We start from the raw sequence: 72,089 nt of genomic DNA, 5'->3' as shown, positions 1-72,089 counted from the left end.
GAGTTGTAACAATAACCTGTAGATAATTTTAAGCTACAAAATTCCCTGGAGAAGGAAATGGAAACTCACTCCAGTATTCCTGCCTGGAGAATCCCATGGACAGAAGAACCTGGTGGGCTACAGTCCATGGGGTCAAAAAGATGACTGAGCACCTGAGTAGATACACATAACAATTTTAAGCTTAGCCTGACAGAGTAGGCCTTGCTCTCATAATTTAAGTTGGATACTTTAAAATTTTAAGTTTTTCCATTATTATAAAAAAAAGCAAAATATTTGTGGCAACTCACTTATCAAAACTTTAAGTGCCAAGGGCCATGTTGGATGCTGGGTGGAGAGAAAGCAAATAAAACGGTTAATGAAGGTCCAAGGCACAGCTTTCAATGACTCAGCCTCCACGCCATTTATCCGAGGGGACAGCAAAGGTGTAAACTTAAGTATCCTCAATGAAACTAGCACAGACTATGGAAGGTAGTTTAACAAGGAACCCAACGTATATTTTGCTTATTACACTGTGTGCTCCTTCATTAGGTTTATAACGGAGGCTCTTTCCTTAGAGATCATACCAGCATTTATTTCAAATCAATGCTGAAAATTAAACGGTAATCCTCAAGGGGAGGTAGTCTCTTCCATAACCACCGCTTCCTATTGGAAATCTTTCTTTCATGTTTCTGCTTAGTACTCAATCCAGGGTTTGAAATTAATTAAAAGATATCCTTTCTCTAATCTTTAGATAATTAGCTTCAAAGATTTTCTTCCAAATGCTGTAATAACTTTATCTTTTATGTGTAAATTCAGAACTGTTTCTATCTGGACAACAGTAATTCAGGGGTAGTTCATATGAAGGGAAAGGAATTTTTGTCAGTTATTTGAGGGATTGGGGTTCAGCCATGGAAAATAAGTATTTATTAGGAAGCAGTTTTAGACTTTCTGTACAAGACTTTACATACAAAGATGAGTAGAGAGTCCCAAATAACTCTTAAACATTGGAATTGAAAAGCGCTACCTAAGTTCTAGCATCTCATTTTGTGGTTAGGGAAGATCTAATCCAGATAAGATGCAAACACCTTTCTTTCATTATAGAAACTACTGATATCAAAGGAAAGCTTTCTACTAAAGTCTTGAGTATCTTCAAGAAGACAGAATAAGGAAATGGCTTTAAATTACAATAAGAAAATTTCAGTTGGGTGTATAAGTTCAACTTTTATTTTTTAAATTAATTTTTATTGGAATGTAGTTACTTTACAATGTTGTATTAGTTTCTGTTGTACAACAAAGTGAGCCAGCCAGAGGTATACCTAGATCTCCTCTTTTTAGAATTTCCTTAACATTTAGATCACCAAGCGCACTGAGTAGTGTTCCTTGAGGTATACAGTGTGTTCTCATTAGTTATCTGTTTTATACATCTAGCACTAGTGTCTAAGTGGCAATCACAGGAAGTCCAGCCTTTTGAAGACATTTGTTTTTCCCCCTTAGAGAAGATGTGAAGGATGAAAGAGAAGCGAACACTTTTAGATGCTCCTCTTACTGAGAGAGAAGGTCTAGTCTGTTCCCATTCCCTTAAATCTATTCTGACCTGACCGACACAAGGAATGCAGCAGAGAGGACATTTCTGAACTTTGGAGGCCAAGTCATAAGAAGCCTTGAGATTTCTGCCTGGGTCTCTGAAAGCAATAAATTTGGAGCCAGTGTCTCTAAAAATCTGATTATCCCAAAACCGTCATGGTGTGGGGGAGCCCAAGGCAGCCACATGGAGAGGCTGTGTGGGGCCATGTCAGGCGTGTGAGAGCTAAAGCTTCCAGAAGACTAAGCCGCAGTCACATCTGCATGGAAGTATTTGAAAGCCCCCAGTGGCTCTCTTTGTTTTACCTGAGAAAGTTATAAATAATTGATGATTTATGCATAAATGAAAACTAATTAATGATTAGTTTATAAATATAAATTTGTTGTTCAGTCACTAAGTCATGTCCAACTCTTTGTGACCCCATGGACTGCAGCATGCCAGGCTTCTCTGTTCTCCACTATCTCCTGGAGTTTACTCAAACTCATGTCCATTGAGTTGGTGATGCCATCCAAACATCTCATCCTCTGTCATCCACTTCTCCTCCTGCCTTTATGCAAATTTTGCATTGGTTTGTTATGCAACAATAGATAACTGGACTAGCAGGCATTTTGAAAACTCAGAAAAATATGTTTTGGAGGAGGCATGGTAAAATGTCCTTACGTGGAGTAACAACATCTGACTTCAACAGGTAAAGCATGGCTTCTTCTTATTTGGGGTAATTTGGATAAAATATTAGTGATTTGAGATGATGGTCATTTTTCTAAGGATGTCTGCACAAGAAATGTTGATTTTAGTAGGAAATAATGAAAAACATTGGAAACAATATAAATGACTACAATTAAGCAGAACATGGTTGCTTGTGATGGGATATGAAGAAACTGTTAAAATTATGTTTTTGATATGTTCTTTTAGCTATAATCCCACCTTGAATAAACTTCATTGGCTGCAAAACTGCCACTGAGCAAAACCTGATACATTCCTGATGTCAGAGAAAATGGCTTTGATACTATGTGTAACAAAAAAGTGGTATGCATAATAGCAGCTGTAACATGATCTAACCCTTAAGTAATTATAAAAATATGCAAAAGTTAGCTTTTCTCACCAATTTATGGATGTATTAATAATGATTTTACTTATATCTTTATACACTAATGTATGACATATGTTCAAATATTTCCAAATCAATTTGTTTTCCTTTAATCAGAACCTAAAAACATCATAATTGAATAGATGCTTGCAGAGTGTAGGCCCAGTGCCTGGCATGGTGAACACTGAATTCACTGTGGTGGTGGTGGTGGAGGAGGGCGGTGCACAAGTTATCAATGTTGTTGTTATCACTGGGACTTCAAAACCAGCTCATCAGCTCAGCTTTCTTTAACTTGCAGATAAAGATTAGCCTAGGTTTTCTGACCTGGGTGATGCTGCCTTAATGGTTTTTGTGTTTGGCCAGTTAAAGCAGGAGTCTACAGAACTGTGAAACACTGAGCCTGGGACAGTCATGTGCTTTAAAATTTCATCTCATTTTACACTTTCAAGCAACATCATTGCTGCGTTCTTATTATAATAAAAATGCAGGCCATAAAAATTAAAAAGAAAACATCATATTCACAAATAATCTTTCAGTTCAGTTCAGTGGCTCAGTCGTGTCTGACTCTTTGCGACCCCATGAATCGCAGCACACCAGGCCTCCCTGTCCATCACCAACTCCTGGAGTTCACTCAGACTCGTGTCCATCGAGTCAGTGATGCCATCCAGCCTTCTCATTCTCAGTCATCCCCTTCTCCTCCTGCCCCCAATCCCTCCCAGCATCAAAGTCTTTTCCAATGAGTCAACTCTTCACATGAGGTGGCCAAAGTACTGGAGTTTCAGCTTCAGCATCATTCTCTCCAAAGAAATCCCACGGCTGATCTCCTTTAGGATGGACTGGTTGGATCTCCTTGCAGTCTAAGGGACTCTCAAGAGTCTTTTCCAACACCACAGTTCAAACACATCAATTCTTCGGTGCTCAGCTTTCTTCACAGTCCAACTTTCACATCTGTACATGACCACTGGAAAAACCATAGCCTTGACTAGATGGACCTTTGTTGGCAAAGTAATGTCTCTGCTTTTTAATATGCTATCTAGGTTGGTCATAACTTTCCTTCCAAGGAGTAAGCATCTTTTAATTTCATGGCTGCAATCACCATCTGCAGTGATTCTGGAGCTCAAAAAAATAAAGTCTGACACCATTTCCACTGTTTCCCCATCTAATTCCCATGAAGTGATGGGACCAGATGCCATGATCTTCTTTTTCTGAATGTTGAGATTTAAGCCAACTTTTTCACTCTCCTCTTTCACTTTCAGCAAGAGGCTCTTTAGTCCTCTTCACTTTCTGCCATAAGGCTGGTGTCATCTGCATATCTGAGGTTATTGATATTTCTCCTAGCAATCTTGATTCCAGGTTGTTCTTCCTCCGGCCCAGCGTTTCTCATGATGTACTCTGAATATAAGTTAAATAAGCAGAGTGACAATATACAGCCTTGACGTACTCCTTTTCCTATTTGGAACCAGTCTGTTGTTCCATGTCCAGTTCTAACTCTTGCTTCCTGACCTGCATATAGGTTTCTCAAGAGGCAGGTCAAGTGGTCTGGTATTCCCAACTCTTGATGAATTTTCCACAGTTTATTGTGATCTACACAGTCAAAGGCCTTGGCATAGTCAATAATGCAGAAATAGATGTTTTTCTGGAACTCTCTTGTTTTTTCCATGATCCAGCAGATGCTGGCAATTTGATCTCTGGTTCCTCTGCCTTTTCTAAAACCAGCATGAACATCTGGAAGTTCACAGTTCACATATTGCTGAAGCCTGGCTTGGAGAATTTTGAGCATTACTTTACTAGCATGTGAGATGAGTTTAATTGTGTGGTAGTTTGAGCATTCTTTGGCATTGCCTTTCTTTGGGATTGGAATGAAAACTGACCTTTTCCAGTCCTGTGGCCACTGCTGAGTTTTCCACATTTGCTGGCATATTGGGTGCAGTACTTTCACAGCATCATCTTTTAGGATATGAAACAGCTCAACTGGAATTCCATCATCTCCACTAGCTTTGTTTGTAGTGATGTTTTCTAAGGCCCACTTGACTTCACATTCCAGGATATCTGGCTCTAGGTGAGTGATCACACCATCGTGATTATCTGGGTCATGAAGCTCTTTTTTGTACAGTTCTTCTGTGTATTCTTGCCACCTCTTCTTAATATCTTCTGCTTCTGTTAAGTCCATACCATTTCTTTCCTCTATTGTGCCCATCTTTGCATGAAATGTTCCCTTGGTATCTCTAATTTTCTTGAAAAGATCTCTAGTCTTTCCTATTCTGTTGTTTTCCTCTATTTCTTCGCATTGATCGCTCAGGAAGGCTTTCTTATCTCTCCTTTCTATTCTTTGGAACTCTGCATTCAGATGTTTATATCTTTAATTTTCTCCTTTGTTTTTCATTTCTCTTCTTTTCACAGCTATTTGTAAGGCCTCCCCTGACAGCCATTTTGCTTTTTTGCATTTCTTTTCCATGGCGATGGTCTTGCTCCCTGTCTCCTGTACAATGTCACGAACCTCATTCCATAGTTCATCAGGCACTCTGTCAGATCTAGTCCCTTAAATCTATTTCTCACTTCCACTGTATAATCATACGGGATTTGATTTAGGTCATACCTGAATGGTCTAATGGTTTTCCCTACTTTCTTCAATTTAAGACTGAATTTGGCAATAAGGAGTTCATGATCTGAGCTACAGTCAGCTCCCAGTCTTGTTTTTGCTGACTGTATAGAGCTTCTCCATCTTTGGCTGCATAGAATATAATCAATCTGATTTCGGTGTTGACCATTTGGTGATGTCCATGTGTAGAGTCTTCTCTTGTGTTGTTGGAAGAGGGTGTTTAATCTTTAAGAATGGCAAAATGCTTACCATATTTATTTATTTATTTTATTTTATTCATTATTGCATCCCTGGTGGATAAAGATTCTGCGTGCAGGAGACTTGGGTTTGAGCTCTGGGTGGGGAAGATCCCCTGGAGAAGGAAATAGTAATCTGCTCCAGTATTCTTGCTTGGAGAATCCCCATGGACAGAGGAGCCTGGCAGGCTACAGTCCATGAGGTTGCAAAGAATGGGACACGAATGAGCACACACACACCCCTGCCCAAACACATCTATCTATTATCTATCCATCATCTATCTATTATCTATTTATCATCTATCATCATCAGTCATCTATCATTTATCTATTATCTATCATGCATTATCTATATTATCTATCCATATACATATCTATCTTCTATCTATTATTTATCCATGCATAAATTGTATGTCAGTCTGATAGTTACCTTGGGTTTTTTGCTGGTTGAAGATAAATGAAAACTTCCCCCCAAATTATAGAAATGATTTTGCAGGTATGTTTCTCATTTTAGATAAGGCTATTCTAGTTAACATCGAAATTAATGGGTGCTGTTAAAAAAGTCAGTGATAAGAAGTTCTTCTAAACCGATAATGGAACTCTTTCACTCTGCCCTGATCCTTTGATAACCATGGGATGAAAATGAAGTGGTTTGGTTCACATTCAGTCCACAGTAGCCTCCTGGTGGCTAGCTGGGCTTTGGGATTTTGTTGGATACCGGGAACAATGATGGGGCTGCTTTTGGCTCCTACGCTGAAGACTGGTAGAGTGTTTAAGACCTTCTGAACAAATGGCAATTCTCCAAGTAAAATATGTCACATTAGTGAGTGTGTCAGGGTCTCCTGGGCCAACTATTTATCTGATCAGCTATTAGGAGCTGCTGAATTGTATGCACATAGAAGGCATTGCAGTAAAGTCAGGGTGTTCCTTGGAATAGATGGAAAGATTCTAAGAGGTGATTTGTATTGCATTTTAGATCAACTTCCCAGGAGTAATCAAACCTGAAACTATAATAGAAATCAAGGTGGAAATATATCTTTCGCTCTCTGTATTTTCTTTTATATATGATTCCCTCACTATTCTGACACAGTCATCTGTAAGCATGGTTGTCTCCCTCTTTTTCCCAAAACAGATTCTTTTCTTTTCCATCCTGAGCTGCTCCATGAAGCTTTTAAATACCTGAAACTCAAAAGGTGTTACATAATTAAATAAAGCTGTCTTCTAGCTTCTCCTGAAGCAGGCAAGAGAAGGAATCAAAAGAAATCAGAATCGAGGTTTCTGTTTTGTGTCTTCTGCCCTCAGGCAGACCACTCTTCTTAGCGTGAAGTTCTACAGTGAGTGGATGGAATATTTGGCTGCAGTAGCTTCTGGTGTTGTATGTGACAGCCTATTTTAGAATGCTTGGGGTTTTTATAGTTTCTGGGACTCATGTTTGTGCTGAAACAAGAGACCACTTTCCTAGGACAGATTGTAATTTGATCGCATAGCTTTGGAGCTGGCCACCCTGCCTGTACTCTGCTGCCCAGTCTCATCATCCAAGGATTCGTAAAAGCTCACCATCACATCACCCATTCAGCCTGTGTTATCGTTGATCAGTCACTAAGTCATGTCTGACTCTTTGTGACCCCATGGACTGCAGCATGACACACCTCCCTGTCGTTCACCATCTCCCGGAGTTTGCTCAAACTCATGTCCATTGAGTAGGTGATGCCATCCAACCATCTTACCCTCTGCCATCTCCTTCTTTTGCCTTCAGTCTTTCCCAGCATCAGGGTCTTTTCCAATGAGTCGGCTCTTCACATCAGGTGGTCAAAGTATTGGAGCTTCAACTTCAGTACCAGTCCTTCCAATGAGTATTCAGGACTGATTTCCTTTAGGACTGACTGGTTTGATCTTCTTGCTGTTCAAGGGACTCTCTAGAGTCTTCTCCAGCACCACAGTTTGAAAGCAGTGTATCCTGCTTGTGTTTGGACTCTTCAGTCCTGGGAAGAATCACTGCTCTGTGAAATACAGTAATCTTCATGTTCACTCATGCTTTCTGAACTACTTTTGGACGTGTCCAGTAGAAGGGACAGTAGAATGGTTTGTTCCATCGCAAAGACAAAGATTACACAACTTAGGGCTATGCAGCTTTCAGTTAAGAAGCCACATGTTGGAATTAGCAGAGAACACTGCTGTGATGACCTGTGTGTGTGCTTAGTCACTCGGTCATGTCCAACTCTATCCAAAGCCATGGTCTGTAGCCCGCCAGGCTCCTCTGTCCATGGGATTCTCCAGGCAGGAATACTGGAGTGGGTAGCCATTTCATTCTCCAGGGGATCTTCCCCATCCAGGGATCGAACCCCAAGTCTCCTCTGTCTCCCGCATTGCAGGCAGATTCTTTACCTGTTGAGCCATCAGAGGAGGGGGTGAGTTAAAATCTCAGCCTGATCTATTACTGTTCCAGCTACTGTGAACCCAAAAGCATTTCTGCCCTTTTTTGATTTCCTGTATGAATTCCTCATGGGCTTCCTGGTGGCTCAGTGGTAAAGAATCTGCCTGCCAATGCAGCAGTTGCAGGTTTGATCCCTGGATCAGGAAGATCCCCTGGAGAAGGAAATGGCAACCCACTCCAGTATTCTTGTCTGTCATGGACAGAATATGAGCCTGGTGGGCTACAGTCTGTGTGGCCACAAAGAGCCAGACACGACTTAGCAACTGAGCATAGAATGAAGGGAATGTTCCATCTTATAAAAAGAAAAAAGTCACAATTTCAAAACTATGCAAGTCAAGAGAGGAATGTGGTCTGTATAAAGCTACAGCATTAACAGTATATTTTTATTCGGTTCTCAAAGTGCTTTCAAGCATTCCTCATGGTTTACCTGTGTGTGGGGTAATGTTATTTCTGCTCTTAAGTGAGGGAAACAGGTTTCAAGAAGACAAATGGCTTGTTTAAAGATTTCACAGTCACTAAGTATCAAAAATCAGAATTCAAACTTGGGGCTTCTGATTTCAGATAAATAGATCTTCCCTCCTGAGTGAATAATAGATCCCATGAAAACACAAATGTAACGATAGACGCAGCATCTTCTCCATCACAAAAGCGGCCGATTTAAATGAAAAGGCCCCCAAGTGCCATACATCCTGTTTCTCAAACCCAGTGTGAGTCCCCCCCACCAAGAATAGACTCCTGTGTTAATAATTGCAGGAGAGGGGGTGATGCAGGGGGACATTCACGCTGAGATCCTGGGAAGACCTGCAGCTTTGGCATTAGTGTCATGGTACCCGCGCTCTGAAGTGAGGCAGCCTCCTGGAAGGAGGTTTGACCATGCCAAGGTCACCGTGCCAGGAGCAAGTCTAGCTCCTCATCAAGGGGCCACATGCAAACAGAAATAGCTGATTCCAGTTCATGTGTCAGACTTGGAAGTGAAGAAGCCTCTAAAGAACTCAGCCTTTGCCACCACGTGGCAGCAACCACGAGGGAGGTTCGGAATGACATTCAGATGAGTCATGAAAGACGACAATAAATTAAGTCATTATGTTGCGGGTAGCTTGAGAAATAGCCATTGGTAACTGACAGAGTGATGTGAACAAGTTCTCCTATTTTCCTTTGAGAATGCCATCAAATTTCTATTCTATATAGTTTCAAACAGGCAAACATAAAACACGAAATGAACATTTTCCCAAGTTATTTTTTTAACCGCTCTTCATCCATAAAAGGTAAATAACCTGAACAATTTCAGAGCACATGGAAAGCTTAGGACTCCAAGTCATAGTTTTCAGAGTATCTAGGTTGGGCAGCAGTTCTCCATGGCCTCTTGTGTTTTGGGACAGCATGTGAACAAAAGCACTGACTGCCTTCCTTCTGGACCATCTCTTCAAGGACGTTGTAGAGCAAACAGCATCTCCATCTGGAGCGAAAAGGAGATTTCCTCTAACAACTTAGTCCACCAGCGTTTCACAAATACGGGTACTAAAATGAAGGTGGTTTAGTCTGGAGCAGAGAGCAGGCAAGCTCAGTTGTTGTTGTTGTTTAGTTGCTTAGTTTGTGTTGACTCTTGGCAACCCCATGGACTGCAGCATGCCAGGCTTTCCTGTCCTTCACTATCTCCTGCAGTTTGCTCAGACGCATGTCCATTGAGTCGGTGATGCTATATAACTGTCTCATCCTCTGTTGTCCCGTTCTTCTGTCTTCAGTATTTCCCAGCATCAGGGTCTTTCTTTTTTTAAAAAAAATTAATTGATTTATTTTAATTGGAGGCTAATTACTTTACAATATTGTAGTGGTCTTTACCACATGTGCATGGTCAATCATGTCTGACTCTTTGCGACCCTATTGACTGTGGCCTGCCAGGCTCCACTGTCCCTGGGATTCCCCAGGCAAGAATACTAGATTGGGTTGCCATTTCCTTCTCTGGTTTTTGCCATACATTGACATGAATCAGCCATGGGTGGACATGTGTTCCCCATCCTGAACACCCTTCTCACTTCCCTCCCCATCCCATCCCTCAGGGTTGTCCCAGTGTACTGGCCCTGAGCACCCTGTCTCGTGCATCGAACCTGGATTAGTGATCTGTTTCACATATGGTAATATACATGTTTCAGTGCTATTCTCTCAAATCATCCCACCCTCACCTTCTCCCATAGAGTTCAAAAGTCTGTTCTTTATATCTGTGCATCTTTTGCTGTCTCACATATAGGGTCATCATTACCTTCTTTCTAAATTCCATATATATACATTAATATACTGTATTGGTATTTTTCTTTCTGGCTTACTTACACTCTGTATAATAGGCTCCAGTTTCATCCACCTCATTAGAACTGATTCAAATGTATTCTTTTTAATGGCTGAGTAATATTCCATTGTGTATATGTACCACAGCTTTCTTATCCATTCATCTGTTGATGGACATCTAGGTTGCTTCCATCTCCTAGTTATTGTAAACAGTGTTGTGATGAACACTGGGGTACACGTGTCTCTTTCAATTCTGGTTTCCTCAGTGTGTACGCCCAGCAGTGGGATTGCTGGGTTGTATGGCAGTTGTGTTTCCAGTTTTTTAAGGAATCTCCACACTGTTCTCCATAATGGCTGTACTAGTTTGCATTCCCACCAACAGTGTAAGAGGGTTCCCTTTTCTCCATACCCTTTCCAGTGTTTATCATTTGTAGTCTTCTTGATGGCAGCCATTCTGACCGGCGTGAGATTGTACCTCATTGTGGTTTGATTTGTATTTCTCTGATAACGAGTGATGTTGAGCATCTTTTCATGTGTTTGTTAGCCACCTGTATGTCTTCTTTTGGAGAAATGTCTGTTTAGTTCTTTGGTGCGTTTTTTGATTGGGTTGTTTATTTTTCTGGAATTGAGCTGCATGAGCTGCTTGTGTAGTTTTGAGATTAATTTTTTGTCAATTGCTTCATTTACTATTATTTTCTCCCATTCTGAAGGCTGTCTTTTTACCTTGCTTATAGTTTCCTTCATTGTGCAAAAGCTTTTAAGTTTAATTAGGTCCCATTTGTTTATTTTTGCTTTTATTTCCAGTATTCTGGGAGGTGTATCATAGAGGATCCTGCTGTGATTTACATCAGAGTGTTTTGCCTATGTTTTCCTCTAGGAGTTTTACAGTTTCTGGTCTTACATTTAGATTTTTAATCCATTTTGAGTTTATTTTGTGTATGGTGTTAAAAAGTGTTCTAGTTTCATTCTTTTACAAGTAGTTGACCAGTTTTCCCAGCACGACTTGTTAAAGAGATTAGTTTTTCTCCATTGTATATTCTTGTCTCCTTTGTCAAAATAAGATTTCCATAGGTGCATGGGTTTATGTCTGGGCTTTCTATTTTGTTTCATTGATCTATATTTCTGTTTTTATGCCAGCACCATACTGTCTTGATGACTGTAGCTTTGTAGTATAGTCTGAAGTCAGGCAGGTTGCTTCCTCCAGTTTCATTCTTCCTTTTCAAGATTGCTTTGGCTATTTGAGTTTTTTTTTTTTGTATTTCCATACAAATTATGAAATTATTTGTTCTAGTTTTGTGAAAAATACCATTGGTAGCTTGATAGGGATTGCCTTGAATCTATAGATTGCTTTGGGTAGTATATTCAGACACTTAAGACACTTCTCAGTTTTTGAGAATCAGTTGAGCTCATTTGTTAAATCAGGTAAATGCAAGACCAATGAATTTTAGGATTTTAAAATACACTTAGAGACTATCTGGCTCCACTTGAGTTCTTTCAGACCTCGTTCCACTGAACTTAGTGGGAAATGAGTGAGTGCTTGAATACTTAGCAATGCTAATGAGAAAAATGAGTCCCCTCTTGGACTTTCTATCCCAAATGGTGAGATTCCCTTTAGTGGGACTCAGACCAGACTTCTAGCAAGTTGACTAGACAACTTGGGTTTAAAGAAAGGTAGAAAGGGCAGTGGACAGTGAGAGTAGGAAATCAGGACTTTCAGTGAAGAATTTCATCTCTTGTCTTTTATATTTCCCATGAGCTGACTTGTTTTCAGATGTTAAGAACTGCTTTAGCTTCATCCTACAAAGGAAACCTGCTGTGCTGCAGTTCATGGGGTTGCAAAGAGTTGGACATGATTTAGCAACTGAAAAACAAATTTTGCTGATTTTATTACACATTATACATATGTAACTTGGGCCTCTCTTCTGGTTTAGAGGTAAAGATAACTGGCAATGCTGGAGATGCAGGAGATGTGGATTTGATCCCTGGGTCAGGAAGATACCTGGGTCAGGAAGATCCCTGGAGCAGGAAATCACAACCGACTCTAATATTCTCTCCTGGGAAATCCCTTGGGCAGAGAAGCCTGGTGGGCCACAGTCCATGGGGTCACAAAGAGTTGGACACTACTGAGCAAGCACAAATAGATTTTTCCAGAATTGAAGTCCTATTAGCATTTTTTCAAGACTTTTCCAGGTATAATCAAGTTTGAGAACCTGTGACTTTCATAGAGTGAGATTTCATGTCAACAGATTTTTGAAGGCTTTTCCTTATTTATTCTTAATTTACTTTTTGGCCGTGCCAAGTGGCATATGGGATCTTAGCTCCCCAACCACAGATTGAACCTCATCTTATGCATTGCAACTGTGGTGTCTTAACCACTGGACAGTCAGGGAAGTCTCCATAAAGTTTTCTTTTTCTTTCTTTTTCTTTTTTTAATTTTGGCTGACCAGGGCTTGAACCTACACCCCCTGTACTGGAAAAGCATGGCTTCTTTACCAGACCTTTCCTTACTTTTGTTACTAGAGTCAGCACATCTGGCGGGTTCTTTCCACAGCAGCCCCTTTGGGAGCCCACTCATATCCGTCTAAGGCCCTACATGACTCTGTGGTGCTGTTACTAATTTCTGCCTGCAGTATCTGCATCACTGTCTGGGTGCTTTTTCCACCTCATGGTAGTTTCCTGTCCAGAGGTCCAGGGAACTAAAATTCACAGAAACAGCCCTCAACTACCAGGTTGGAATGGGTCTATACATATCCCGTCTTCTTCACTGCTCTGTTGAAATACTCTAGGTACTTCATTTTCCATAATTTTCCTATTGGGGTGTGTGTGTGTGTGTGTGTGTGCGCGCGCGTGTGCACACATGCGCGTGCATATGCTGAGTCATGTCTGACTATTTGAGATCCCTGTAGCCCACCAGGCACTTCTGTCCATGGGACTTTCCAGGCAAGAATACTGGAATGGATTGCCATTTCCTCCTCCAGGGGCTCTTCCCAGCCCAGAAACTGAACCTGTGTCTCTAGCATACCCTGCATTGGCAGGCAGATTCTTTACCACTGAGCCACCTGGGTAGCTCTTCCCTATTGGATTAAGCTTCATTTGCCATAATGGCAGTTGTTTGGTTATTTAAAATTTTGTTGGCTGCCTTGCCCTCTGTGTCTCCTGTCCTCATTACACAACTCACGTTTCTTGCACCTCCCAATAAACTCTGTGCCCTTGAGCCCCTGCCTCAGGGTATGCTTTCCAACTTTCTATTCCACGCCACTTCACTAGACTCAGGCAGTATCTCAGTGGTTCGCACCCTGGCTTCTGTTTTTGTGGAAACGATGTAAAGTCTTTCTCTTTCAAACACGGAGATGTCATAGATCCAAGCTAAGGTGAACATGTTAGAATCCTGGTTTCTCTGCTAATTTGCTACGTTACTGTGGGGACGACCCTGAGCATTTCTGAACCTCCATTTCCTCATTTTAAAAATAAGGATAATAATACCTACATCTTAGTTTGAGAGGTTTCAATGAGATAATGGTGTTAAAGTACATAACATAGTGTCTGGTACACAATAATTGCTCTATAACACTACCCTATGTTATTATTAGCATTCATGCTCATTTCTCATCCAGTCCCACCGCTTCATGGCACGTAGTTGGGGAAAAAGCGGAAACAATAACAGATCTTATTTTCTTGGGCTCCAAAATCACTGCGGACGGTGACTGCAGCCATGAAATTAAAAGGCGCTTGCTCCTTGGAAGGAAAGCTATGACCAACCTAGACGGTATGTTAAAAAGCAAAAATGTCATTTTGCCTGGTAAGGTCTGTATGGTCAAAGCTGCTTTTTTTTTTTTTTCCCAGTAGTTGTGTGTGGATGTGAAAGTTGGACCAGAAAAGAGGCTAAGCACTGAAGAATTAATGCTTTCAAATTGTGGTGCTGGAGAAGAGTCTTGAGAGTCCCTTGGACAGCAAGAAGATCAAATCAGTCAATCCAAAAGGAAATCAACCCTGAATATTCAGACTGATGTTGAAGCTCCAATACTTTGGCCAACTGATGTGAAGAGCCGACTTATTAGAAAAGACACTGATGCTGGAAAAGACAGAGGGCAAGAGGAGAAGGGGGCTACAGAGGATGAGATGGTTGGATAGTGACTCAATGGACATGAGGGCATGAAAGTTCTGCACCCCCACCTCACCCCACTCTGTACCTTGACCCATGTATCTCTTCTATTTCACTGTTTCTGAGTTGAATCTTTTGTAATGAATCACTAATAATAAAATAAAATGCTTCCTTGAGGTTTCATAAGTTGTTCTAGTGAACTTTGGAACCTGAGGAGGGGTAGAGGAAACCCTTAAATTTATAGCCAGTCAATCAAAAGTATGGGTGGGTGGCCCCAGGGAATTTTGACTGGCTTTTGAAGCAAGGTCAGTATTATGGAGTTGAGCCCTTAACCTATGAGATCTGGGTAGTTAGTGTCAGAACTGAACTGAATGGATGAGCACCAGTTAGTGTCAGAGAATTGGTGTGAAAAAATGACAAGTATTTGATGTCTGATAAAAACCTCACACATTTGGTGACAGAAGTAGTTTCACAAAGAAGATATCACAGATAAATAGTCAGACTTTCTCTAAACAAATTCTGCAGTCTTAAAAAGGAAGATCATCAATATTTGGGGAAAAAAGAAAAATACTTTCAAGAAATAGAGATAAAGTTTGGATAACAACAGCAATTTAAAAATAACAGTGCCTGTAAAATAGGAAGTAAAAGATGAGAGAATAAGAAAACATTGAATTAAAAAGTACTTTCATTGAGATGAAGAAAATATTTTCTGCCATAGCCATAGCAGAATGGGGGACAGCTAAGAACATTGATATTGCAGAAAATTGATCAGTTTTATGGAAGATGAATTTTAGAAAATCCCTCAGGATACAGAGGTAAAGAACAACCATATGAAAATAATATGATACAAATGAAGGCAAGGTAATGAAGAACAAATTTATATATATATAAAGGGTGGCCAAGAAATGAAATGGAATGAATAGAAGAATTGGAAGGGAAACACTGTTCAAAGTTTTAATCAGAAACTGGATGTAAAAATGTTTTCTCTCAGCTGACATTTTTCCATCACATGGAGCGATACACAGAACCCTAAAAGGGAATCAAATGATTAAAATGGAACCGTGATGACTGGAAAAGGCATTGGAGGTTTTGAAGGTCTGCATCCCATCCTCCTGCATCTTTAATCATCTTGATTTTAACAGGCTTCAGTGAAATACCAAACAAACACTGCAACTTAGAACATTTTGTTGAAACAATTGAATTTTAAGGCCATAGAAGTCATTCAAGCAGGGAAAAATTGTAAAATATGATACAAAGAGGTTTGGAAAAACGTGAATAGTCTCAGTCTAGCCATAATATTCTATACATATTAAAGGCCAGAAAACCAACAGGGCTTTGTCTGCAGAGTTTGAGGAAAAAGTGATCTGACTTCTAAATTCTATACCAACCAGACTGTGTTTATGTGCAAAAGGAACAAAAAGACATTCTCAGATGTGGAAGGAACCTAGGAGGAAGTTTATCAATAATGTTTCATTTCTGAAAACAGTACTTAAAATATAATAAAGTCAACTGAGACATTAAACATAATACATTTTGAAACTTGTGAATTAAGAAGCTGTAATGCATAAGAACCTGTGGTAAACATAATACCACCTAAACAAATCAATAAGCAGCACATTTTGATATCAGGGACAGAAGAAAACAAATGTTACGAAGCTTGAAAGAAAAAGATGTAATAATAGAAGCATAATAAGTCTGGATAAAAATCTCGGAGGAAAAAAAACCTGTGAAGGGATTTGGGGGAGATGGGAAGCCCTATGGTAATGCTCAGTTTATTTTTGTGGAGAATGATCTCTGAAACAGACATGGGTTTTTAAAAATTTTACAGTGTCAGTGACTAAAGATAGATACATAATTCCAAAATTATAAAGAGGAAGAAATTAAAGAAAATACTGACCAGATTTTAAAAATGCAGAAAGCAGCAAACTATCAAGAAAGCATTAAAAAACCAAAGACACAAAATATGATGTAACAGGAATACATTGGTAAGTCTATCTATCATGGATTTAATATGAGGGGAAAACTCACATTTTAATACAAATAAACCCTTAATTAAAGGTTAAAATGTTAATTGTATGTTGCTTATGAGTTATAGCTAATACAAGTGATAAAAGAAAATGTTATGTTAAAGATGGCTAAAGATATACCAAAATATGCATTTATTATGAGACAAAGTATAATAATTTGGATATGATCTAACGTGAAATGTTAAATATTATGAACCTTTGTTTGTAAAATCACATAGCATGGAAATATGTGAAAAAATTATTAACAACTGAAGGAGAAATGTAGAAAATACAGTAACAGCAAGGAATATTGGTATATTTATTTTTCTATCTTTTCACACAAAGAGCTTACAAGAGAGGTATAAAATGTAAATAAAGATCAAAAATACGTCAACATAAAAAATAATTTTTGAGATAACAGTGTTTCTAATTATATCTGATAAGAGTACAATAAAAATTTGAAATTAAAAATGAAACTATAGAAACTATCCTGGTTAGTTTTTTAAAGAAGTCAGAGGAATAAAATCAAACAAAGTATATAATATCTTAAAATAATAGTGATAACATTATTACATCACATCTGTTCTTACAAAACATAGCCATAATTGTAGTCAGGTAAAAATTCATAGTTTTTTATGCTTTTCCATAAGTAAAAATGTGAAAGTATAGTAAATAAATGATAAACATTTTACACAGACATTAGTATTATAAATAAGCTCAATGGAATAAAAATAAAAGTGAAAAATGAACTCAATAGCTGGCTTTTTGGAATAGACAGTACATAACAGGGGGTATAGATGATAAAAGAACCGTAAGAGAATATTTGTGCAACTTTATACAAATATATTTTAAATACTGAACAAAGTAGATATCTTTTTCAGGGTTCAAATTATAAAAGAGTATTCATTAAGAATTAGAAATATTAAAAAAGTCAGTAACCAAGAGGAAAAGAATGGAAAAAAGCTAGTTCTAGGCCCAAAGGGGTCTTGCTAAAACTTCAAAGAACAATTATTTTCCAGTTTATATACACTGTTATGTATTAATAGAATAAAAATGAAGCAAGTTTTTATTAATTCTTTTTATCAAGGTAGCATAACCTTTTAATCAAATCTTGCCCAAAACTGAACAAAAAAGAGAAAACAATATATACATATCATGTTTGAGTATAAATGAAAAACTCCTCAGTACACTATTACCAGAAGGAATTCAACAGTATTTAAAAAACATATCCACCTTGACCAATTAAGGTTTATTCCGGGAATATAAAAATATCTTCACATGTGTTAGTATAACTCATGTCTATAGGAGAAAGAGGCTTCTTTGATGGCTCTGCAATAAAGAACCCACCTTCCAAGGCAGGAGACTTGCGTTCCATCTGTGGGTCAGGAAGATCCCCTGGAGGGCATGGTAACCCACTCCAGCATTCCTGCCTGGAGAATCCCATGGACAGAGGAGCCTGGCGGGCTACAGTCCTCGGGGTCTCAGAGAGTCGGACACGACTGAGCAACTGAACAATAACAACTACACAGAAGAAGAAGAAACATTATCTTACAAAGTCCAGTGAACTGTGCTTGATTATAACAACCTGCAGCAAAACGCACATAGAATATCTCAAACTATAAAACACATCGTGTTCTGTGGTGAAGAATTGAAAGTATTTCTTTAAGCACAGGAGAAGGCAAGGCTACCCACCAGTACTGTTGTTCTTTATTTTTCACAAAAAGTCAATGAATGCAATTAGGTAATAAATCAAAATATGGGATGCAAATACTAAGAAAGGAGAGAGAAAATTATCTGTCGATGATATGATTATGGACCCTTCTGCTGGGAAAAACTGATGGCAAAAGGACAAGAGGGCGGCAGAAGATGAGGTGGTTGGATGGCATCACCAATTCAGTGGAAATGAACTTGGATAAACTCTGAGAGATAAGGAAGGACAGGGAAGCCTGGCATGCTGCAGTCCATGGGATCGCAAAGAGTCAGACCTGACTTAGTGATTGAGTAGCAACAACAGTGATTTGGGGACTGGTGAAACTGAAAGGGGTCAATCAGGGACAACGAGCAATCAGGATTAGTAAGACGCTTTGGCAGGTAAGAAAATAAAAATCAAATGCGATAACTTTTCCTAGAATTATAATAAGTATTAAAAATGGTATGATAATCTCGTATCCAGAAATATGCTTGGAAAGAAAAGTAAGTGGCTGACATGAAAGACTAAAGCTACTGAACGACATGATAAAAAAAGGCTTGCATAAATGAAAAGACTGCAGGGCTCTGAGATGGGAAGACTCAGTAATAATAAAAACATTAACTTCTTCCAAAGTAAAAAAAAAAAGTAAATTGAATAAAATTTTAATAAAATCTCAGAGATTGGAATTTACCATTATTCTAAATAATCCACTGGTAAGACTTAACACTCCAGAATGCAAAGGGAATTTGGAAAATAAAAATGAGGAGAGATTTGCTTTAACAGATACTAAAATATACTATAAAGCTGAAGATAGTATGGGCCTGGTGCAGCCATCATCAGATTATTCAGATAAACTGTTAAAAGAAAATATAGATAAATAGGCAGTTTTGGGGTGAGCGCAAAGTCTACCTTAGCAGAGTATTGAAGACAAACAGAGTGAAGGGAAACAACACATTTACCATTTGATCTTGTTCTTTGGTTGCTAAGTCATGTCCAACTATTTTGGGACCCCATGGACTGTAGCCTGCCAGGCTCCTCTGTCAATGGGGTTTAGATAAGAATACTGCGGTGGGTTGCCATTTCCTTCTCCAGGGGATCTTCGAAGACCAGGGATGGAACTTGAGTCTCCTGCATTGGCAGGCAAGTTCTTTACCACTGAGCCACCAAGGAGGTCCTTATTATATTAAAATAAACACAAATTAAGCAACCCACTCCCAGGTTCTATATCATTATAACAAACTAAAACATTAAAAAATAGTTAGAAAACAAACCACAAAGTTGAAGGATATTCTTACAACTAAATAATAAAAGTTAACATGCTTCATATAATAAAGAGCTTTACTGTATCCATAAGAAAAAAGCTGGACATCCCAATAGACCCATGAGAAGGTCATAAAGGATCCACTGGAGGAAAAACCATGTGAAAATTTCAAACTGTGGCTGTCAATGGATTGCAAACAAAAATGGCGCAATTTATCACAGATTTAAAAGAAAGAGAATAATCAGTATTTCCATGTCTGGGAAAAAAGACAGGCCCTCCTAACTGAATGTGAGAAGTATTAATTGATACAAGCTTTTAGGAGTATCCAGATGTAAATGTGTGTGTGTGTGTACATAAACAAAAAGTACTCTAAGAATATATGTATATTTTTCATCCAGCAATTTCATCTGTAATATATTTTCTAAGGAAAACAACTTAAACAAACTAGTTAACTAGTTTATTTATAAATACTAATGTCCTTTACCTCTATGTCTTTATTTTTTGTAACATTTCAGGTAAATTTATTTTTAGTTATACCACCAATACAATTCTGAATGACATTTCCTTCTTTAGCATTGTTTCAAGGGCATAAAAAATGTTAATCCATGCAGCTCAAAAGCCATGGTTTATAATTTCCCAGTATTTTTAGTGATGTTCATTGAATAAGAATTATAAACATAAAGACAATATAAGAAAACAAATCCAGGAAGAATCTAAAACGGTTCTAAAAAAAAGGTCGATTAAATTCACCAGGATGTGATCTGGGTTTTAATATGAATTAAAAAACTAAACTAAATTTAAAACAATGATTACAACTTAACTTCAGCTCTGGACATGGGGTACTAAGTGCTTGAGATAGAAAGGTGAGTGCCAAGACTATCTCTTCTCAGTTACACAGGGACATCAAGTGGGCACCTCCTAGGAAAGAGTCCATCAGAGGGGACAGCAGAAAATAGAAATCCACGCTGGTGACTCAAACACCAGGAGCTGTAAGATTTTGAGTGACACCTGTCACCCCCTTTTCATGAGAGAATTTCAGGGTCTACCTGGTGGCCTGTTGAAGGCAAAAGTACAGCGGTATGCAGGGGTGTTCCATCCCTGGTGGTGTGGTAGTAGTGTATGGCAAGTAAACAGCTATTACCAGCTTTCATAAACTGGACAATTAATGGTATCGTTAGCTTTTTAAAAAATTTGAAAATAAATGGCCACTTAGTAGTTGTTTTGAAATGCTAGTGAATTACCTCAGGATCCTCTCCAGTGAGTCAAGTTTATTTCTCCAGTTTTGCAAACCCTGTTTAAAACCCATAGAGACATTGCTCATATGTAGACCTTTTCAACAGATATTATGTGGAAACAAAGGGGTCTTGGGAGAAGGAAATGGCAACCCACTCCAGTGTTCTTGCCTGGACAATCCCAATGGTCAGAGGAGCCTGGCGGGCTGCAGTCCGTGGGATCGCAAGAGTCGGTCATGACTGAGCAACTAAATCCGCAACCCTACCACCACCCCCAAAAGGGGTCTTGACTGAAGAGCCTTCCTTACCACCTCCTCAGGCAGGGTGGGAGACATTTCCCAGTCGTTTTTAAAAAAACAGATTCCATATTGAAAAATAATTTGACAGAATGATCTATAAATTGGACACAGAAGGGAAATAAAGAATAAGCACACAAGTGGCATGGTAAGATGGAATTAGCCTTTGGAAAATATGATGGTACTTAAATTGGGGCATTATTTTCCTTTCAAGTGTTAGCTAAACACTAACCCTTCCCTGTCTGGTCATTTGGGGAAAGAGGTGCCTATAAGGAAGCTTTCATGAGGTTTGAAACTGTGCCCGTAAATCCCTTCTTGTCCCCACACAACCTCTACCTCCTTGCCAGTTGCTTCCAGCTCTCCTCCCTGAGTTCACAAAACACACATATATATTTAAAAAATTAAATAACCCCAAGCAAACAGAGTTAGTGTCCCTTCTTCTCTCTTCCCTGTCACTGTCTCTCCCTCCTTCCTAGCCCACCCACCTCACCACTCTCCCCCCGGAGCCAAATGAAGGGAACAGTCTCAGCTCCTTCTGGAGTCGCTGATGCCAGGGCAGGCACATCTGTTAGTCATGTCAGTCTGCCTTGGCCAATCCACAGCACAGTCAGAATGGGAAAAGGGTTTGTTTAGAGTCTCTTGGACAGCAAGGAGATCAAACCAGTCACTTCTAAAGGGAAAAAAAAAACTCTGAATATTCATTGGAAGGACTGATGCTGAGGCTGAAACTCCAATACTTTGGCTACCTGATGCGAAGAGCTGGCTCACTGGAAAAGACCCTGATTCTGGGAAAGATTGAGGGCAGGAGGAGAATAGGGTGACAGAGGATGAGATGGTTGGATGGCATCACTGACTCCATGGACATGCGTTTGAGTAAACTCTAGGAGACAGTGCAGGGCAGGGAAGCATGGTGTGCTGCAGTCTATGGGGTCTGCAAAGAGTTGGACACAGCTTAGTGATGGAACAACAGAAGGATGTGGCAAGGACCCCTATTTGACTGTCTGAGAGATGAGGCTGGTGTGGGAAGGGGGGAGGCCTGTCTCACTAGCTGACTCCATGAAAAAATTTTAGTGCCTTTTCTGGTATCAAAAATGGCTTTTAACAAAATTCTATCACAGAAATGTCTATAACTGAAAAGAAACTCAGAAAACTAAGAGTCTTCATTTGTCTGATTTTTAAATTTTTCTTCCTTTATTGTTACAGCTCAATAAATTAAAATGTACTCATATTTTCAAATGTTTAGATTTCATGATAATGTTTCCAAACAAGAAATTTTAAACTCATTTTCACTTGCTGAGAGCTAAATGGATATTTTTGAATGTGCTTCATTAAAAAAAATTTTTTTTCAATAACTGACTTTAAAGAGAGTTTTCGTTTTGAACTCTCCTGTTTATGGTACATGTACATGGGCACACAGACACACACACACGCCTCTCCAACCACCCGCTCAATCCTTTCTCTCACGTGTTTTGAAATATTTCCCCCACTTCCATCTATTTCAAAAATCAGCGCTTTTGTGCAAACCTATTCGGTAGAGCCAGGGCCTCACTGTTTACCATTGAAGAAATCTGAAATAAACAACCTTGTCCCCAGCCCCCTCTGGCTCCTTCAAACCAATTACCAGTTGAGCACAAATATGCCCAGTGAAAAACAAATAAACAAACAAACAAAAAACTCAAACCATGGAGCCATCACTTCGGGGGAAGCAACAAAAGCTTTTATTTGCAAAGGCCCAGAGCTGGAGAGATTTTTTTTTTTAAATGAGCAAAGACACACTGCTCCCTGGGAACAGAGAGGAAGCCAGGAGCCCCTGGGACACGGGGCCACTTCCCTTACCTCCCTGGCGAAAGGAAAAAGCGGCTTTAATTGCCCGAGTTTATTTTTTCACAGCAGTCTTTAGAGAAAGACCCTTGGCAATCTGCACTTTGAAGATTTATACATGGCAGTTACCAACTCTACTTTTATATATTTGAAATAAAAATAGCTCAGCAGCAATTTGCTTCTTTCTTACCCTTGTTTTAAAACTCATTTCTCTCCTACCTTTGAAGTGAAGAGGACTCTCTTAGTCACCAGCCCTTTTGGATGGCAAAATGTTAATCATAAGAATTTATTTTCTGTGCTAACAAATGTTCTCCTTGGAGATTTTTTTTTTTTGTCATTTAAACAGAACTTTAAAAAAAGATATAAATTAAATCAGCTTGTTGAGAAACTTGCCTGGGGAGCAGCGCCTTCTTTTATAAGATTCTCCTGATCTCTGAAATGCTCAGTGAGAGCTTAGAGTTCCTACAGAGAGAAGAAAACACTCTTCGCTAAGACCTGAAGTCAAGGAGTATTTTCTTCTAAGGATATTTTATTCCAATGATCCAACAGGCAAATAGTAATAATAATAGCAGTGGTAGTAGTTGTTTAGTTGCTAAGTCATGTCTGACTCTTTCTTGACCCCATGGGCTGTAGCCATCAGGCTCCTTTGTCCAAAGGATTCTCCAGGCAAGAATACTGGAGTGGGTTGTCATTTCCTTCTCCAGGGGATCTTCCTGATTCAGGGATTGAACCGGAGTCTCCTGCTTTGGCAGGAGGAGTCTTGATCTCTGAGTCACCACGGAAGCCCGATAATAATAGTAATAAAGAAAAAATTTTCAGAAGCACTACAAATCATCCCACACATTTTCAGGGTGTCCCTTCTACCCAACGTTTCTTCAATTGCACATGAAGATTGTAAGGCACTTCTCCAGTTTGCTCCAGAGCTCTGATCAGCAGATTTGATACTTGGATTTAGATCAATTTTTTCTTATGGCAAATCTATATGCTATTCTCTGTCTTCATTTGGCTCTATTTGCTGAGTGGCTGTTACCTGGGAGCAAAGGTCGCTCCCTGGCGGGTGAAGCAGCCCTAGTAATCTTTTACTCCTCCTGAGAGGAGTGTGAGATATTAAATCACACTTGACGTACCTGAAGCATAGCACCTTCATCCATATTTTATCTGCTGTAAATTTAATACCACAGCACTTTTTAGGGTGATGTATTTATTAACTGGCTGGGGATGAGCAGTACAGAAATTCAGTTTGTTCAGGAAAATAAAATGAAGACAGTCTGACAAGTTTATGAAGTAAGCACAATAGCTATTTATTACTTTTTAAGCACACAGTTTGCTGAAATGTCTTTAGCAGTGTTTGTTCAATAAATGCATAATGCTTTCTAAATCATCTCGGCTGATTTTTTTTTCCTTTGAATTTTAATCCAATTCTTTTCTCTTAAAGCCATCAGTGGGGCCCCATTCCAGGTGGTTGTTGTCGATGGCTCACCTGAGCTCCTCAGAGAGGGGCCACCCCGTGGGAGTGTGGGAAATGGAATCACATTTAGACCTGCTGTAACTGGTCTCTGACCCGTTAAGTCAGAGGATAAAATATTTCAGAGTGACACCAAGAGCAGGGCTGCTCTCAACCTCTTTTTCTTCTTTGCTTAATTTTTCATTCCTTTTTTCATTTGCTTTCTCTCTTCCTCCCTGTCTTCCTTCCTCTTCCTTGTCCTTCCCTGCTTCCTTCTTTCATTCTCTCCCTCCCTCTTTCTTTCACATTCCTCTTGTTTCACAGCATTTGTGCTCCAAATTCCCTCTTCTCCCTCCAGATTAATTACAGCCTTTGCTCTCAGGACCCACGGGCTGGCCCCAGTCTCCCTTCCTCTGGTGTCCTGAGCTGTCAGCTACTTATTGAAAGGAAGAAGGAGGTCAGCTTTGCTTATTTGTATAGACATTCAGTCTGATAAAGCTTTTTCCTTTCCTTTTTGGGGACGATAACATCTTGAGAGCCTGGGCTGAGTTTTAAGTCTCTGTGAGTTCTAGCAGAGCAGGGCAGCGTTCTCACAGCTGCCTTCCTGTTTTCATTTGTGGGTCACTTTCATTGGTGCCCCTAGCTTTCCATCAATATGCTCACTATCCTGATATCTCTATGGAGATCGGGAAGGCTCCACACTTAAACCTCAGGATGAAATTTAAGGGTGCGAGTTCCACAACATGGGACTCCAGCAGCAGTTCTCAAAGTATGTTCTGACTGGCAGCAGCATTAGCATAGCTTCAACCCCTGGAGACCTGTTGGATGTGAAAATTCTCTAGTCCTACTTGCTGACTCAGGACTGTGGGGGTGGGTTTGGGAGGGGGGGTGCTCAGTGGTCCACATCCTAAGAATCCCTCCAGGTGCTCCTGATGACTGTCCAAGCTTGAGAATCACTGGACTGAAGTCTTGATGTGTGTTAGTCATTCAGTCGTGTCCAGCTATTTTCAACCCTATGGTCCGGGCAAGAATACTGGAGTGGGTTGCCATTCCCTTCTCCAGACAAGCTTCCCAACCTAGGGATCAAACCTGTGTCTCCTGCATTCCAGGCAGATTCTTTAACATCTGGGCCATGAGGGAAGCCTAAGTAACCATAAGTTTCTTTTTGATATCTGCGGGTCTGTTCCTGTCTTGTAAATAAACTCATTTGCACCCTTTTAAAAATTAGATTTCACATACAAGTGATATCGTATGATATTTGTCTTTCTCTGACTTACTTCACCTACTACGATTGTCTCTAGGTCTATCCATCTTGCTGCAAAAAGTCCATTGATAGAGATGGATAAAAAAGATAGGGAACAGATAGACAATGGAATATTACTCAGCCATAGGGATGGTTAGATAGCATCACTGACTGAATGGACATGAATCTAAGCAAACTCCAGGAGATGGTGAAGGACGGGGAAGCCTGGCGTGCTTCCGTGCATGGGGCTGCAGAGAGTTGGACATGACTGAGTGACCAAACCACAAGTAGGTAAGGGGTTTTGAAGACCAGGAATCAGTGAGAGAAATGCTGGGATGTGGCCTTTCACGATGTGCAGCTGGAAGGGCTGCTGCCCTGCAGGGGAGGCTGGAGGAAGGACGAGATGAGTTGGGGTCATTTCATGGGGAATTTTATTCTGCATACTGGATGGCTGGGATGAAAGGAGACACTCAAATGCATTGTTTTATGAAGAGGCTTTTGCTCTACCATCTACCCTAAAAGAGGAGATGAGATAAAAAGCAAAGTACAGTGTTTCTCATCTGCTCACCTGCTCAGCTCACTGGGACCCTTGACCCAAAGTGACTTTAATCTTAAGTGTGAGGCTAGGTCTTGCTAGTCCATAAACAAAAGAGCCAAACAGATGATTGGATTCTTTTATTGCACAATCAGTTCTGACCTCTTTCCTCAACCAACCTTTGACAAAAAATTGCAGATGTGCAGCAAAACGGACTCCTGTGAGCCTCCTCTCCGTTTTTCTGAGTCTTTTGCAGAGATGCTAACAAGGACTCATCACTCCAAACATGGGCAGTGGTGAGGGGCTTAGGGAGAGTGAAGGAAACTGCACTGTGCCCCAACGCGATCAAGGCATTTTCTAAGTTCCGTTTGCTTTTAATTTTATTTTTAAAATATTTATTTATTTGGCTGTGCTGGGTCTTAGTTGTGGCACTCAGGATATTTAGTTGTGGCACTCAGGATATTTAGTTGTGGCGTGTGGGACTTAATTCCTTGACCAGGTACTGAACCCTGGCCCCCTGCATTGGGAACTCAGAGTCTTAGCCACGGACCACCAGGGAAGTCCCAACTTCTGTTTATTTTTCAGGAGATAATCACAGTGACGTAGAAAGGGCTGCTGGTGTGAATATTTGCATTCTACCATCATTTGTGCTATTAAGCTGTGTTTTCCCATTGATGTTGTCGGACTACTGAGCTCAAAGAAGAGCTCCCAGGATGGATGGCTCCCATTGGGTCCATGTCAGAGTTCCTCCAGAACCTGTATACAAGGTTGACCCTTGGAGGGATCCTGCTTCAGGCTTTCATAAAGACTAACTCAGAGCTTTTACACACCTGTTCCCTGGTTTCCCATCAGCTTTCCTATTTTGAAATGGGGTAGGGTCCGTTAAAACGCAGGAGGACGTGTGGATGAGAGACTTGAGGAAGGGTTGTAGCTCTGATGGCACCCAGCCCATATCACTGCCCACGTCCTTACTTTGAATGGTCTCCCGTTTGACTTTCAGAACCAAGAAATCTCTATTTCTGGTGGTTTCAAATGGCAACAGCCACTGCACTGTACCTCTTCTGAAGACGTCCATTGCTGCTGTTCAGTTATTGTGTCCAACTCTTTGCAACCCTATAGCCCGCCAGGCTCCTCTGTCCACGGGGTTTGCCAGGCAAGAATACTGGAGTGGGTTGCCACTTCCTTCTCCAAGGGGATCTTCCTGACCCTGGGATGGAACCCCCTTCTCCTTCATCTCCTCTATTGGCAGACATGTTCTTTACCACTGAGTCACCAGGGAAGCACTGGAGACATCCACAGAATAAAACAGAAGGCCTGTACACCCATGGTGGATTCATGTCAATCTATGCCAAAACCAATACAGAATTGTAAAGTAAAAATTAAAAATAAATAAATAAATTAAAAAATTAAAAAAAAAAAAAGATCAACGGCACCAATGAACAGACTAATAAAGCAGTTGATCTGTAAAAAAAAAAAAAAAACAAAACAGAAGGCCGATTTGAAGTTAATCCCTTTGGAAGGATCCAAACTCTGAAGGGATTTAAGCAGTTTAGGGCCATCTTCTCCATGGTTCAAGATCTTTCCAGCTGCGCGATGTAAATCTTCCCTGACTATTGGAAGTTCTGAACCCTCTGGGTGAAAATGTGAGTGAAAACATGGCACAGAAAGTCCTGAATAAAAGAGTTTACAAACAGAAGCAATATTTTAGCAGGATTTCTAGGAGGAAGGCAAGTGCGTAGAGGTCGGGCTTCTGGAGAAGACAAGGGAAGATGAGCCGAGTAAAGGCAGCAGAACCTTTGTTAATGAGCTTTCAGGGCCGCAGGAACCCTGGGTTCAGCAACCAAGGTCCTGCCATCAGGTCCACTGGCTGGTGGCCGACTGTACCCGGTAAAGAGCGGCAGGTTGGCACAGGCGGCATTGATCCTGGCTTTATTCTGAGCTGTGGCCGGGGCACTGAAGGCCCCAGGAGGGCATGTGAGAGGGGGTCTTTCCGCTAATCCCTCTATCATGTGTCCACTCCACAGAGAAGTGCCTCTTCTCACCTCCTAGATCTACCTGAGCAGCTGCACGTGTAAACAGAATGGTCATTTTTGTTAAACAGAGCTTAACTATTTCTGAAGCAGCCATTTATTTGTGAAGACTATTTTATGTTAATTTAATTATAAGAAAATTGAAAAGTGTAATACATAGCTAAGCCCTTGAGGCCAGTTAATCTATTTGGATTGTAACAAATATAATTTTTATTAGCTCAGCCTATTTGGATGGAAACGAGTATAACCTTTCCATAGACATTACAGACTCTGAGTTATGGTTTATTTTTATGTAAAACCAGCCTTGAGTAGAAGAGGAAGAAAGTTCTTTTATTTGTCATCGTGTTATGGAATCATTACATTAATGAGAGTGGAAGCTGAGCCATCCTTATTATCTTAGAGTGGAGCTCTTGTCTTGTCTAGGTGTGATAGGAAAAAAAATCAGGTAGTTATTAGAAAAATGATCAGCATTATAGGGAGGCAAGGCATATTCTGAAATATCCCTTGGGTAAAATATGTTGATTTTCAAGAGGAAAAATGCATCATTTTTTTCAAACAGACTATCTCTCTAGAACCTCAGCTATCTTGGAACACAAATGAGAACCTGGGAAAAAGCTAAAGAAGATACCAAGAGGCCAAAATGGTGACAAAATTTGAGTGCCTTGAATACTATCTTCCTTCATAGAAGAGTCACCTATCATACAGGGGTTCCCAGCCTGGGACAGGCAACCGACAGTGGAACCACGAGGTTGAGATTTCCATCCTGAGCACATTCAGCAAGACCAGAGCTCAGTCTCAGGAGACAGACAGGCTGGGCTGCAAACCTAGCATCACTGCTTCTGACCAGGATGACCATTTACTCTCCCATAAAGGAGAAGGCAATAGCACCCCACTCCAGTACTCTTGCCTGGAAAATCCCATGGATGGAAAAGCCTGGTAGGCTGCAGTCCATGGGGTCGCTAAGAGTTGGACACGACTGAGCGGCTTCACTTTCACTTTTCACATTCATGCACTGGAGAAGGAAATGGCAACCCACTCCAGTGTTCTTGCCTGGAGAATCCCAGGGACGGGTAGCCTGGTGGGCTGCCTTCTATGGGGTCCCACAGAGTCGGACACGACTGAAGCGACTTAGCAGCAGCAGCAGCAGCAAAGGAGAATGACAACTGAGCGAGTGAAGACGTGGAGGGGTCAATCCATGTAACACACGGTGACCAGCTCCACCACACTGAGAGTCTGTATGCATTAACAGTATTGATATATTATTAGTATCACTGTGCAAACAAAGGCAGTATTATTGATATTTCCTTCTTTCCAAAATGCCTTTTTGTTTTATAGGCTCTGGTGCCCACAAGGCCTGACAATGTTGCACATTTTGGAACTTTTCTTCAGTATACTTGTGTTTTTTTTTTTTTTTTGCTAAAAACAGTTTTGAAATGTAAACATTTTAGAAAGTTAATGAAAATCATAATTGAAAAGACACATGTACCCCAATGTTCATTGCAACACTATTTACAATAGCTAAAACATGGAAGCAACTTAAATGTCCATCGACAGATGAATAGTTAAATGTTGTGGTACATGTATACAATGGAATGTTACTCAGCCATAAAAAGGAATGCATTTGAGTCAGTTCTAATGAGGTGGATGAATCTAGAGCCTATTATACAGAATGAAGTAAGTCAGAAAGAAAAAGAAATGTGTTACTATATTAACACATATATGGAATCTAGAAAGATGGCACTGATGAGCCTATTTGCAGGGCAGCAGTAGAGTCTCAGACGTAGAGAATAGACTTGTAGACACGGTGAGGGAAGAAGAGGCTGAGACGAATTGAGAGAGTAGCTTTGTAACAAACCCAGTGCTGTGTGACAACGTAGAAGGATGAAATGGGGTGGGAGGTGGGAAGGAGGTTGGAGAGGGAGGGAAAAAATGTATACCTATGGCTGATTCATGTTCATATATGGCAGAAACCAACACAATTTGTAAAGCAATTTTCCTCCAATTAAAAATAAATGCATTTTAAAAAGTTAATGCAAAATTTGGGAGAGTTTCAGTATATTAAACCATGGTGCCTAATGGAGCATGCACTGTGTGTCAGGCCTGGAGCTAAGTATTTTTGAAAAATATTTATTTATTTGGCTTCATTGGGTCTTAATGGCTGCCTGTGAGATCTAGTTCCCTGACCAGGGATTGAACCCAGGCCCCCTGCATTGGAGCACAGAGTTTTAAATACTGGAACTAAGTGTTTTTGATATGAGGTGGACATATTGTATTTTATGCAAACTGGAAAGCCTCTGAGGGCAAAAGCAAGTCTGTGGATAAAATTATCCCTGAGCTCCCCTGAGGGTAATTGAGACAGGAACTGTGTTGAATTCTTACCCCTTCTCTGAATGGTGGGCAGTGTCCTATCCATTTTGCAGATGAGAAAACGTGGGAAAACGTGGGTTTAGAGGAATAACTTTTTGGCAAATAGATGGGGGAAAGGAGGAAAGAGCAGCAGATTTTATTTTCTTGGGCTCCAGAAGCACTGAGGACAGTGACTGCAGCTGTGGAATTCACAGATGCTTGCGTCTGAACACAGTGTCTGACTCCCAGGAAAAGAATAACGCTGGCGTGTTAGAACATTCCTGGCACATGCAAAGGGGCCGGAGTGCCATGGAACGGGCACAGACACAGAATGAGAGACACAAAACGGCCTTTCCTCAACCTCATCCTTAGCAGGCGTGTGGAGCTGGGGGAGCCAGTTCTCCTTGCCCCCTCCATTAGGAACGGAGGCCACCTTGCAACCCCACGGCCACAGGGCTTAGCTGCGGGCTTTTCTGGGCCTTTGGGACTTCAGCAAATGCACAGCAAGGAGCCGTGTGGTAGATGCCAGCCCAGAGGCCAAGTGCAGGCTGGGTCGCCCTGGAGAGAGACCCACGGTCCCGGCTGGCACAGCCCTGAGCCCCTGCAGGTGACTCAGGAAGCTCTTGGGAGCTCAGATGAGATCAGCAAAGTCACCCAGAAAACCACACGGTGGGGAGGAGTTGCACATTGCTCGTCAGCACTCAGTTTTTATTCTTCGAAATTTAAAACATTGATTTACTGGAGTCATGAGGCTGCGGGCATTTCATTGTGATTTCCATCCATGTGATTGTGATAAAATTTTTGTGCCGTAGATATTTTTTCTTCATGCTTCAAAAATTTTTTAAACTTGATTTTTTATTTTTGAATTGGAGGATGCTTTACAAATCTGTGTTGGTCTCTGCTGTACAACATGAATCAGTGATATGTTTACACCTATCCCCTCCCTTTGGAGCCTCCCCCAGCCTCCCTGGGAGCTCCCTGTGCTATACAGCTGCTTCCCACTGTCTGTCTGTTTTACACATGGTCGTGTATATTTGTTAATGTTACTCTTCCAATTCGTCTTACCTTCTCCTTCCCTCTCCATGCCCACATATCTATTCTCTATGTCCAGCATTCAGTTTCAATGTGGTTTGCTACATTCCTATTCTGTGCTAGACTTTTAAATCCTCATAAACACAAAGGAAAGGGGACACTCTTCTCCTCATTTCACAGACCAGCATGTGCTGCGTTCCTGATCGGTGGCTCTTTCACATCAGGACAGCCTGACTCTAAACTAGGAATTTCTGCTCTCTTCTATATTCTTCAGAACATGACTGTGTTTTCACTTAAAAAAAAAAAAAATCTCCAGTAGGTCAAACCTGTTTTTACCTTGGTGAATGTAATCTTTTCTTACAGAGGGTATCTCAGCAATTTAAAGTTAATTTTCTCAGTAGTCATCCTGGTTAAGACAGGGAGAAGCAAGTGTTGCTCCACAGAGGTCAACAGGATGTTTAAAAAAATTACTGCCAAGTGGATAAGGGCTGTCTTTACAAGAACCTGCAGAGAGGGCAAAGGGCAGAGACCTGTCTGGGGAAATGGGCACCCTCAACGTGCCGGGTTTGCACTGGTCAGGGGCTGGCTGCTCTCGCTATCAAAGGCTAGAGAGTTAATATTTTAGGCTATGAAGCTCATATGGCCTTCGTCAGTGATGCTACTCAATTGTGCCCATGTAGGAAAACCAGTCACAGACAATACGTAGATGAATGGCTGTGGCTGTATTCCAATAAAACTTTATTTGTAAAACAAGCAATGAGACAGATTTGACTTCCAGGTCCGGATGATAGAACTCTGCTCTGGAGAATCTGAAGCAGCAGACACACGCTTGATCTTGAAGAATCTATCTTTTCCCCACCTCAATATGAGGGAAACTTTGCTATGATTTTTCCCCTGTCCCTCTCCCTCATCAATGACTTATCTTGTTTTTCTTCTCGCTTTCCCCATACTCTTGCCTTGAAAAGTATGGGCAGGACTTTACCTCTGGTGACCCTCAAGATTAAAGGATGTACTGACCCTGTGGCAGCTAAGCTGCTGTGTGATTTTGCTGAAATCTGTCACCATAGGTGGTGACTGATTATAAGGCAAAGTCCCTGCATTCTCCTCATCAGCACCAAATTGTCATTCAGAAAACAAAGAAACAAACAAAAAACCACAGTTGCCTTGTATTTGACTCTTTGTTAACCATTTTTTCCCCTTCTGGGTGCTCTCTCAATCACTTTTTTTTGTTTCTAAACCAAGTCCCATTTAGGAGAAACTTTGTACCCTGAAGCCATTTTGATCAATTTTGGCTTTTGGATTCTGATAGGGGTAAGCTGAGGACTTTGTTATCTCGTGAGTTTAAGAAATTTAAAATGTTTTTTAGTAAAATCCATGATCAATGTACTTCTCTGGGGTAGATGAAATAAATAACCTGTTTTAATAGTCTGTGGCTTTGGATGAAGGGTTAAAAATGGCTTAGCTCAACAAATTAGATGTAAATAAGAGTGATGTGAGAGCAGAATGATTAGATGATTCTAAAGTGGCCAGTCTAATGATGGAGATGGTAATGAAGAGTTTGAATCTTTTTTCACAAAGTATGAGTTTGAAAAACTATAATATTTCTTAATCAGTATTTTGTTTTCTATAAGATGGTTGTCACATCAAGAATTCTGATAATGATACCTATTTCATAAAGTCACTATTAAATAAGAATTAAATAAGATAGTGAATATGGAGCATTTGACATTTAGGAGGTGTTCAGTACATAGCAATACTGTTTTTCTTCCTTTTAATAATAAAAGGAAACACCCAAGGTGCAGTTTAACCCAGGGTTTGAGTCAGAGAACTAGTGTTCCGTAGATGGTGATTTGGGAATTCCCATGGTTAATTTTATGTGTCAGTGTGGCTGAGCCATAGTGCCAAGATATTTGATCAGCATTACTCTGGTTGTTTCTGTGAGGGTGTTTCTTGGGCGAGATTAAGTCAGAGGACTTTGAGTAAAGTAGATTACCATCCATCATTGTAGGTGGGCCTCACCAAGTCAGTGGAAGGCTTAGACCATAGCCTGACTTCTTTTGAGCAAAAAACAATTCTGCCAGAAGATTTTCTCTGGATTCAGACTACAACTGTTCCCCAGGTTTTCAGGCCCCCAATCCCCCTATCCATGCAGATTTTGCATTTACCAAACCTCCACTATCATAAGCAAGTTCCTTAAAATAAATCTCTCTCTTTCTTGCTCTCTCTCTATATATATACATACATACATACATATATATATCCTATTGGATGTATTTCTCTGGAGAATCCTGAGTAGTAACCATCTAGGTGTTATTTAGGAAGCAGATTAGGCTAAAGAGAATCAGGGGCAAATAATGAAGAGGTTGAGAGGAAAATCAAACTTTGGATTAAAAAATGCTTTCTCTGCATCCAACAGTCATTACAACTTTCTAAATTCCTTTAAAAATAGTTAAATTATACTTGACTACTACTGCCTGGATACATGTCTTCTCTTTTGAGAGTGCCCACTGTCTTCCATGACAATCAGATGAGGTGATGAAAGAATAGTTGTCTTTTTCTCTGAACCTGAATTCATCTCATAAACTGTGTGTGTGTGTGTGTGAGAGAGAGAGAGAGAGAGAGAGAGGAAAAGAGAGAGATTACTTTAATAAACACAGGAGGGAAGTGTGGGTAGGAGGGAAGTGAAGGACGTTTGGAGTTTCATATTTCCAACTTGAAAACCATCGTGGGAAGGATCAAGGTCCTTCAAAGGAAAAAGGATACAAACTTGAAAGGGGGCAGGATATGAGAAAGAGGGAGCCTAATGGGCTGCTGAGTGGAGGAGGAAACCGGCCACATGCGGTGCCCTGAGGGGAGCGCGGATAAACACAGCGAGAGGACGCTGGCTTCCGGGAGTGGACGGAGCGTGGGGAGCTGAGCGGGGAGCAGCTGATACAGAGATCCCTCCTGAGGCACCGAGGGATGTGGGCAACTCCCCGCCGATGCCCCAAACGTCTATGAGCCACATGTGGAAGAAAGATAAGCCGTGAAAGCACTTAGAGTAGAACCCACGTAGGTCACAAGTTCTGAGGGCAGCTGGCGGGAGCAACTGAGTAAAGACATTCAGGATTTGGAGTCTTAGAAAAAGGCACGTGGGATTTTCAAAATCCCCTGGAAATCCTGGGGGACAGGGGACCAGTTTGAGCACCATTGGACAGCTGTTCTGGTGGAAACTGACCAATAAGACTAACTTTTTAAGAGCATTTTGCATGTTAATCCCAAGCCACTGCTGTATATAAAATGGATAATCAACAAAGACCTACTGTGCGGCACAGAGCACTCTGCTCAACACTCTGTGACAGCCGATAATGAAAAAGAATCTTAGAAAGAAGAGACATTTTATGTATAATTGGGCTGCTTTGCTGTACCCCTGAAACTTTGTGGCTCAACTAGATTTCAATAAAAAATAGATTTTTATCATATGATATCACTTACATGTAGAATCCAAAAAAGTACAAGTGAACTTATTTGTACAATAGACCATTAATAAGGACCTACTGTATAGCACTGGGAATTCTACACAATACTCTTTAAGGACATATAAGGGAAAAGAATCTGAAAAAGAATAGATAAATAAATATGTATAACTGGATCACTTTGCAGTTCACATGAAACTAACCCAAAATTGTGAATCAACCATACTCTGATATCAAATTTAAAAATTGAAAATAAATAACAAATAAAATAACTTTTCATGGAGGATGTGTTAGGGAATTTTAGCTGGAAGCAAAGGACAAACTCCGGAGTCTAAGTGCAATGACCATATGCATTAGAAGCATTTTAAGTTAGCTTAGATTATGTTGAAAAGCAACCTGTCCATGTTACCTGTTACCTGTTAATATGTCTAGCTTACCAGTTAAAATATAGGCAATATAGGCAATTGTTAACTGTGGGCGTGCTGTACCTCAAGAAGAGATGAATGGATTCTGTGTTTATTTCAAAGGATGCTGACCTGTATCAATGGGTTATATATGACCTTGAAAAAAATAACTGTAAGCATAGTAAAAATAAGTGGATGGCAATCTTTCCAAACTCTCCACAGTACTCTGAATGCAATGCCTCTTGGCAATTTAAAAATCTTTGCAGGACTGTGTACTCGAAAGGCAGAACCATTGGGGAGCATGCTTGAATATCATGAAACTAAAACCTGTCACTAGGGTGGCTTGACATTGGAAGAAAAAACAACCCAGCCTTTTCTGTGCTTACTGATATTTAAACCTTGTAAATCTTGAAGTTGCACTGACATTTTATTTTTAAAGCCGCAGAGGTGATTAAAGCCCAACACTGCTGGGTTAGGTTTACGGTTCCTCCTCCTCTGTGCAAGTTTCTGGAAAAAAAATTTTTTTAGAAAAAAAGGAAGAAAGAAAAATACAAAGCACTCTATCCAGTGCATCCTTTTATGTTGCAGTCTGTGACTGAGCACAATGTGGACGTAATCTACTTCTGTAGGTGAGTGTCAGTGTGTGCAAACCCTCCCCGGAGAAGTGTTTTCCTTCTCATTATGGGTCTCATGCCAGGATGTCCCTAATATGTGTGTTTGCTTCAGGGCTGGTGAGCAGAGCAGCTTCCTGCCTCGCGGAGACATTGCTAGGCTGTTACCCCTGGCATATACTGTGCTGCGATTTTAATTAAAGCATTTGAATGCTGGCAGGTCAGTATTGTTAGGAGAGATGTCTGATTAATTGCTTACTTCTTTGTCACAGCTATAAATGGGATGTTGTGAGGGTGCACGTGAGAATCCAAACAATTCCCCTGGAGTGGAGGGTAAATGGACTTCAGAGCAATCAGCTCCTTTCACTTGGAGCTGGAGATAGGACAAAAGCCCAAATTGCACTGGTCAGCCGATGATCCCATTTAAAGACGCTGTAGGTTAAAAAAATGCTTCCCAGTGATGGATGGTGGACCAGAGCAACTCTCTATGTGCAATGCCGCTAGCCCCAAGGCACAGGGAGGATCGGCAGGTAAAGAACTCTGCTCTCCGCCAGCCAAATTAATAAATGTGCAAATTAAAAAGGATGTCAGAGCACTAAAGAAACATCTGCTAACTAAAGTAAAAAAGTAATGATGATGATGATAAATAGAGAGAGACAAAAGGGATTTCTGCTTCGGGCAAATTTGCATCCAGCTGCACCCTACTGCAAGGAGCCATCAGAGTTCCCACGAGATTCTCTCATGGGAAAGACATTGAGAACATTTTCTTAGAGCGACCAGGTGATAGACTTAGACAATTGACATTTGAGAAATCTATTCTCCAGCCCTGGTCACTGTCCCGGCTCGCCCTGACTTAGGGTTTCTCAGATTTGGTGTTCCTGACATTTGGGGCCGGATAACTCCTAGTTGTGGAAGCTGTTCTGTGCATTGTGGGATGTTTCGCAGCATCTCTGGTCTCTGCCCACTAAGAAGCCTGTGTTCACTCTCTTCCTCCCCAGTCACTAAAAATAAAAACATCCCCAGATTTTGCCGAATGTCCCATGGGGAGCAAAGCTGACCCTGGTTGAGGATCACTGCCTTAGCTCAACTTGCTGAAACATGGTACCTTTCACTGGATCATGAACTGATGGACAAACAATATTTACAGTAGCCCAAGGACAGAGACTGGGCCTTAAGGACTCACTTTTAATATTTCTGTATGGTAACAATTGGTGTTGAATTGCATCCAGTGAACCATATGTTATATGTAAGAGTTAGAAGGGATAAACCCTCAGGAAATTAAACATATTCACCTCTTAGAAATCTGGGCCCCAGTGCACACTCGTACACACAGTTTTCTATTTTCGTGCTCTCTGCTCCCTTCTGCAGGAAATTTAGAGCAGAAGTGATGCCTTTTCCAGCCACATGATGAACAGTTTTGATTTTCACGAGGCAGTCCATCAATGACTCTTTTCACGACATAAAACGATGAAAAGAATCATGTAGCTAAACAGAGCATCCTAAGAAATTCCTCATGAACTTCCTGTTTAGAAACAACACAGTAATTACTAATCGTAATTATGTCCCGAATCTCTACAGCCAGCTGTCCGCTCTTTTTGTTGTTGTTCATGAAGCAGGTGAACTCAATACTCATTTTTGGAATTTGCAGGAACCACTTGGGAAAATTCATTGCTGATTATTCACTGAGACAGTTTGCTTTACCTGTACACTCATCTTTAGAAGACAGACGTTTTCTATATGACATCGTTTATAATGGCGTAACTTATAATTGATATTGGATGATGAGATTATCACTTTGTGAAACTAGAAAAGAGTCAATGAAAGTGCAGCGGTAGATAAATGCCTAGGATATTATATTTAGTATATTTCTGTTGCCAAAAATCAAGTCTTGCCAGTTATTTCTGTAAATAAGGGCTAAGTCTACAGTCAAATCCATCTAATACAATAACCTCTAAAAATATACTGTAAGCATGCTTAAGGATTCTCTCTTTTTCATACAGTTTTTCTATTTTCAGTTTACTAAAATAGTCATTGTAAAGTGGGATATTGACATGTGAAAAAGTATAACGAATAAATGGGCTTCCCAGGTGCTTAGTGGTAAAGAATTTGCCAGCCAATCCAGGAGATGTGGGTTTGATCCCTAGGTCAGGAAGATCGCTTGGAGGAGGAAATGGCAACCCACTCCAGTACTCTTGCCTGGGAAATCCCATGGCCAGAGGAGCCTGGTGGGCTACAGTCCATAGGGTCGCAAAGAGTCGGACATGACTGAGCAGCTAACCAACAATAATGTGATGGATAAATACAATTAAGTTTCCAGTCCTCCCAGTGGTCCACATACTCCTGTGTACATGCACACACACACACCCACATACACACACACAGTCATGAGCTTCAGTAAAAGTCACATTTCAGAAGTTTCAGATGAGACTTTAGAACTAACCAGAGCCTTTCTTATATCAAAGACTTCCTTTTGCAAACACAGCCCCGACCTCTTCAATATTAAACAGTTGGAAAAACATATTCTATTTCCCTTATTTTTCCTATGATAAAATAGGATATTTAGCATTCCCACTGTGATATGCTTAATTTGAAACCTAACATGGCCCATTTTGTATCATTCTTTCCTTTCACTTGGCTTTGGGGTGTGTCTCCCAACACTTTCTCACTTCCCTGAGCCACCTCCAAGTTTATTTTACAATTTGATAGGAAAAACAGCAGATGAAAAGGCACGTCAAGGTCCATAATATTTACAGGCTAACCCCTCGCTTCAGACCAATTCAGCAGTCTACAGAAATTTGCACAAGATTTGAATAAGCAGCCAAATTTCAGGGTTCTTGTCCAAATGCAATCTTACAGTCTTTCTTAATTCATCCAGCTTTAACAGAAACCAGACAGTTTCTCCATCTTGGATTACAGAGCAGCGGAGGGTGCCAGTGTATTTATTACCGAGATTCTGAGTACCCTTTGTATAGGACGGGGATACTAAAATTATGCTCAAGTTTTTTTCCAATATACTGTTCATAGATACACTGAATATTCATCCATGCATATAGATGTGCCTTTGGTGACAAGATCACAAAATTTTGGGAGAAATGACAATTCAAAGCAACTGCTGGGAGAATCAAAGAGCCACAGAACTTAAAAGTTCTTTGGAAGATCCCTTCCCATTTCAAAGGGAAAACTGTCCTCTTTCTGGAGAGATTCTCTAGAGAGGACGATGCTGTGGCCTCTTTCCTGTCTCTGTGACGTTGGATGACTTGCTTTTGTTGTGATCTAGAGACTCCTCCTCTGTCACCCATCTCCTTGTCAAGAGGCAGAGAAATATGAGGTCTTCCATGAGCACTGTTGGACATTATTTATTGTAGAATAACAATACAGTTGGGAAGCATTTGCGCTGACAGGCTCTGAGCCATTACTGGCCAACCAGAGAGCAAGCCTGTGAAAAGAGATGAGGAACAGCTGTACAGATGTGGGTCAGTGGCCATGTGACCTTCCTTCGTGCCGACTGGCCAGGGAAACCACTTTCGTCTATTCTAATTAAATGATGATGTAAGGTTAGGAGAAAGGTATGCCGTTCAATCAGTGGATCCCAGGTCGGATAAATTCTGAAGTACATCCCAACCATAAGTCTAATTTAATCGACTGAATGTTCTCATGAGAAAAAATAATACACACAGCATGCTACACACAGGAATCACAGTTCACAGCTAAGCAGTTAAGGGGCAGAGAGAGGGTAAGTTTGGCAGGATGGGTGCCATTAATGGTAGGGGTTGGAAGACTGGGAAATGGATGGGCTTGGGAAAAATAAGTCTTTGGTAGAGATTCGTGTTCACACTTTTCACACGAGTGGCCAGTTTGTTGTGCTGGATGGACTGGGGCCTGGGTGTGAGAACACTTGATTCCAACTAGACTTTGGACAAGCTTCTTGTTTCTATATTAATGTGCTGGATGATGTGAAACCAGTGGTCCTTTCCTGCCTTGCTCACTTTCTCCCTCTGGGTGTGTGAGATTTAGAACAGGTACACAATCACTGGGCTTCCCTGGTGGCTCAGGGGTAAAGAATCTACCTGACTGTGTAGTAGATGCAGCCGACATGGATTCAACTCCTGGGTTGGAAAGAACCTCTGGAGGAGGAAATGGCAAGGTTACTCCAATGATCTTGCCTGGGAAATCCCATGGACAGAGGAGCCTGGGGGGCATATGGTCCATGGGGTCACAAAGAGTCAGACACGACTGAGCATACACAAGCACAATTATTACAAACACGCCTGCTGTCTCCATGCAAACCTTGCTGTAGAAGGGGATCTATGTATATCCAGACTCTTTCAGTGAAGACCAGGACTGCGGTGGTGAACACGATCTAATTTTTAAAAATGCATAAGCAGGGATGTATCTCCATGCGCTGCATTTGGGTAATGTTGATTTATTAGTACAGTACAATCCCGCTAATTAACACTAATGACGGGAGGACCCATTGTGGATTGTAGAATTTTGCAAATTAGCGAGTACATGAAAAAACAATAAAAATCAGGAGTCCTGCACTGCAAAACGTCCTCTTCCACTTATTTTGACAGGAAGGTATTTAATGTTGATTATTTACAATAATTCTTCATCATGCATTGCTAATGTTAGATTCTGTTAAAAGAGGCATTTGTGAGGATTGATGGAATAACGCTCATAAAGCAGTTGAGTGGAAGGAGGAAGATGAGTGCAAAGCATTAGGATGACGGTACCTAATGGAGCTGTAGTGATGGAGAGAGAAAACTCAAGTGTTAGACGAGAGGCACAGGAGGCCAGCTGGATGTTTGGGGGGGATTATTAGAATTGTGAGTTTGTGCGTGAGAATTAACCATACTTAAATCTTAAATGACTGTGTAAAACAGATTTCAGCCTGGGTTTGTTATCCAGAGACTCAAGTGATTAAATGTGTTATGTTAGCTACTGTGAATGATCTGATTTTACAGGTGGCATCTTCTAGCAATAGTAAATGTATCGAATACGTAATGGACACGAGGTTCTCCATTGAAACAGTGTGGAAATTTTAGAATTTTTTTCTACAGGGAATTTTTTACGCTTACGGATTTGGATGTTTGAAACTGAGTGTTTATGTACTTACCAGGTGGCTCAGTGGTACAGAATCTGCCTGCCGGGGCAGGAGACCTGGGTTCAATCCCTGGATGGAGAAGATGGCCTGGAGAGGAAACGGCAACCCTCTCCAGTATTCTTGCCTGGGAAATCCCATGGGCAGAGGAATCTGGCAGGCTACAGTCCATGGGGTCACAAAGATTCAAACATGACTGAATGAATGAGTATTTAATTATGGAAAATATCTGGAGGACTGGAGACAGTGTCGAGAGTTGGGTCATATGTGGACTTGGTACTGGGAATAACTGATCACCCAGATTTAAGTAATTAAGCTTTAGTGATTGTGATTTAGGAACTAATATTATATCTGTGAATAAATACCCAAGCGGAAGAAGAGTTATTTCTGCTAATTATAGATGTAAAGGCTTGTAATTAAAAGTAAAATTTCAGGCTTCATCAGGCTTGAAATAGGTTTAAAAGTATATCGTGCTACATTACAAAATTTTGAATCCCTCCTAAGTAAATACCAACAAGTTGTTATCTAGCTGTTAAGTCGTGTCTGACTCTTTTGCAACCCCATGGACTCTAGCCCCCCCAGGCTCTTCTGTCCATGGGATTTCCCAGGCAAGAATACTGGAGTGGGTTGTCGTTTCCTTCTCCAGGGGATCTTCCTGACCCAGGGATCAAACTTGTGTCTCTTGAATTGGCAGGCAGATTCTTAATCACTGAGCCACTAAAATACCCAATAAGCCCCCAAAATACCAATAAGAAGACTCCTCAGGCTGAAACCTTGATGTACACAATTGTTTAAAGTGTAGCTTGATCATGCCCAGCTCTGTTGGTTCTCCAACTCCTTCACTGGCATCTTTTAAGTCTTGGTAACTTACCTGAGGGGCTTCCCAAGTGATGGCAGCGGTAAAGAGCCCGCCAGCCCATGCAGGAGATGTAGAGACATGGGTTTGACCCCTGGGTTGGGAAGATCTCCTGGAGGAGGGCATGGGTAAACCCCTCTAGTATTCTTGCCTGGAGAATCCCATGGACAAAGGAGCCTGGAGGGCTACAGTTCATAGGGTCAGAAAAAATCGGACAGTACTGAAATGACTTAGCATGCACTCATGTGCAACTTTCCTGACCGTTGGAGATGAAAGAAATACTTCTTAAAGCATGTGAAACTAACCTGGTCCAAGCCCATTTCAGAGACTCTGATCTTCAAGAACACAACAAACACCTCTGCTTCAGCCTCCTGCTCATCTACAAGCTGGCACTTTTCAAATTTACCAGTCAGCAGGCTTGATTTTCCAAAGAAGCAAGCCGCAAAAGTCCCCAGAAATAATTGCAATTAGGCATTCCTGAAGGACTAGGAATCAAGGTTTGGAGAAGGAAATGGCAACCCACTCCAGTGTTCTTGCCTGGAGAATCCCAGCCTTGGTGGGCTGCCGTCTATGGGGTCGCACAGAGTCGGACACAACTGAAGCGACTTAGCAGCAGCAGCAGGAATCAAGGTTAAGAGAAGGAACCCAGGAAGACCTGTAATTATTCTTCATCCCTGCTGTTGCTCCCTGAGCACTGATAATATGTGATGCTATTCACAAACCAGACTGGGCAAGTTATTGTATGCAAATCAATTCTTGGAAGTTTATTTTAAATTGCCCAATTGTGCTCGGAAATAGACTAGACACCTGTCAGTTTGATCTAAAATCTGGTGAAAATACGAAATCCTTTTTTGGTTTTGGGTCTCACATTTCGAAGCAGTTGTCCTAACACAGAATTGAAAGGAAAAAAAAAAAAAAACCACCAAACAAACAGGTCCTGAAGGGCGTTGGGAGTTTTGCATTCCAAGACTTCCTTCTGCTGGGCCTGGGTTCACTCTGTGGTCCACTTTGACTCATAAATGAAAACATTTTTTGATGATGAGTATAACCCTCCTGTAACTCAATTTTAATGACGGCACCAGTTTGCCAAATTTTTTGCTTCTTTGATCCATAAATAAAAATCACTACACATGTCAAGATACAAAATGGAATCACTATGACTCAGAAGGTTTCTTTCAAATATAAAAGCTGAAAATTATACTTGGGTTTTCATTTCCTTTCTGAACCAACCAATAAATAAATAGAACCCAACTGTCATACAAAAAAACCAAAGAATATCTCAAAAAATCCTGTGGAAAAAATCTTGTGCGTGCACGCTCAGTCGGTCACTTGCGTCCGACTCTTTGCGGAACCATGGACTACAGCCCACTAGGCTCCTCTGTCCATGGGATTTTCCTGACAAGAATACTGAAGTGGGTTACCATTTCCTCCTCCAGGGGATCTTCCTGACACAGGATCGAAACCAAGTGTCTCCTGCATCGGCAGGTAATACTTTACCACTGTGCTACTGAAAAATATTATATATGTTTAAAATGTCTTTTCATAAATCACAGGTTCAGCTAGCACAATGTTATCATTTAAGCATTTTTGGATCCTAAACACTGATTGCTCCTGAGAAGAAAGTATAAATATTAGATGTCTTCACTGATTTTTCCAGCTGCTTTGTCCGTAAAGTTTTTAACTATTCTTTTTTTTTGACCACGTATAGTGATTTACAGGAAAATGTGACCCTGAGCCTCTGATCCATTTATGTTTAACTCAACAAAGCATCACCAATGCATTTCCACTGGATGCTCTGTCTTTGTTTATCATGCTCTCCACCTCAGAAATTAGGAAATTAGCAAGAATAAATGAAACTGAAGCCCAAAGTGTAGTAATCAGATCCTGTGCTTTAGTAGCATGGGAAAGTGGCAAAATTAGTTTTTATCCTGAATGTATGTGCTTCCCAGGCCTAGTGCATTTTCCTAGCAGGCTGTTGGCTCTCAGAGAATCGCTGATAAACAAGCAATTGCCAAAGAGAAACAATGCCTTGAAATCCATTGACATCTTCAAATAAAGCATTAAATTTTACTCATGAGTAGCAATGCCATAAGCGCGGTAAAAGAAATGCCTCGTTTCCATCCCTTGGGTGTTGTTAAAAGAGATTACCTCAGAGCTGGTGCTTCTGTTTTAGTGGCGTGCATATTATTGCTACCTGTGGACACCAACTGGGGCCACAGGTTTTCACATCCCCGCAGGAGTCAAGGTTGCCAAAACATAGCCTGTCATCTGAAGTGGGAAAAGCGAAACAACAGGAGTGTTTGCTTATGTAGTATGCACACGCACGCACACAGCTCCCCCGCCCAGCAGCATCGGATACAGGAGGAATTTACACCTGCCATGTGTGGTCCAGGGGTCCAGAGCACGCTTGAGTGTGGAATGCTGGGAATTTCACCTCTATGAGCAGAACTCTGAGCCTTCACCCGCAGCCAAAAGCTTCCCTCTCCTTAGCATTTCAGACTCAATTGCAAGCTTGAGAAACAATACTTCTGAGGAACGTTAGAGCTTTCGAAATGGTTGGGCTCCTTTCCAGGTACCCTGTGCATGCATGCGTGCCCAGTCTGTCAGTCGTGTCCAACTCTTTGCAGCCCCATGGATTGCATCCCACCAGGCTCCTCTGTCCTTGGGATTTCCCAGACAAGGATACTGGAGTGGGCTGCCGTTTCCTTCTCCAGGGGATCTTCCTGACTCAGGGATCGAGCCTGTGTCTCCTGCATTGGCAGGCGGATTCTTTACTTCTGACCCACCCAGGGAAACCTGGCAATAGTGTGCAAGAGCCCAAGCATTCACCTTGGCCACTAATCCTCCAGGGCTCCCCTTCCTGTCAGAGCTATGCATCCTTGTCCACAAGAGTGACCAGCACTTCATTTTCTCTTTTACCACTTCTTAAAGCATTTGGTGTCTTAGGTGACAACCGATGTGATCCACCTGCCTTCCTGCCTGATGAGGGTCATGCTGGCTGCCTTGGTCCCACCCTTCTCTGCCTTGGGGGGCATCCCTGGCTGTCTCCGCGTGCACTAGCTCCTGTGCACTGTAGTCTATTTGTGTCTTGGCATTTCTCCCTGAGCCCCAAGTTTAAGAAAAAGGTCTTCAGTTCTTTGAAGTGCTGAGTGCCTGTGTTGGCATCTCCCAGCCACATCCATCTCCAGTCAAACCACAAGCATGGAGTCCCCTCCTGACTCCCGCCCCACTGGGACCATTCCCAGTGTGGCAGGCAGGTACCTGGCTCCAGGAGGGACAGGCCAGGCCTCCTGTAGTCACCCTTCCAGCTGGAGGTCCCGCTCTTGTTGGGAATGCTGGCAGGTGTGGGCATGCCCGATGGTGGGGCTGGCACTGGGGAGCGTGTGTCTCAGAGACGGTGCTTCCTCTTTGCTGACACTGCCCTCCACAGTGAATGAGGTTCCTCTCATTTCTCAAAGGGAAATTTGGGAAAGGGGAAAGGGAATGAACAGGTGGTTCTGAGAACTGACTTGTCTCTGTCTGTAACACAATCATCTGTCATAAACATTTCAGAAGATTCATATAAAAATCCCTGAAGACCCATGTGAAGCCCTCCGTGTTCACCTGCCACAGATCCAACTCATCCGATGGAATGTAGCATGATGGCCACCCTCAGAATTCCTTTAGGGCCCATGGGAAGCTTTGGCCGGTATACCACACCCAGCGGTGGAGTTCTGGGGCAGTTTCATAACTTGAGATCAAAAATACCCACCTTTGTTCAAACCCTTCCTTTGATCTAACCTGATATCTTGGATGTCTGTTACAAAGAGTTGGGTCGATTTGTATGTTCCTTCAAAAGAGCTGAGTATTTGGTGGGTTAGTGCAGAGAATTACGTCTTAGGAAGGACCTAGGTGTTAAATTATTTCAGGTGCTCCATTCAGAATAAAGCCACTGTTTCAAGATCTGAAAGCTGAAAATGAGTTTTTGGTACAAATACTGGGGGTAAAATCCGTTATTTGGAATTAGTCTGCTAATTGTGGGATCTGGAAAGAGTTAGGCTGTGCAGAGGTGGCAGACTTAAATGGCTTCAGGGAGGTAGTCCCTGAAGGTGGCATGGGGGTGTCTGAGCCTCTGCCTGTGGCCGTCAGATTCCCTTTAATCTAACACATCTTGACAGCCGAGCAAAAGCCTCTACAGGCATTTCATCTGATTGTCCAATCCACTGTTTACACACCCCAGGCAGAGGCTGGGTCATTCTGTGAGTAGCCCAGGATCAGCAGGTCATGAATCAGAGCCACCTGGAACCCAAGGCTTCTGACTTTAAGGCCACGGCGCTGTTCACTCTCCATCACCTCTTCACATCCCAGCAAGAGGGGAAGCAGCCATTGATGGCTTTATGTAGTTCATCATTCTCTTCTTGCTAGGCTCTAATTCCCTGAGCCTCTTACTCTCATGTGTATAACACTTTTTCCCCATAAGGTGGGGCTTTCCAGGTGGCTCAGTGGTAAAGAATCTACCTGCCAACACAGGAGATGTGGGTTCGATCCCTGATCCAGGAAGATCCCCTGGAGGAGGAATTGGCAACCCATTCCAGTATTCTTGCCTGGGGAATTCCTTGGAGGGAGGAACCTGGCCGGCTACAGTCCATGGAGGTTGCAAAGAGCTGGACATTGCTGATGAGACTTAGCATACACGCACATAGAAGAATAATATTACATCTTTTTTTTTTTAAATCACGCTGAGCGGCTTTATGATTTTAGTTCCCCAACCAGGGATCGAATTTGGGTTCTCAGCAGTGAGAGTGTGGAGTCCTAACCACTGGACTGCCAGGGAATTCCCACCGTTCCATCTTCTTTATCCATTTGTCTGTTAGCAGATACTGAAATTCCAGATCCTAACATCTAGAGGTATCTTAATCTGGCCTCGCAGACACAGCACCGTGTTGGTCCCCCAGGACACCTTGGGCGCTTCCTTCTCCCTCTGCTTTCCTTCCCTCCCCTCACTCTGTCACCCCGGTGCCTAGTTTTACCCTTGTCTTTTCTATCCCTTCCTCTCAGCTTCCTTTTCTGTGTAGCTAGGAAGGAAATCATGAGCAGGTCAGAAACAACTCATTCCACTGCTTTTTCATCGCTATACAGCATGTGAATTATCTTGTGTTTACCTGCATTTGCAAAAATGATGAAGATTGGAGAGACTCTTCTGGGAGAATATTTGGGAAGTGGGAACGAGATGGTAAATGAGATTTGGAGACATCCTGTTCACCAAACAGACATTTTTCAAATTTTAATAAGGGGATGTGTTTTCTGTTCTTAAGTTCAAAGCTAAAGAAAGCATAGATGTAGTAATATTTGCCAGATTTTACATTTATTAAAAGCCAGGACAGACAGGGATAATAGCATAACTCAATATTTATGATGCTACAGCTTCCACATAAATATTAAAATAAGACAGTTATCATCAGAACTATTTGTTGTTTCTATTTACTTTCAAATTTTAATGAACACAAATGCCACTTATGTGGTAAAGTTCAATAACTGAAAAAATAGCTCATTTGTCCATCCGTGAAGCCAGCCATAGAACTGTCATGAGAAAAAGTTATTTTTAAACTAAATCATAATTTGAGAAGACATCAGAGAAAGACTTCTGCTTCTGGGAAGATAGAGTAAATGTACCTTTCCCTCCTCCTCCTGCTGAGAGCAGTTGAAACCCATGGACGGTATATATGAAATGAGCCTGGAAACTGTGCCAGTGTGCTGCCTGGCACCTGCACACTCTGAAAGGACATGTCAGTGTGTGTACTGGGGTTTCTTTGTACCTCATGATGCTTGTTCCTTGAAAGAAAAGCTATAGCAAACCTAGACAGTGTGTTAAAAAGCGGAGACATCACTTTGCTGACAAAGGTCCATATAGTCAAAGCTGTGGTTTTTCCAGTAATCAAGTATGGATGTGAGAGTTGGACCATAAGAAGATTGATCACCAAAGAATTGATGCTTTTGAACTGTGGTGCTGGAGAAGACTCTTGAGAGCCCCTCGGATTGCAAGGAGATGAAACCAGTCAATCCTAAAGGAAATCAGCCTTGAATACTCATTGGCAGGTATGACGCTGAAGCTAAAGCTCCAATACTTTGATCACCTGATACAAAGACCTGACTGATTGGAAAACACCCTGACCCTGGGAAAGACTGAGGGCAGGAGGAGAAGGTGGACAGAGGATGAGATGGTTGGGTGGCATCACCAACTCAATGGACACGAGTTTGAGCAAACTCCGGGAGATAGTGGAGGACAGGGAGGCCTGGCGTGCTGCAGTCCATGGGGTTGCACGGAGTCAGACGTGACTTAGTGACTGAACAACAGCAACATGAATCCCAGACCAGATCCTGGCAAAGCTGGCAACCTGAAAATGCCAAAGTGTTCAACCATGAAAGCCCGGGAAAAGCTATAGGTTGGGGAAAGGTGTGTCCAGCTGAGTCAAACACAACCCTTTTATATAATTAATGTTGTACTCTTGAAAAAAACCACAGAGCATATATGACTCCACCCTCCTGCCACCTAAGCTGAAGGGTATCTAGACTTTCATGCTCACGGGGCTGCAGAAAGATGTCCCAAGCTCACCCTAGTTGTCATCAGACAAGGTGGACAGGAGCAGTCCGTTCATCCTGTGACAGTGAAAGTTGCTCAGTCATGTCTGACTCTTTGTGACCCCATTGACTGTGGTCTGCCAGGCTCCTCTGTCCATGGAATTCCCCAGGCAAGAATACTGGAGTGGGTAGCTGTTCCCTTCTCCCGGAGATTTTCCCAACCCAGGTCTCCTGCATTGCAGGTGGGATTCTTTACCCTCTGAGCCAACTTGGCCAGCCCACTGGGTGGTTAATGAATGACTCTTAACATACACACTCCCTTCCCCATGCTAAGGACTCCACACCTCACCCCATGCACCGAAAACAAACTCCATCTAATCACTGCTTTATCTACATATGCGGATTCACTGAAGAGATTGAGATGCTCCTGGCTTCTAAAGTGTACCTGCTTAAAAAGTCTTTTCAGAGTGAAGTCAGAAAGAGAAAGACAAATATCATATATTAATGTGTATATATGGAATCTAGAAAGATGGTACTGGCAAGCCTACTTGCAGGGCAGCAAAGGAGACACAGACATTTTGGACACAGTGGAGGAAGGAGAGGGTGAGATGATTGGGAGAATAACATTGAAACATGTATATTACTGTATGCAAAATAGATAGCCAGTGAAGTTCATGTATGTTGCAAGGAACCTAAAGCCAGTGCTCTGTGACAGACTAGAGGGATGAGATGGGGAGGGTGGTGTGAGGGGGGTTCAAGAGGGAGGGGACCTATGTATACCTAACGAGATTCATGTTGTTATGTGGCAAAACCCATCACAGTATTATAAAGTAATTATACTTTAGTTAAAAGAATAAGGAATTTCAAAAAAAAAAAAAAAACCTCCCCCCAAAAAGTCTTTTCAACGACTTCCCACTAGCTATCTGTTTTACACGTGGTAGTACATATATGTCTAGGCCTCTCTCTCAATTGTTCCCACCCTCTCCTTCCCCCTCGTGTCTGCATCTCTATTCCTGCCCTGCAGGAATTTTGGTACCATTTTTCTATTAATTGACTCCACAAAAATGCATTAAAATATGATATTTGTTTTTCTCTTTCTGACTTAACTTCACTCCTCATAACCTAGAGGGTGAGATAGGGAGGTAGGAGGGAGACTCAGGAGGAGGGGATATATGTATGCTTATGGCTGATTCACATTTTTGTATAGCAGAAACCAACACAACATTGTAAAGCAATTATCCTCCAATTAAAAATAAAAATAAATTTTAAAAGTTCTTTTCAAACGTAGCCCTAAGGCAAGCCTTCCTCTTTTATTCCTACTACTTCACAGATATTCCAAAACCTGGTATGGGTGGCTCGTTTCCTGCCATCTATAGCAACTCATCCGTATATGAAACCAGCAGCTGCAATCCAAATTTCCCACCTTCTGAAAGGTCATAAATGTTTCCCGGAGCAGCACCATATCCTCTTAAAATCACACTGCCCTGGCTTATGACACACAGCCTGCTCTAGAGTGTCAATCCTCATAGCCTAGCCCTTAAACTGTACACATGTGCACTCAGCTAACAGGCAGTTACTCCCTGGGCCAGGACCATCTCCCCAAGGGTGTCAGTCAAAGAGCCAAGTTCTAGAGGCTCGTGCAGTTCACATCCTAGTTGGCTTTAAGTTTTTTCAAATAGGACTCGGACTCTATTCCTAATCTGTGATTTCAAAAACACAATAGATTCTCCTTTGTTGTTGTTCCGTGGCTAAGTCACATGAGACTTCCTGTCCTTCACTATCTGGCTTCCCTGTCCTTCACTATCTCCCGGAGTTTGCTTAAACTCACATCCATTGAGTCACTAAAGTCTTCCAATCATCTCATCCTCTGTCGTCCCCTTTTTCCTCCTGCCCTCAGTCTTTCCCAGCATCAGGGTCTTGTCCAATGAGTCAGCTCTTCACATCAGGTGGCCAAAGTATTGGAGTTTCAGCTTCAGCATCATGCCTGCCAATGAGCATTCAGGACTGATCTCCTTTAGGATTGACTGGTTTGATCTCCTTGTAGTTCAAGGGACTCTCAGGAGTCTTCTCCAGTACCACAGTTTGAAAGCGTCAGTTCTTTGTTGCTCAGCCTTCTTCCACCTGATCAAATAATATGAGCTTGCGTGGCTGCTGTCATATAGAGCAGACAGTATGGGAAGGGGAAGTGTTTTGTTCACCACAATCATCAGGTATGATTACTGACAAAGCGGAGCTGCTAAGGTGATGCCTGCAACCTCCGTGAGAGTTAACCCTACCCAGGACAACTGGGCAAACTTTAAAAAATGATTGCTGTGATCAAGGACATGTCATACTCCGGGATATATCTGTGGCACCGAAAGAGCTATGGCATCTTTAAATTACCGGGTAACGGACAGAGCTGGAGCTCTGCCAAGGCAAAAGTTGTAAAACTGGATTGATTTTTGCTACAGCTTGCTGAGGGCTCCCCTGAGCCAAGATGCAATGTTCAAATATAATAATTGATAGCCTGAAAAAATATTTCTGATAAGTGCGCAGAGCCCTGCCGGAGATGAAGTGAGCCTTTGTGCTCGGGCAAACGCTGCAACCAAAGTGACCCTCGCACCCGATTTGGCTCTGATTAGAGCCACCCGGCTTCCTGCTCCCCCCACCCCCACTCCCCATCATCCTGCCTTTCCTGAACATCCTCCAGCTGTAGAGAAAATGGTCCTAGCCTTCAAACAGGAGCGTTTGTTAAATGCTGTTGTGGAAAAGTAATTATCCAACAATCGGACCTTGTACGTGCAGGGGAAATCGCATTCGTTAATACCACCTTGGTAATCCCAGGGGGCGGGAGGGGGTTCCCGTTAATCTGACCCCTTTTCAGTCTTTCCTTGGTGAGCTGACCACCCCAAGCTGGGAGTGTGTGCGTCTAAATTGCTTGGGATTCAATTGAACACATTAAAATTTAAAAAGGATTTAACTGAAATTTTTCAATAGCTTCTGAGAAAGGGGATAATTTATTAGCTTGGAGTAAATTAAAATCTCAAGCAGGGGTAAAGACTTCGAAGATTGCTTTAATACATTTTATATGCTTTCAAAAGAAATGTTCTTTTAAATGGTCCAAAAATCAGCTAATTTTGTCCTATTTAGCAAATTACCTCCTAAGGCCACAATGTTGAAAAAACTTAACAATTATTTTTTTTTAAGGGAAAATCAGAGGAGGAGGTGAAAAAAATCATACACCTTCCATAGGAAACAACCAAACTCTAAATTGCTATGTCTTTTATAGGTCGCAGTTAGGGTTATTTTTTGTTGCTGTTGTCCCTTCATTCAAAAATCAGTGAAACATTTGTGTTAGCTTCTGCCAGGCCACACATAGGACTTCTTTTCCACATGGTGATTGTAGGCAGAGGAGGTTTGAGGTTAATGAAGGGGCCTTGGAAGGTTAAATCCCCATGTACCGTGCTGATAATTTATACCTTTATTTCAGGCCACATTCACCTGTGGAGCAGCAAGGCTGCAGAGGGGAGTTCAAATGGATAACCTACTCAGCCCAGAGGCGATGCCTGTCCAGACAGGAGATTTCTTCTTCTGAATTATCTGTGTAATAAAGAACTCCTGCCCAGCTCCAAGTGGCGTTCTGAGGCTGAGTGGGGAGGATTCGATTTTTTCCCCTCATTTCGTTTTCTCCTTCACTTTTTCTCTGATGGTAACTAATATTCTGTGGTTTGTATTTTGGAGAGTTATTTATTTTAAATGTGCTGCTTTCAGTTCTTGGCTTGTGGTCTACTGAAAGCTGCCGATCTTCCTGATCTTCCTCTAACTGGAGTGGCCAGAGAGTGAAAGAGAAACCCACCCTCCCTCCTCCCCCTTCTCCCACCCCCCGCCCCAACCACCTCCTCACCTTTCCAAGGAGTGCCTCTACTGTGGAATTCACTCTGAGGCATCCTGTCAACATTTTGGGGCACTTTAGACATAGATCAGTTTGAAAGTACAGCTGTGATCATTTTAGATTAGTGCCAAGACTGACTCTTCTGATTCTATCATCTGTCATATCATGTTTGTCTATGTCTTTATGTATATATCTTCCTATCTATCTATCCATCTATCAGCCCTATCTATTTATCTACTATATCCGTCCATCTGGGGGCTTTCTCAGTGGCTCAGTGGTAAAGAATCTACCTGCAATGCAAAAGCCACAGGAGCTGAATTTGATCTGTGTCGGGAAGATTCCCTGGAGGAGGAAATGGCAACCCGCTCCAGTATTCTTGCCTGGAGAATACCATGGACAGAGGAGCCTGGTGGGCTACAGTCCCTGGGGTCGCAGAGCTGGACAAGACTGAAACGACTGAGCACAGCCCATCTATTTATTTATCTGTTATCTGCTATTTCTATCTATCTAAAGAAAAAATAAAAGAAAATGAAGAGGGGAAAAAAGAACTGAGAACTAGCCGGCCTGATCTTTGTAATCAAGAGCTAATTATTTAAGTGCCACGTCTCTAGTCTGCATATGTGTGAGACACAGCTTGGAGGGCAGGCGATAAAAACATACACTATACACAGCTTGTGACTTCCATGTCTTTTCTCCAATTCAAGCAGCACCCGCCTCTCTCTAGGGTCCCATGGAGACGATAAAAGCCCTCAGGATGTTGGATCAACTTTGAGGTCAGAAATGATCACCCACTAGAAAAAATACACATGACTTTTGTGGTTGTTTGACTCAAAGGACATTTGAAAGTTTGCTTGCTTAGAGGGAAGAGAAGTTCTAAGGATTTCAAGCTTAACCAGGCAGTCAAATTCTAGAGCTCACTTTCATAACTCATTCTCAGTGTTGGTGAGGGGTGAAAGACCGGTTAGCTGTGTGCTCTAGCCAGTCCAGTAGGGAAATAACCAGGATTTGAGCTGAAGTGGTAATAAGGAGGATGGGGGAGGGGTAGACATGACAACCATGAAGGGGCTAAAACAACACCATTTGATTTCTTATGGGTTGAAGAAGGGTTTCCCAGGTGGTGCTAGTGATAAATAACTTGCCTGTCAATGCAGGAGACATAAGAGATGGCGGTTCAATTCCTGGGTCATGAAGATCCCCTGGTGAAGGGCATGGCAACCCACTCCAGTATTCTTGCCTGGAGAATCGCATGGGCAGAGGAGCCTGGTGGGCTACAGTCTATGGGGTCTCAAAGAGTTAGACACGATGAAGTGACTTAGCATGCATGCATGGGTTGAAGAAAAGTCTATGGGTCAGGGAGGACTTAAGAACCATTTCCTGACCTCTGGCTTGTTTTGGATTGTACAGCTTTTACCCAAAATGAGAAGAGTGTCTAAAGTGCTCCCAAACATGGACAGGATGCTCCACAAATATAGGCTTTGCTCTATGAGAGAAATACACTGAAAAGTTTTGTTCGGTTCAACAACTGTTTAATAACATTTCATCCAGGATTTGCCAATTAAGAACTCCAGAACATTCAAGGTTGCTTTTACTCAGATGAGTTTTCTGCAGACTGAATGCTCACCCGTCTCTATGACAGTAAATACTCACTATTTTATCTAATACATTCTCATTCAAATACATATTTCCCAAGGATATAAAATCTAGTGGCAATTTAACATCATCACAAAATCCACAGAGCATGAATGTCTTGAGTGTTATGCTTGCTGTCCTTTTTAAATAAAGCTGACCATCCTCATCAACCATCAGGAGCTCTGAGAGGAGTTGATTACCCAGAGTCATGATCCATGTGCAAGCAGTCCATCCGGGCTCTTCCACAAGGCTCCTCCCTCTGAATACATTTTCAAGACAGGTGGCCCATGTTGGGAGTAATCTGGGGACGTGATCGAGACAAAAGCTGTGGTCCACGTGGGCACTGAGCCCCTAACCTCCGCCTCATTAGTACGAAGCTCTGACCGTCTGAGCTTACCCGCCACAGGCTAACGATGTGTGTGGAGACATGGCCCCATCAATCACATTTTCTGAACAAAACTCACCACCCTGAAAGTAAGCGGAAGAAGCAGCCACAGAGAGCTCCTCACTGGGAGTGCAGAATGCTCCTTGAGGATGGCTGGGGTAATTCATTCCTCCAAGCCTCCCATTCGTCATCCCTGTCCTGAGAGGACTTGAAGATTCTAGGATTTATGTTGGTTAATTCACACTTTTAAGAATGTACCTCTTCTTCCAGGTTGCTCTAGCATGGATGCAGCTTTTGATTCTGATACCTCAGTGAGTAAAGCTTTGAATATCCCTTAGGGACGAATGCTTAATTGTTCTCATAGATCTCTGATAGTTGTTCCTCAGCCCTCGAAGGATCTTTAACTCCTGAAATTTTATGTAAGAAAAGTGTGTATGTGTGAATGTATATATAGGTAAATAATATATACATAATGATATATATTATATAATGTATATATTTTGGAGAGTATTCAGGGTTTATTATTGAAGTGTAATTGATTTCCAATGCTGTGTTAATTTCAAGTGTACAATAAATTGACTCTGTAAAAAACATGGAGCAAGATCTAAACCACACCATCATACACATTTAATTGTTGGACTTCCCAACAATTGCCTCTGGGTAAAGATTCCACCTGCAATGCAGGAGATACAGATTTGATCCCTGGGTTGGGAAGATCCCCTGGAGAAGGAAATGGCAACCTACTCCAGTTTTCTTGCTGGGAAATATCCCATGGATAGAGGAGCCTGGTGGGCCACAATCCATGGGGTCTCAGAGAGTTGGCCGTGACTGAAGTGACTGCACACGTATTGTGTTTCAAAGATTTATGCATATCAAATGAGGGATCAGGGAGGACAGGATTGAAAATGGGGCTAAAGGGAAAATGATAAAATGAGACAAGAGAAGGGCCTTGTGACAACTGATGTTCATAACATGCCCGAACTGAGAGTTCAGTTAACTGCCTTCATCATCTGAGGTCTGAAATACACACCATCCTCAGAATTTCAGAGTGCTCAGGAGGCTCTGATTCGATTCCTGGGTGGGGAAGATCCCCTGGAGAAGGGATAGGCTCCCACCTCCAGTATTCTTGGGATTCCCTGGTGGCTCAGACGGTAAAGAATCTGCCTGCAATGCGAGAGTCCTATGTTCGATCCCTGAGTTGGGAATATCCCCTGGAGAAGTGAACGACTGCCCACTGCAGTATTCTGGCCTGGAGAATTCCATGGACAGAGGAGCCTGGCAGCTTACATGTAGTCCATGGGGTTGCAAAGAGTCAGACACACTGAGCGTCTTTCACTTTGAAATTCCTATTGGAGAAGCACAGCCACTCGTTAAGACGGCATCCCCCCCCACTCCCCTGCTCCCCACCTCCAATCACCACAAATTCATCCTGCCAACAGCACTCTATGGTTTGCAAAGCAACTTCTCATTTATTAACTTTTTGGATCCTTGCAGCACATTAATATTGTTGAAATTATTAACCTCATTTATGGACAAGAGACTCAGAAAGATTGAAGTAATTAAGCAATCAACAACAACAACAAAAAAAACATGCCAGAATTGAGACTTGGAGCCAGGTCTTCTGTCTTGTGTTAAGCTTTTTTCAACCCCAAAGGTCAGCTTCACAATGGAATGAGGTTCATCATATGTTAGGGGTGACAGCAAAATTAAGAAATGCTTGCTTTTACAGAAAACAACTGGTGGCATCTTGAAACGCATTCACAAACGCAGACGACTTTTTCCCCCTGGTCTTTACCTCTTCCTCATTGCTCTTCCTATCCTCATTATGGAGCCAAAAGTGACCCTCAGAGACAATTCTCACATTGCTCCAGTGAAAGAACAAAACTCAAATAATTGTAGAGTGGGTATGGTTCATGCCTGCAGCGATCTAATTCTGCTTCTCTCTCAGAGTCCTTAGTGCACGTGTCACCTCTGCAGCCTTGCAGATGGATTGTTGTTGCTCACGGCTACCTTGAATCTCTCTCGGTGCATTGTCATACTGGTCCCATCCTCCAAAAAAAACAGCTGTTCCTCTTCCATTGCAGACGTGAAGACTGTCATTAAGTTCTCTGTTAGCTGCCTTGCTTTAGGCTAATTAAACTAAGATCCTATTGCATTTTTTTTTTTTTTCACGAAGACTATCCCAAGACTTTCATCATTTGGAGTTTTCATTCCTCTTGCACGCACACTTTCCTGTTCTCTACTCAGGCGTCGCATGGCATCTCCAGATGCCAACAGTGAGGGTTTGAATCAGTGGTTTTCAAAGTGTCGTCTCTGGATGAAGCAGCATCTGCACGACTAGGGGATTTGTTAGGAAAGCCAATCGACAGGCCCCAAGCTAACAAATCAGAAATGCTGGACCCGTAGTCAGGCTTAACAAACAAACCCTCCAGGGAATTCTGACGCATGGGAAAGTGAGAGAGGTATCTTCCAGCTCTCTCTTTCCCCTCCCTTTGTGGGGAAAAAACGCTTTTGAGCCTCATTCATGTTGGTTGTGGCCCCATGACTTGCCCTGGCCAATGGAATGTGAGTTGGTGTGAGACAAGAGTTGAGTGTGCTGCCGTGGCTTGGGTTGGCTCTTGCACACACGTGACTGAGCATAAGAAAGACACACCCCTGGGACAGAATAGTTTGTTTCAAAAAGAAGTGGAATGAAATTATGGTTGCCATGGGGGACAAATGGGGTAAGGGTTACCTAGGGAGTGTGGGAAGGACGTGCACACACTGCTGTATTCAAAATGGATAACCAACAAAGACCTGCTGGATAGCACAGGGAACTCTGCTCAGTGTTATGTCGCAGCCTAGATGCAAGGGGAGTTCGGGAGAGAATGGATACGTGCATGTGTATGGCTGAGTCTCTTTGCTGTCCACCTGAAACTATTACAACATTGTTAATCAGCTATTCAGTTCAGTCACTCGGTCGTGTCTGACTCTTTACGTGGCATGCCCCATGGACTGCAGCACGCCAGGCTTCTCTGTCCTTCACCATCTCTGGAGCTTGCTCAAACTCATGTCCATCAAGTCGGTGATGCCATCCAACCATCTCATCCTCAGTCGTCCCATTCTCCTCCTGCCTTCAATCTTTCCCAGCATCAGGGTCTTTTCCAGTGAGTTGGTTCTTCGCATCAGGTGGCCAAGGTGTTGGAGTTTCAGCTTCAACATCAGTCCTTCCAATGAATATTCAAGACTGATTTCCTTTAGAATTGACTGGTTTGATCTCCTTCCAGTCCAAGGGACTCTCAAGAGTCTTCTCCAACACCACAGTTCAAAAGCATCAATTCTTCGGCGCTCAGCTTTCTTTATAGTCCAACTCTCACATCCATACATGACTACTGGAAAAACCATAGCTTTGACTATATGGACCTTTGTTGGCAAAGTAATGTCTGTTTTCTAATATGCTGTCTAGGTTGGTCATAGCTTTTCTTCCAGGGAAATTTAATCAGCTATACTCCAATGTAAAATAAAAAATTTTTAAAAAAAGTAGTGGGAGCAGAGATGAAATCTTTAGAAGTCCGTCTCCTTACAGTCTTAACTCTACAATGAATAGTATATGATACACGAGGACACATGCATGCATCCAGTACACAGTCTCCCACACAGGCTGTTAAAGCAAACAAACAAGTGATAAATAAATAAATGGAGAGAAATGATTAAATGCAGGACAGTGTACATTTTAGGTTAACATTGTTTACAGAACCTTTTGGATTCTTTATGGATAAAATAAAACCCTGATCACAGCAGATTAAATGAATATAGCAGATTAAGTAAATAACTTTCTCACGTTCTGTGATGCCTGGAGAGAGATGGGAGCTCATTGGCTGGTTCAGTAAGATGAACATTCAACTCCACTGGGTTCTCCGAATATGCCTCACTGTTGTCCCTTTTTTATCCCTCTGGTCCTTCATGATGTTGCTATATCTGAAGGGGATCATGACCCTTATATGATTTTCTGTACTTCTGATGTTTGCATAGTCATCTCTTTTATTGCTGCTGCTGCTGCTAAGTCGCATCAGTCGTGTCCGACTCTGTGCAACCCCATAGACAGCAGCCCACCAGGCTCCTCTGTCCATGGGATTTTCTAGGCAAGAGTACTGGAGTGGGTTGCCATTGCCTTCTCTGATCTCCTTTATTAAACAACTTCTAATTGAAACACCTAGAAAGGGGCCAACCTAGCCACTTCTCCACAGAAGAGCCGATCTGATATCATCACTTACTGAATTATGCTTGTGAGGAAGCCCAACTAACCCCACAAAGAGATACCAAAGGGAGAGGCCCTGAGACTGCAGAAGAGAAAAAGAGGCCCAGAAAGCCCCCAGCTGTTATGTCTCCTGAAACTGCCTGGGAGGTCCTGAGGCAGAACCACTGAGCCTGGTGTCAGGAACTAGCCCCTCCCTAATTCCTGACCCATAGACCCCACAAGACGGATGACAAGGGGAAGGCTGTTGCTCTGCACAGCTGCATTCTGGAGTGGTTTGTTACACAGCCTTGGATGTTAATGCACTACCTGGGGACCCAGTGCCATTTCGTGTGCTGAGGTTCATTTGTTTGAAAACACAACAGCCCTTGGTCTCATGAAGGATTCAGAACAGGTGGAAACAGAAAACAGAGGTAAGTAGACTCAACACCTGTCAAAGAGATAGGATGGAATGACCAGGAAGAATGGCAGAGAATACCAGCGGCCACTGGTCGCTAGCACTGTCATGGCATTTTGGGGTGAAGGAGAGGAAGTTGTTCCTTTCCCCACTTACTTGCTGCTGGTGGGATGGGAATTAAGGAGGAGAAGGACCAAGACAGAGAAAGGAAGAAAGATAGAAACTTAAAGCCTCACTGAGAACAACTGTAACTTGAGCAACACAAAGACATTTTAAACCAGTTTCTGTACGTGTGGGCATTGTTAAGTTGCTTCTGTTGTGTCCAACTCTTAGTGACCCTATGGACCCCCAGGGTAGCCCACCAGGCCTCTCTGTCCATAGGATTCTCCAGGCAAGAATCCTGGAGTGGCTTGCCATGCCTTCCTCCAGGGCTTCTTACCGACCCAGGGATTGAATCTGTATCTCTTGCATCTGCTGCATTGGCAGACCTGTTCTTCACCCGTTCCTAGATATGAGCTAAATGCTGTTACAATAGTCTCCCTTTTGGGGGCACTCAGGGGTCACACTTCCTTAAAGGTACTCATTGTTAAGCCACGGGCATAACCATGCCTAGCCATGGACACTTTGAGGCTAGAACAAAGAGTAAAATAGGCGTACACGCCCTGCTACCCCCACCATAGAATTTGTAGCAGTTTAATCTTCCTACTTGTCTCTGTTTATGAATTTCTTATAGAATTATTTAATGATGTGCGTTCAATGGGCAATTAAAAAAGGTACTTCATTTACCATTTCTTTTCTCAGTGATGCAGTGAGGCACTGAATGCCATGCCTCAGAGGTAACGGGTAGAATGTGGCTGAGAGAAAAATCATTTAACGCCAGACGACTAACACTGAAGCAGCCGCCAACACTCCATCCCTGGATCCCAATAACCTTGACGGGATGCTGGCGAACTTCACAGATCAAAGGAAGAATGGATCACGTTAAAGACATAGCATCGGATGAATCTCATGCCTGGTCTTGAATGGCCTCCTCATGTCTCTTGACACCCTATCACTTGAAAGGAATGAGCTTTACAAGGCAAATTCAATACAAGCAGAGGAGCAGAGGATGTAATCTTAAATTGAGTCAGTAGTTTGCGAAAGGAGACCTGAAGAATATGCCCCGTAGCACTGCAGGAACGTGTTACTCTAATGAGCTTGGGAATCACCTGTACAGATCTCTGACATCAGTGACTATTTATTAGTAACTCCCCAACAGCTCAGTGGTAAAGAATCTGCCTGTCAGTAAAGTAGATGCAGGAGACGTGGGTTCGATCCCTAGGTCGGGAAGATCCCCTGGAGGAGTGCATGGCAACCCACTCTAGCATTCTTGCCTGGAAAACTCCATGGACAGAGGAACCTGGCGGGCTGCAGTCCAAATGGTTGCCGAGTCAGACAGGATTGAGCAACTGAGCACGCTCATCAAACAACACCATCAAAAAAAAAAGAAAAAAAAGAAGGAGAAATAAACTGTCATATCTTACCTTATACGCACTTCAGGAGTTCAGGTATTTTTAAATGTAAAACTTTTAAGTGTTCTACAAAAAATTAGTTGAAAGGTATAACTATGTTTTTGACTTCGTGAAAGAAACACTTCATAGTTTACACCATCCATTCTTGAGGAAGAACCTCACCACTCATGAACTACTGGTTTCTTCTCATGGCTAAATATTCACTCTCTGTCTATCTGTCTGGTTCATATTTTTTCCATTGATTTTTTTAGAACTCAGAAATAAAGAGTCCATTTGAAATTCCGTGCACAAGGGCTTTTATTATAAATTGTGGTAAGTTGGCAAAACTCGTGTTAACTTCTGCCAACCAGCGTGGGAAGTTTGGTTGGTTAGTGAGCAGAGACGACTGACTGCTCCGTGGGTAATCTGCTAGAATCACATCACTTAAAAAATAATTATATTCATTTAATTTTCCTTGGAAAAATATACCAACAACATTTTAGTCTTAAGATTTAGGTGTGTGAATTTTTTTTAAACATTTATTTATTTGGCTCTTTCACTGTGGCTCTCGGGCTTCGCCAGTTCTGATTCTTGGGTTCAGCCGCTGTGCGGAGCAGGCCCAGTTGCTCCTTATGTGGGATGTTAGTTCCCAGAGCAGGGATTGAACTTGCATCCCCAGCACTGGAAGGCAGACCCTCTACCACTGGACCACTGGGGAAGTCCCTGAAGCTTTTTGTTTTTCTTTTAAATCAGTACTACTAACTTACTTTAATGTTTAAAATAGTATTCAGTTGCAAACAATCCCCAAACAATGGTTCCTAGAAGCTTGCCTGGACATTATATAAAAAAGCCCAAATTGTGAATTTCACAGGTAACTTACCTACCACTTATGACTGCAAATACATGAACTTCGTTAATTTTTCTTGGGTTTGACTCTATACAGTTCACATTTGAAAGTGTGAAAGTGTTAGCCACTCGGTCATGTCCGACATTTTGTGACCCCATGGACTGTAGCCTGCCAGGCTCCTCTGTCCATGGAATTCTCCAGGCAAGAATACTGGAGCGGGTTGCCACTCCCTTCTCCAGGGGATCTTCACAATCCAGGGATTGAAGCCAACCTAGGGATCAAACTCAACCTAGTGATCGAATCTGGATCTCCTGCATTGCAGGTGGATTCCTTACCATCTAAGCCACCTGGGAAGTCAGTTCACATTCATAAAAACAAAAATAGGTGTAAAGATGCTTTCAAAAGCTTGGTTTGGGAACAGATTGGAATTTGGGTTTTACTCATCGAGGATAAGCAACACTGGCCACTAATGTAGAAAACAGATTGTGCTTTTTTAATGGGACATTCAATAAGACTTTATTAGCATCTATTAGGTTCAATGCAAAGCTCAGGAAATCACATTAATGAGCATCGTATATCAGCATGTCTGTTATTAAATGACAGTATTCCTGAAAACTAGCAAGCCATATAGTACTTTAGACTTTTTTTTTACCTTTATCTTTAGAATTAGCTGACATTCTATCCTGTTACACTGGCCTGACTATTAGTAATAGTGAACCAATTTATAAACCCATTAGTGACACTTTTTCCAGAAGATAAAAACAGTCAAAATTATCTGGCAGCAATTAATCTTAATGGCTGTATGCAGTAAACAGCAATGGGCTAATTCCAGCTCTGTCAGCCCCATCAAACAATCCTGCATTAGGCCGCCTTTCAGCGATCCATTAAGCATATTCAGAACAACAACAAATTCAATGCTGAAGGCATGTGCACTAAACATTACAACAGTGATCTTCTGAAGCCATCATTATCTCTTAAATAGTACTTCCCCCATGTATTATCATTATGCTGTACATTAGAAATACTTTGATTAAACTCCCTTAATTCATAACAGACAGCTGCAGACCATTTATGCAGTTAATCTCAACACAACAGCTATTGAGGAAATATAACCAATGAAGGCTGTAAACTGGAAGTCATTACTATGAAAGATACTGGTTTTCCAGTCCTCTTAGAGCAGAGTGCGTCATGAGGATGGGCTTGGGGTCTACAAGGATGGGAGAAGCCGTTAAGTACCTTCCGCTCTTCTCTGGAGCATCCGTCTGGAGGGTTGTTGTGTGGTAGGCTGGGCGTGTGACCAGTTTAGACAGGGCTGTTTCCTGGGTGCTGACCCTTCCAAGGGTCTGACTGAGAAGAACCAGCGCTTTGGTTAACTTCTATTTCCCAGCATTGGTAACAGGAAGTCAAGGCTCTGGTTATACCAATAATCTCATTGATTTCACGGAATTGTTACCGTAAAGATGGACAAAAGCGCTCTGCTTGTGTCTCATCCTCAGCGACGGTTTCTGACTTCCTTTCCACACGCTGTGTCTGTGAAGGTTTAATTCATAGTACTTGAGTTCACATACTTAAATGATTTCTTGAGACTTCACTGGTAGTCCAGTGATTAAGAATCCTCCTTTCAATGCCAGGGACATGGGTTTGATCCCTGGTAAGGGAACTAAGATTCCCCGTCCCATAGAGCGATTAAGCTCGAGGCAGCCGAAAATATATATAATCACACGTGCGCATGCACACACATGCATAAAACTTTAAAAAATGGTCTCTACCCAATTTAACCTGGAAGTTTTCTTTGCCATGTGTGTGGTATCTTCATTGAACAATTTTAGAAAAATCCCCGGGCAAAACCCCACCCCAATCTAAGAAGCCACACCCAAGTTCATGTTCTGCTGAGTAAAATATGCACTGGCTTAATTTGATGAACAAGAAACCTGTGTAAATTTCCCCCAAAATATACCTTCACAAACTCTTTCCGTTTCGCAGGTAGAGAAACCATAAACATGCGCATGAATGGGTTCTATGTGTCTGGTAATTTCCCCCTCACATAGGGTTTGTTTCAAAGCCCTAAACCACAGACATCGTGTCTACCGTTTGATGAAATGGCCAACTAATTAAAACATAAATTTCGCGTCCCCTTGCCAACTCTGACAGTACATTCAGTTTTCAGGCTGAGTGTCGATGAATTAAATATTGATTCCAAATGTAAAGCACCCTCATTGTGGAGCGATAAGGGTTTAGCTTTCAGAGGCAGAGACCAATCCCCGTGGCGGTTTACACTGACTGTCTCGGGGGATTTCGACTCTGTGGTTAAGTCAGCCCATCCGTCCAAGACACCCGTGAACTTGAGATTGTTCGTGCTTGCTGCTCGTCTACAGAGAGTAGCTGGGCTGGGTGGAGGTGACTCAACACATCTCTTTGGCCCCTGGCGACTTCTGGTGCCCTCCATCCCCACTGCCATATCCCCCTCCACTCCCTCCTAGACCACCATACTTTTTACAAAATGGCAGTGCTGAAGAGCTTTCCTTATTTTTTTCTCGCTTCCCTTAAATTTGTTTGAAAGCCATGGATATAGTGACTGCTTGTTCTCTTATTTCTCAGAGTTGCATTTGTGACCCAGAAAAAGAACTGCACTTTAAAAAGCAACAATGTTTATTTATTTTGGGCTGTCCTGGGTCTTTGTTACTGCCAGGGCTTTTCTCTAGGTGTGGCAAGGGAGGGGGTGGCTTCTGTTTGCTGCAGTACACGGGCTTCTAACTGTGGTGGTATCTCTTGATGTCTCTAGAGTGCTCGGGCTTCAGCAGTTGTGGTGCCCGGGTTTAGTTGGCCTGTGGATTTTCCCCAGACCAGGGATCGATCCTGTGTATCCTGCATTGGCTGGTGGTTCTTATCCACTGGACCAATAGGGAAGTCCAAGTTCTTGCACTTGTGATGAAATCTCCAAATCTCCAGTTGACATCCTGAGGTCAGTTTCAGGCCCCAGGTACAGTTTGGACCAGTTGAACTTTCACCCATGTTGAAAGGTCTTCCCATCCTGTGACCTCGCTCCCTGCCACTGCCAACTGAGAAGGCACAGATCAGCTTGAGAAGTAATGTCCCATTGTAGAAATTCACAGCACCCGTCAGCATAGCAAAGTCTCCGAGAAGTTCTAGAATAAAGAAACCTGTTTCAGCTGTGATTAACTCAGCAGCCTATCCGGTGGATTTTTCCATCTGTGGAATAACTGTTCCCATCTCACAGGGCATCCATCTTTTATAGTCTATATTTTGGGAACATTTTTTTTTTCTAAATCCAAGCTTGTAATATTATTGCCTCAAGATTAATCTGTGATAGGAAAGAACCAGTCTGTGATTTGATTAATTATTCTTTCTTCTAACTTTTTTTTTTCTTCTAACTTTTGTTTGTAAGATTTGGTTGAACTTAAAGATACTCAGCTCTTGACGAGTGTGTGTGTTAGTTGCTCAGTTGTGTCTGACTCTTTTGCAAACTTATCAACTGTAACCTGCCAGGCTCCTCTGTCCATGGAATTCTCCAGGCAAGAATACTGGAGTGGGTGGCTGTTTCCTTCTCCAAGGAATCTTCCCAACCCAGGAATCGAACCCGGGTTTCTTGCATTGCAGGCAGATTATTTACTGTCTTAACCACCAGGGAGGCCTGTTGTTGACAAGTGGCCATCCTCAAATCAAGTGTGTTTGGAATTCACAAGCCTGTTTATACTTCAACTGACGCTGCCATTCACTCCAGGAATCTAACTGTGTCAAACAGTGTTTACAGAGAAATTTTTTTTTCTGATGGAGTGTAAGTTTTTCTTCGACTAATGATTAGATCTTTGCAACTGATGTTAAACATATGGATAATTCACGAATGTGCTAATTTATCCTGCTGTGGAACATTATCTTAGCTACAACACAATTATATCGTGCATCCAGAGTTCTATCTAGACATATTTACATACATCAATATCTATGTGTATTCAGGAAACTTCAAATTATGAGCAGGTAACTTCTACGGGCTAATTTGAAGTATGCTGCTGGGGAGCTTAGTATACACTTTCGAAAAGAAATGCATTACAGATCGTGTTTATGTTTGAGATCTAACCTATAAAATCTGTTTAATCCACTGCACCTGCATGGCTGAGAAGCTCCGTACGGTAATAAGCCAAATATCAGTACAGGTGCCATGCTGGTAAATTAAACCAAGGAGAAAAATCATAAGGTGACAAAATTAATGAAGAAATCCTTGTAAAAGTTTGATCTAAAATGCTAATGCTTGAGGAAATATAGGTTTCGTTGTAAAAGATGAGGTCGTGGACTGAAATATGCATGTGTGTGAATGTTTGTGGGAATGTGGGTGTATGTGTGAGTGTATGTGAGTGTGAGTGTGTGTGTAGCTTCTGATGTGACTATCTAATTGCATTATTTCTAATTATTCTTTTAAACATCCTCTCCAGCCCCAGTGCCCCATTACAGACACCTCACAGCAAGTCTCTTTGCAGGAAAAGGAGTCGGAGTCCTGTACAGACAAAAGTGAAACAGATAATGAGAGAGTAGAAAAAAGATTGTTCCTTAGGAAGCCTAGGTAAGAACTGGCAGCAATAAGGAATGGAGAAACTAGCTTTCTTTCTCTCTGTCTCTCACACATACACATACACACAGAGAGAAGAAACAGAATTCCTTTGATGGATTTAGGTGAAATGTGAAGAGTGACATACAGGTCATCTTGGGAACAGCACATGTGCGGTCATTTTTCTGCAGGTGGAAGAAGAGGAGAAGGGGTCAAAGGTGGGCAGAAAAGTCTGGCCACCAATGTGCCTGGTGTCGTTTGTCTCCAGTTCTGCTGCAAACACCTCCAACCCACTCAGCCCCAGGTTTGCTTGCTGTGACTGAGGTCTAGCTCCTCTTTCCCGCTTTGCTGTCCGGCTCTCCATGGAGTTGACACCCAGACACCTCAGCCCTCATTAGCCCTTTCCCCCAGGAGGCCCCTGTCTGCTGTCCCACCCGATGCCTTCCTCTCAACATGGACCCTTCTCCAGCCCCACCCCCACCTCCTCCTCTCCCGAAGGCTCCCAATTTCTTCCTCTGTTTCAGATCCTATCACCTGAGCTCAGGTTAACTTTCCCTACTGTCCATGCTTCTACTCTCCCCCGTTCATGCTTTTGCTATAATTGGAATAGCTTTGATAAATGCCAGCTCAGCCTCAGCAGAACCCTCCTGAATCCTACACCCAGTGAGCATCACCCATCCTCTCTTCTTGTCTCCCCTCCTGGGTGTCAGCTCTTCTGACCTCCTGACTACTCCTCAAATGCACAGTATTTACTCTTCTGGTCCCCTCCCCCTCACTTCTTCCCTATTAACTGCCTCCTACTCACCAATACGGAGTTCATTTATCACATCTCTGGAACTTCTCAGTCTCTAACTAGGTAAGATGCTCCTACTCACTAAATTATAATTCATGGAACTGTAATGACTTTCTTTTCTCCTTTTGACCTGCTTGAAAACAACGATGGTCTCTCTTAGTTTGTATCAGGAGCTTGCAGACTACTTCTTGGAACATAGGAGGTACTTAAAAAATATTCACTGGATGAATGGACCAAGGAGTAGACAGCAATGCTATATACAGTTGATAGCACCTCTCTCAGGCATGCCGTAGAGCTGCAGAATTCTCAGACAGATGACAGTCAGTTATTAGTTAGTAGATGTGAACTACATTATATATAGAGAAATATATGTGTAGCATTCACATAAAAAGCTGAATAATGCTGGTCTGCTTGTGGTAAGTTTATGAGTGTTTTTATTTGACTTTTGCAGTATGAGTGTCTTGGTTAATTTTTTTTTTCTGAAAAGCTTAGGTTGTTTTCATTATGAGAAAAACAGAGATAATGGGGAGAATGCAGTGTCTGCTTAAACATGGTTCATGAATTTGCAAAGAGACAGGGCACACAGGGCCCATGCTGCCTCCTGTTGTCCCGTGGGTCTCTGGTCTCTTGGGCTCTTCTTCCCATCCATCTCCCTCAGCTTATTTCCTACATGGTGTCTGTGATGGGAGATTTGGCCTTGACCTGGGAAGACTGGGCGCAGGTTTGAATGTGGGTGGACTGCTTCCAGTATCGGTATGATGGTCCATGCTAGCATTTCTCTACTGAGCTGTTGTTTTATTGTTTAGTTGCTGAGTTGTGTCCCGCTATTTTTGACCCCATGGACTGCAGCATGCCAAGCTTCTCTGTCCTTCACTATCTCCTAGAGTTTGCTCAAACTCATGAACATTGTGGAGAAGGCCATGGCACCCCACTCCAGTACTCTTGCCTGGCAAATCCCATGGATGGAGGAGCCTGGTGGGCTGCAGTCCATGGGGTCACTAAGAGTCAGACACGACTGAGCAACTTCACTTTCACTTTTCACTTTCATGCATTGGAGAAGGAAATGGCAACCCACTCCAGTGTTCTTGCCTGGAGAATCCCAGGGACGGGGGAGCCTGGTGGGCTGGCGTCTATGGGGTCGCACAGAGTCGGACATGACTGAAGAGACTTAGCAGCAGCAGCAGCATGTCCATTGAATCAGTGATGCCGTCCAACTATCTCATCTTCTGTTGTCCCCTTCTCTTCCTGCCCTCAGTCTTTCCCAGCATCAGGGTCTTTTCCAATAAGTCAGCTCTTCACATCAGGTGGCCAAAGTATTAGAGTTTCAGCTTCAGCACTAGTCCTTCAGGTGAATGTTCAGGGTTGACTTCCTTTAGGATTGACTGGTTTGATCTCCTTGCAGTCCAAGGAACTCTCAAGAGTCTTCTCCAACACCACAGTTCAAAAGCATCAATTCTTCGGTACTCAGCTTTCTTCACAGTCCAACTCTCACATCCATACATGACCAGTGGGAAAACGGGCAGAGTAATGTCTCTGCTTTGTAATGCTATGTCTGGGTTTCTCATTGCTTTTCAGCTGGACCCCCACCTATCGTTGATTGGCTGGTTGTTGTTGTTGAGGTTCTCGAAAGTTGTGGTGAAGGGATGCTCAGCTTTGCTTCTCCCAGTGTTCATAGGAATGTATGTTTGCTGCAAGGAGAGAGTCACAGTCAGTCCCTTACTTGCTTCAAAACACATCGTACCAATTTTTCATTAGCAGGCAGAGTAGCTGGTTTGCTGTGCTCAGTGGCTCAGTAGGGTCAGACTCTTTGTGACCTAATGGGCTGTCATTGGCTCCTCTGTCACACCCACCAGGATCCCCTGTCCTTGGGATTTCCCAGGCAAGAATACTGGAGTGGGTTGCTGTTTCCTATTCCAGGCTTGGTTTACCAAGCTAAAATAAAGGAACCCAGCCAAAGCCCCCACACCAGCTCCCACAAACAGCCACGTGTGTCCTGAGCATTCCTCTGGATCATTAAGACAGCACCTTTGCCCATGGCGGGGCTGAGCACGGAGCCCACCCTATAAACGCTGTTCATGGGCTAGTCCTTCTGAGCCCCAGTGAATGAGTCTTTCATTCCTATGAAAGTTAGCAAATTCTCTCAAATAGCAATGCAATATTTAATGTTTTTTCCTAACTCGACATCTACAGGCATTTTTAAGGAAAATTGGTGTGCTAGTCTAACACTATTAAAGATGATCAAGAAAAAACATAACCATACTTGAAATGGCCAACCTTCTGCATTCATGAAGGCTTCAGGTGACCGAAGGCTTTGTTTTAATGGCAGAGTATACTGATATGCTAAATTAATTGAGTTCAACATTCATTTAGGGGGCAACTCATTCACTTACAGTACCATGCACCTATGCTAGGGGCTTTGGGGGAATAAAACTGAAATGAAACCTGGTTTGTGGCCTCAAGGAATTTATAATATGGTGCCTGTAAATGAACTGAGATATAAATCCTCTCCTTCTGATCATAACTCAGTAGAATAAACATTTTTATTTCCATTTATTGGAGGGTTTTCTTTTAGCTGAGATTTACTCTGATCCTCTCCTTTAAAATTTCGGTAACTTACAAACTCCATTATCCATAACTTTTTGGCATGCTTCTATTTGCTCATTGATCTCTTCATTTACATCCTCACTCAATAAATATTTATTCAATGCTCCTCTAGGCCAGGAACTGTTCTAGGAGTTTAGATATAGTGGTGAGCAAAACAACATGTGTTCACACACACACACACACACACTCCTTACCGGGAATGAATACAGGCTTCAGAGAGACAGAAAGAATCTGGAAAGGTGAGGAGCCCTTCTGAATCAGGGTGTTGTGGGGGACTCCCCAAGAAGCTGGCATCTTAAAGGAGATGCAACAATTCTAGGGGGCAAGCAAAGGAAACAGAAGTCCCAGCAAAAGCAGAGGCCTGAATCACAGCATAGGAGGAGGGTCTGCATGACAATGAAAAGGGCAAAGCAGCTGGGATGAAAGCAGTGGGTAGAAGGTGAGGGCTGAGCCATGATCGGTCTTCAGATTTGAGGGGCTCGTTGGCCAGGAATCAAGGCCGAGGCACCACATCCCAAGCGGAGGAGGTTCAGCTTAGAAGAGGCTCAACCTGATCTTCCTTAAAATTGTGAATCACTGTATTGTACACCTGTAACTTACATAATGCTGCTGCTGTTGTTTAGTCACTAAGTCATATCTGACTCTTTTGAGACCCCTCTGACTATAGCTCGCCAGGCTCCTTGGTCCATGGAATTTTCCAAGCAAGAATACTGGAGTGGGTTGCCATTTTCTTTTCCAAGGGATCTTCCCAACCTAGGATTTGAACTCGAATCTTCTGCATCCCAGGTGGATTCTTTACCCCTGAGCCACCAGGGAAGCGGAACTTATGTAACATTGTATATCAACTGTACTTTAAACTTTTAAAAAAGGAAGATCACTTTGACTGCTCTGTGGAGAAGAGCTTGTAGAATGAGTTAACAAAAAATAAATAAACAAAGGGGGCTTAGACGGTAAAGAATCCACCTGCCAGGGCAGGAGATGCAGGTTCGATTCTTGGGTCAGGAAGATCCGTTGGAGGAGGAAATGGCAAACTACTCCAGTCTTCTTGCCTGGAGAATCCCATGGACAGAAGAGCTTGGCAGGCTACGGTCCATGGGGTCACAAAGAGTCTGACACAGCTGAGCATGTGTACATGAGCACGGCCCTGATGTGGGGTTTTAAGGGCCCAACCTCCTTGCTCCACACTGGGGTGACTTGGAAGGGCCATGCCGACCCTAGAGCCCCTTGAGTCCACTGGGGCGCTGTTGGCACTGCAGCCGGGCGTTCCCCTCTGTCCAGTCCCACTCTGTTCCCTTCCTTCGCCCATGTTGGTCCCGATGCATCACCCCAGTGACCCTCCTGCAGCCCACGCTTCAGCTCTGTCTCTACTTGGGAGAGCATCATTGTGTGAGAAAGCAAAGTGCCTCTGATGCAGCTCAGGGCTCCTGGGAGCATTTTGAGAATGTGCATCTTCACAGGAACCTTCGGGGCGTCTCTGGCTGACCAGGGTCTCTCAAGCAGTGTTCAGCAAGAACACGGGGGTCTCTACCCTCGCTCCAGGGTTAGTCAGGGAATGCAGGGCTGGGTCCACAGTGGTGGCTCAGTTAGCATGTATTAAAAGGCATAAGCTCCCATCACAAACCTTTACCCCAGTCACACGTGAACCAACACTGTGCTCTGGTTTGGAAGGTTCCAGGGGTCACCCTAAACGGCAGCCAGCACTGGAGCTGGAATGACCTGCAGCTCCTGAGGGCAAGAGGGGAGCTTTCCACCCCTCCCATCCATGAGGGGTCAGGTGGGAAAGAGGTCAGGATTGTGGTTCCTCCTTGGAGTCAAGGAGGAAGAATGTTGTGACATGCTGTGCAAACAACCAGAGACCTGGACCGTCTCCCATTGTTAAGTGAGAAAAGAGAACAGCGCAGAGAAATGAGACAGAATAGCAAGGGAAATTCAGAGACACCTAGACACCGAGAAGTTTCCTTTCTCAAGGACTTTGAGCCAGTACTAAATTTATAGTTAAGTGTTAGTTGCTCAGTCTTGTCCAACTCTTTGTGACCCCATGGACTGTAGCCCGCCAGGCTCCTCTGTCTGTGGGATTTCCCAGGCAAGAATACTGAAGTATGTTGCCATTCCCCTCTTCAAGGGATCTTCCTAACTCAGGGATTGAACCTTGGTCTCCTGCTTTGCAGGCAGATTCTTTACTGTCTGAGCCACCAGGGAAGCCCTTACTATAACTTATAGCTTAATCCCTAATAATTTTATTTATTCCTCTATTTTATTATTCCCTTCATATCTCTTCCTAAAGTGTTTCAAGAATAAAATTTTTTTGCAAGTATCTTTCATATGAATTGGCACATTGACATAAAAAAAGTTACACTATTAATTTAGCTACAATAAAGAAGTATTAAGTATCAATATATATAAGCATGGATGTTGCTGAATCTAAGTCTATATGTTATTGTATTTCAGTCTGAGGGTAGGAAACAAAATTTGTTGTTAATTTGAAATCTATGTATGAAATAATGAAATGAAATGAAATGAAAATCAAGAGAAAACAAAAGCATCTAAACAGGTTGTATTAAAAAGAATAAATAGGGACTTCCCTGGTGGCCTAGTGGATAAGACTCCCCCTTCCATTGCAGGGGATGCTGGTTCGATCCCTGGTCGGGGAGCTAAGATCTTACATGCCTCGTGGCCCCAAAAACCAAAACATAAAGCCGAAACGGCATCGTAACAAATTAAATAAAGAGGAGAGAATGGTTCCCATCAAAAATATTTTGAAGAAAGGGATAGAGTTGAGTCTGTTTACCATAGGGTTTTAATCAGTACTTCCTAGTTTCTTGCTGCCGTGGTCTGGGATGGGCCTCACTCTAACCAACCACCATTGCTTTTGCAGGAAGCAGTGGTTTAGTGGTCCAGGCTCATGAAGCCCCTCCTGGGTTCAGATCCTGGCTCCATTCTCCAGCTGCACGGCCTGTCACCTAGTCTTCGTGGTTCAGATTCCTCATCTGTAAAACGAGGATGGAAGCAATGCTGTGTGTGTGCGTGTGAGCTCAGTCACTCAGCTGTGTCTGACTCT

This window comes from Oryx dammah, unplaced genomic scaffold (genome assembly GCF_014754425.2).
Source record: "Oryx dammah isolate SB20612 unplaced genomic scaffold, SCBI_Odam_1.1 HiC_scaffold_25, whole genome shotgun sequence".
Classification (NCBI taxonomy): Eukaryota; Metazoa; Chordata; class Mammalia; order Artiodactyla; family Bovidae; genus Oryx; species Oryx dammah.
The sequence above is the reverse complement of the archived record's forward strand: the minus strand, read 5'-3'. Positions refer to the sequence as shown.